This window comes from Phoenix dactylifera, chromosome 2 (genome assembly GCF_051530095.1).
Source record: "Phoenix dactylifera cultivar Ajwa chromosome 2, Ajwa_hap1_PhDact_Kaust_v1.1, whole genome shotgun sequence".
Lineage (NCBI taxonomy): Eukaryota > Viridiplantae > Streptophyta > Magnoliopsida > Arecales > Arecaceae > Phoenix > Phoenix dactylifera.
The window spans coordinates 22,685,328-22,757,137 of NC_143191.1; the positions used below are offsets into that span (position 1 = coordinate 22,685,328).

Here is a 71,810-nt window from a genome sequence, read left to right on the forward strand (position 1 = left end):
ATTGTATTGATTTGTATGTAAATACGTTTGAGAATACAAATAAGTAAAGCAAAACAATACATGTCAAAATAAAACACAAAAACAGCTAAGGTCTCCTCGAGGATGTAGCTCCTCCTCTCGAGGATGTATCTCCTCCTCGCGAGGATGTGGCTCCTCCTCTCGAGGATGTGGCTCCTCCTCTCAATCTGTTCTGCTCCATGAGGAGGGTGACCGCATCTGTAACATGCCCGAGCTGAGTGATAATGGATGAGGTGGCCCTGCTATGTGTAGTGGAGAGGTCAGTCACCGACCTCTGAAGTGCGTCCAGCTTGTCGATGAGCACATTCGACAAGCGCTCGGCCCCCTGAGTAGTGGTGCTCATGTCCTTCCGGATGTCATCGCGCATCTTCCGAGTGATGCCCGTGACCTCACTCATACTGGAGGACTGAGCCTGGACCAAACTCCGGACATTGTAGATCTCTTCCCGTACATGGGCCGTCATGTCAGTCACGGCTGTCAAGGAAGGGACCAACTCAGAAGATGTGGGTGCAGGAGTGGGAGCAGGCACTGAACCTCGAAGCTCCCGAAGTAGATCCTCCCGCAGGTCTCTGACAATCTCCTGTCGCAGCTCCAGGAGCTGCTCAGGAGCGATCCGGACCTCCATGGGCTGAGTAGGTGGTGCTGAGGAGGAGGGTCCGGCTGAGGTGGTAGGAGCAGAGGTGGAGGAAAAGTCAGGATAGTCAGAATCTGGCTCAGGACTAGGAGAGTGTCTGGTGGTACGTGTGGGGTAGAAGACTTCCTAACCCATGTCCCCTCTACCTTCCGAAACCCCATCCTGTGTAGGGTCCCCAGACGCATGCGATCAGTCCATCGCAATGCGCGAGAGGGTTCCCCCTTAGGAATAGGAATCTCGTACTCCCTAAACAACAAAGTGAACATCATACCGTAGGGTAGGGTGAGCCTAGGTCTATCTAGTGGCTCACACAGGTATCGATAAATGAGTTTGGGGAAGTTGATTGGGGTGTCCTGGAGCATGTAGAACATGAGAGCTAGGTCTCTCTCAGATACAAAATCAAATCTCCCGGTCTTAGGGAAGATGGACCTAGACAAGATACTCAGGAGGATCCGCACCTCAACTGGAAGTGAGCTAGCGGATACCTCGTCTAAGGGGGACTGAGGAGGATAACCTAGTATGGCCGTAAGGGCCTTAGTCCTATCCTCGGGGTGTGTGGGAGCCACCCCTACTAGTGGTAGATGGAGGATGTGGGCAATGATATCCTTCGAAATGAACAAAGGGACACCGGCTACCGTGCCCTCGATACCCCCATCTCCCCGATGGACGGTACCGTAAAACTCTCTAATAAGGCCTGGATATGTGGGGAGATCTAAGGTGAGGAAATACTCTAAGCCCTGGGCCTTAAGTCTATCTCCTATAGTGAACCCTTCCCGGGAGAGATAGTCGAAATCGACATATCTCCCGGTGGTGACCGCCTTCCCGGCGCACGACCTTGCGGGAACCGCCCTCGGCGGGGAACGAGCCGGAGGTTGTGACCTCGCGGGATCGTGCCGAGCCTTGGAACGCCTCTCAGGACCGGCCTCGGGTCGGGACCTCTTCCGGACAACGGCTTTACGAGGCATTTTGACCTAGGGGAGAGGAAAAACCCTAATGGACGGTGAAAGATTGATGGAAAAGGCTTGGGGACGACCGGGGACGACCTAGGAGTCGGCTCTAGGGCTTGTGAACAGTGGCGGCGGAGAATAGAAATGTTTTCGAAACGACGAAGTTAGGGTTAAAAAGTCGGATCCCGACTGCGAGTCGACTCCTCTGAGTCGCGAGTCGACTCGACCTCGAGTCGACTCTAAGGTATGCGCGAGTCGACTCTTCTTATGCGCCTATTGACCGCGAGTCGACTCCCTACTGTATGCGAGTCGACTCCCCCTCTGCTGCCATCGTTCTCGAGTCGACTCCCGTGAATGCGCGAGTCGACTCCCCCTTAGGAGCCGACTCTGAAACTTACTAGAGTCGTCTCTAACTTTGGCACGCACCTATAAATCATGCTATGTTTGTGCCGAATGAGGGAAAATCACTAAATTATGATCTGATTTGATGATCATTGAAAAGAAACTCTATTTTAACCACAATCTAATCATCAAAATCAATGAATCTAGTGGAAACTACCACTAGGATGGATCAATCACTCCTAATCCCCTCCTAAGCACACTAAACCTCTCTTCACTTAGGGGTTTTGTAAAAATATCAGCTAATTGATCATCAGTGCAAACAAATTGTAATGTCACATCACCATTCAGTACATGATCTCTTATGAAGTGATGTCTTATCTCAATGTGTTTAGTTCTTGAATGCTGAATTGGATTTTTAGTTAGATTTATGGCACTTGTATTGTCACAATTAATGGATATTTTATCTTGTTTAATGCCATAATCTTCTAATTGTTGTTTGATCCATAAGATTTGAGCACAACAATTTCCGGCTGCAACATATTCAGCTTCAGCAGTAGATAATGCAACCGAGTTTTGTTTCTTGCTAAACCATGAGATCAAGTTTTCTCCTAGGAATTGACATGACCCGCTGGTGCTTTTTCCATCAAGTTTACATCCAGCAAAGTCTGAATCTATGTATCCTATTAAGTTTAGACTAGATTCTTTAGAATACCATAACCCTATATTCTTTGTTCCTATTAGGTATTTAAAGATTCTCTTTACTGCAATTAGATGTGATTTCTTAGGATTAGCCTGATATCTAGCACACATGCAAACACTAAACATGATATCAGGTCTACTTGCAGTAAGATACAATAAAGATCCTATCATACCTCTATATAGTTTCTGATCTACAGATTTACCTGATTCATCTTGGTCTAATTTGCATGATGAGCTCATGGGGGTGCTGATTGACTTGTTTCCCTCCATATCAAACTTCTTGAGCATCTCCTTGATATATTTGGCTTGATTGATGAAGATGCCTTCTTCAGACTGTTTGATTTGAAGCCCGAGGAAGTAGTTCAGCTCTCCCATCATGCTCATCTCAAATTCACTCTGCATCAAATCAGCAAATTCTTCGCAGAGGCGATTGTTAGTAGCACCGAAAATGATATCATCAACATAAATATGTACTAATAGCATATCTTGGTTTTTCTTCTTTAGAAACAATGTTGTATCTACGTTTCCCCTAGAAAACTCATGTTCTAATAGGAATTTGCTAAGCCTCTCATACCATGCTCTAGGTGCTTGTTTCAAACCATAAAGTGCTTTGTTCAATTTATAAACATGATTAGGGTATTGATGATTTTCAAAACCAAGAGGTTGTTCTACATATACCTCCTCATTAATATACCCATTTAAAAATGCACTTTTTACATCCATTTGAAATAATTTGAAGTCCTTAGAGCATGCAAATGCTAGCAAAAGTCTAATTGCTTCAAGTCTAGCTACAGGAGCAAAGGTTTCATCATAGTCTATACCTTCTTCTTGATTATAACCCTTTGCTACTAGTCTAGCCTTATTCCTTACTACAATTCCATTTTCATCAAGTTTATTTTTATAAATCCATTTGGTACCTATAATTGGATATTCAGAAGGTCTTTCAACTAGATTCCAAACTTTGTTTCTAGTAAATTGGTTTAATTCTTCTTGCATTGCATTTATCCAATTTACATCATTTTCGGCTTCTTCTATGTGTTTGGGCTCAAAATGTGAAACAAAGGCTAGATGATTATTTAAGTTCCTAAGAGATGCTCTAGTCCTAACGGGTTGAGATGGATCATCTAGAATTAATTCCTTAGGATGCCCGTGAGCAAATCTCCAAGCTTTAGTTAACCCATGATCTGCTATAGCCTCTTGGCTTGATGATGCATCTTCAATTAATTTTTGATTATCATCTTGTAATGTCATCTCATCTATCTTTTCTTCAAGAATTTCAGTATCATCATCAAAATTAACTCTCTTACTAGAGGAGATATCACTAGAATCATCGAAGACAACATGTATGGATTCTTCTATAACTAGGGTTCTTTTATTAAAGACTCTATAGGCTTTACTAGTTGTAGAATATCCTAAGAATATGCCCTCATCAGATTTAGAATCAAATTTACCTAGATTATCTTTTCCATTATTATGAACAAAACACCTACATCCAAAAACATGAAAGTAATTTACCTTTGGTTTTCTGTTTTTCCAAAGTTCATAAGGTGTTTTCTTTATAATGGGTCTCAATAAAACTCTATTTAATATATGACAAGAAGTATTAATGGCTTCTCCCCAAAAGTATTTAGGGAGGTTACTTTCACATAACATAGTTCTAGCCATTTCTTCTAGAGTTCTATTTTTCCTCTCCACAACTCCATTTTGTTGTGGTGTCCTAGGTGCAGAAAAATTGTGTGTTATTCCCTTCTTACTACAAAACTCATCAAATAAATGATTTTCAAATTCGGTACCATGGTCACTTCTAATAGCTATTACTGAGGTATCTCTAGCATTGGTTACTTCTTTATGGAATTTCTTAAAAACAGAAAATGCTTGATCCTTATGGACTAAGAACATGACCCATGTGTACCTAGAATAATCATCTACAATAACTAGACCATATTTATTTCCACCTAGGCTTGTTGTTCTAGTTGGTCCGAATAGGTCCATGTGTAATAATTCTAGAGGTCTAGAGGTAGAGACACATTTTATGGATTTAAAGGAGTTCCTAGATTGTTTGCCGTATTGACATGCTTCACATATTTTATTCTTTTCAAATCTTAGTTTTGGCAAACCTATCACGGAATCTCTTTTAACTAGTTTAGATATTGTGTCCATGCTTGCATGACCTAACTTACGATGCCATAACCAACTAGCTTCATTGTCCTTAGTTTCATTAACAACTAAACATTGATTATGTTTGGCAAGATCCTCAAGATCTACAACATACACATTTCCACGTCTTATTCCCTTAAAAACTAAACTATTGTCATTTGGGTTTGTTATGATGCATAGTGACGGTTTAAACATAACATTATAACCTTTATCACATAATTGACTAATGCTTAATAAATTATGCTTAAGACCGTCAACATATCTAACATTATCAATAAAAATAGAAGGGGTAATTTGTACTTTACCTATACCAATGATGTGACCTTGGTTGTTGTCTCCAAAAGTCACAGCACCTCCCTTCTTAGCTTCAAGGGTGAAGAATTGATCCTTGTCACCCGTCATATGTCTTGAGCAGCCACTATCCAAGTACCAGCAGTTTTTGTTGACCTTGGCTGCAAGACACTCCTACACAAGCAAATCATATAATCTTAGGTACCCAAGTTTTCTTGGGTCCTTCATGGTTAGTCATGTTGGTTCCTTTTGGAACCCATACCCTTTTAATTTTCCTTTTTGTTTTACCTTTCCTAAAATTACACACATTTGCTTTATGTCCTATAGTTCCACAACAAAAACAGGTTATTTTCTTAGTTTTACTTTCCCCAGCTTTAACAAAGAAGTTACTAAGAAGTTTTTGTTTATTTTTTGGTTTATACCCTAAACCCGCTCTATTAAATACTGCTCGTTGACTATTTAGTATCATATTCAATTTTTCAGAACTATATGTAAACTTTTCTACCAAAGGTTTGTACTTTTCAAGTTCTTTAGTTAGAGTTTGTTTTTCGGTTTTTAGAATGTTTAAATCTTTTATGAGATTCTCGTTTAAGATTTGTTTATTGTTTTTAAGTTCTGAAATTTTCTTAGTTAATTTTTCATTATCTTTACTCAAGGTATTAGTCTTTTGAGTTAAGAGTTGATTGCTTGTCTTAAGTTCTAAATTTTCTTTGGTGATAGAGTCCTTATCCCTAACTAATTTATCATATTTATGTAGGTAAGATTGATTAGCTATTTTTAGCTCTTTATTCTTAAGATTTATTGCCTTATATTCAATCATTAGTTCATTAAATGCATCATAAAGTTCATCAAAAGTAAAATCTAGATGCGATTCGGACGTTACCTCATTTTCATTGGCCATGAAGCAGAAATTGGCCTTTTCTTCTTGTTCATCATCCGATGATGATGATGATGAGTCGGAGTCGGATAGTGTCGTGACAAGAGCCTTCTTCTTCTTGTACTTGCTCCCTTTCTTCAGTAAAGGGCACTCAGCTCTTATGTGATCCGGCTTCTTGCACTCATAACACCCAATCCCCTCATTTTCCCTTTCCTTACCTTTATCCTTGCGATAGGAATTTGAGGGGCCTCTCCTTTGATGAAAGGACTTTTTGTTGTTGATGAATTTTCTGAACTTGCGCACTAGTAGAGCCTCATCATCATCATCCTCATGATCCTCTTCTTCACTGCTGCTACTGCAAGACAGGTCCTTGTTAGATGAAGTGGATTTAAGAGCTATTACCTTTTTCTTATGGGAGGACTCTTCTTCGCTGTGCTGCTTCATTGTGAGCTCGTGAGTCATTAGGGATCCAAGGAGCTCTTCAAGTGGAAGCTTGTTCAAGTCCTTAGCTTCTTGGATTGCCGTCACCTTGGCTTTCCATGACCTTGGTAGACAGCGAAGAATTTTTCTGACAAGCTCACTGTTAGTATAGTTTTTGCCAAGGCTTTTTAGGCCATTGACAATGTCAGTGAATCTAGTGAACATGCAAGTGATTGTTTCATTAGAATCCATTTTAAATAGTTCATACTTATGAACCAATATATTTATTTTGGATTCTTTAACTTGATTCGTGCCCTCATGGGTCACTTCAAGTCTATCCCAAATCTCTTTTGCAGAGTTGCAAGTAGAGACCCTATTGAATTCATTCCTATCTAAGGCACAGTAAAGCACATTCATAGCTTTAGAATTTAGTTGTGCCTTTCTCATGTCATGTTCATCCCAATCCTTTTCTAGTTTGGGTACCGTGACACCCTCTACATATATGGATGGGATGTATGGCCCATTTACTACAATGGTCCACATCTCATAGTCTTGGGCTTGGATGAATATTCTCATCCTAGCCTTCCAATATGAGTAGTCGGATCCATTAAAGAATGGGGGTCTTTGGGTGGACTGACCCTCAATGTGGGTTGTCATTTTGATCTTTTACTCTTAGGGTAGAAGAGTTTTGGCTCTGATACCACTTGTTGCCCAGATAGACAACCCAAGAGAGGGGGGGGGGGTGAATTGGGTTTTAAAATAATTTAGCTAATTAAAACGTTTGTGGATGACTAATTAACGCTTTAGCGTGCTGATTAATTCGTTACTATGTGCTGTGAATGAAATGAGAGAAATAGAATGAGACAACCAATCACAAACACAAAGTTTTATAGTGGTTCGGAGCTAACCCTTGCTCCTACGTCCACTCCCCAAGTCTTACTTGGGAATTCACTATAACCCCTTTTGGATTACAGCCGGTTGTTTTATAAGCTCACAACCAAACTTGTTGTTTTACGAGCTCACAACGAACTCGGTCGGTTTTCCCTGGCTCACCGACTAGAACCACCCCGATTGTTTTTCCGGGATCACAATCGAACCCTTACACGTTGGTTTTACACTCGGCTCACCAACAAACCTCTACACTCTTGATTCAATCCCCTGATTGAACCAAGCAAAGATAAAATGTAAATGAAAGGGACAAACAGAAAAACAAAGCTTTCCAAAAGCAGATAGATAACAATATAAACAGAAGAGAAGTTAGAAGCCCTCAAACACGTTTGAGTTGGAGTTGAGTAGGGCTTCTCGAACTTCGGGTCTCCTCTTGAATGTGTGGTCGACTTGAATGCAGGAGGAGGCTCTTTCAATGTTGGGAAGAAGTAGTTGGATGCAGTTAATGCCGCTCTTCCCTCTTTTCCGTTGAAGAACAGGTTGCAGAGATTGAAAGCTTGATTTCTTTGAGTGGAATCGTTGTTCTCTGCCTTGCTACAGTCCTCTGTGGCTATTTAACCCATCCCCCACGGAAACTAGCCGTTAGAGACCTTTTTCTGCCCGTTCTGCACACTCTGCACAGCCTGACAATATGTCCGTTGGTGGGTTGGAGTCGACTCGCGCGATCGGGAGTCGACTCGGCTGTAGCGGGAGTCGACTCATGCTTTTTGGAGTCGACTCGGCAACTGTTCCGGATTTGAATTAAAGTCGCCTCTTCGACTTGGAGTCGACTCGACTTGACCCGGAGTCGACTCGCCAACTTCTGGAGCTGACTTGGCATTTTCGGAGTCGGCTCCTCCCATGAAATCCGTAGATCAACTTATCAACTTGGTCCGCTCGAGTCGACTCGTTAATCCTGGGAGTCGACTCGGCGCTCAGAGCCCGAACTCCCGATCTTCTGTCTTTTGGCTCGTCCAGTCTTGGAGTCGACTCGAACTGTTCCGGAGTCGACTCGGCTCTCGGTTTCCGAAACACGGCCTTCTGCCATTTTGGTGTAGCGCTGCCTTGGAGTCGACTCGTGCTGTCTTGGAGTCGACTCAGCGCTCAGAGACAGTAAATCGGTCCTCTGTCTTTTTGGGGTCGCGATGTCTCGGAGTCGACTCGGGCATTGCGGGAGTCGACTCGAATCTCAGAGTCCGAAAACTGCTCTCTGACTTTTTCTTTGTATACCACTGAGAGTCGACTCGCGCTTTCTTTGGAGTCGACCTGCCAACCATCGGAGTCGACTCGCGTTCAACAGGAGTCGACTCGAATCTCAGGGTCGAAATAACGCTCTCTGACTTTTCTGTCTGTAACTTCTTGGAGTCGACTCATACTACCCCGGAGTCGACTCGGTGAACATCGGAGTCGACTCGCGCATTTCAGGAGTCGACTCGTTGACAGGTTTTGAGTTGATGCTTTCTGTTTGTCTGTCTGTTCTCAGTTGGAGTCGACTCGTAATGGTCAGGAGTCGACTCGAGCCCGTGCCAGTGATCCTGATACGCTTGGAGTCGACTCGTAATACTCTGGAGTCGACTCGAGTCTCAGACTTTGGTTCAAACTGACTTCTTAACTTATCCAAAATATTATGAACCAAGTCTTGAACCACTTAGACAAGATTTTCACTGAAACACTCAATTGAATTCATTAGTAAACAATAGATATACTCAATTGCTTTGATCTCATCAAAATCAAATAGGGTTATGATCAATCACTCCACAAGGCGGAGATCACGGGACAGGGCCCTGAAAGGCTTGGTTCCTGGCGGAGCGAAGGAGTTTGCCTCGTTCTCTGACTGGGTCTCCTTCAGGGTCAAAGTCGATCGGCTGTCGACTTGGCCGAGATCAGGGCTGCCGAGGTTGGGTATCTTGAGTTCGGGAGCGCCTTGAGGTCGAGCGCCTGGCCAGGCGCCGTGTGGTCGGGCGCCGTGAGGTCTGGCGCCTGGTCGGGCGCCTTGAGGTTGGGCGCGCCGTGAGGTTGGACGTCTTGTCGGGCGCTTTGAGGTCGGGCACGCCGTGAGGTTGTGCACCTTGAGATCGGGCGCCTGTCGTCACGTGCCGGCGGTGTGCCTACGTGCTTCGGGGCAATCCATTTTTTCTCCACCAATAGTCATAATCTCAAAGGTAACATTCAAACTTACGACCCCTTGCTACTTTAATCAAGGGATGGGATTCAATTCTATTAGGCATTGGCCCTTTGCTTCAATTTTTTGATTATGGTAAGCCTAGTTCCACAACCAGCGGGCCTGGGGCCTAGGGCCTAGGCTCTACCCTTGGTGAAATGGGACGGATATGAGGCAAGAAATAGCCCCTCTCAGTTTAAAAAAGATATTAATAATGACAAAACAATACAACCTATCATACTCACTGCACTCCCCTTCTCTCTCTGTCTCTTCTTTTAATAAGTGAACTGAACCGCGTGGAAAAAAATTTAGAGATAGGTATGCCAAACGAAGCAAGGTAGCTTCATCTAGAAGCAAATCCAAACTCCCATTTAAAAAGCACAGTCCATCCGTACTATTTCTTATGCAGTATGACATGGAAAGATGCACCATTTATAGCCGCATAAATATACCTTTAATTCTAAAGCTTCCAACACATAAAGGCTTGTTCCTCTACGAAAAGAATAAAATCAGAAGCTTTCAGGTTATGCAAATTAGGAGCCAAAAAACACAATAGTAGCGTCGGCGACGGGGGAAGCAGTGGATGCGTGAGATTTGCCATAAAAACTATGATGCCACACTAGTAACAGCAGAAGGCCGATGCATCTTTGACACTTTGGCTGTTAGGATCGGGCTTAGAGTTACATGAAAGAGTATCATTTATGCAAAGCATGTTTTGGATACGGACTGTATCCTACTCGAGGAGAACTCGGCTACGGTGCTCGAGTGGATTCAGAATCGATGCTGTGCTACTGGCGGAGTACCATTGCTCCACGATATATGCCGATTTTGAAAAGTGTGACTTATTTGGGCCATACATGCTTATGGAGAAGTGAATAATATGTCTGATTGGGTTGTTTTCTAAGTAGCTTTTTTCTTTCTGTGCTTTTTTTTATTTATTTTATTGGCTACACTGCATCTGCATCGGTGGCGTGTGAGGCGCTGTTGTATTTTTTTTTTTTCAAAGCTTTAGGGGCTGTTGACGCCAATGGGCTGTGAGCCCACGACATACATGTACGAGAAAAACCAAAAGACAACGCCCCTTTTGTCCATCTCCTTTGCCACTGCAGCACCGCCCCAAAAAAGAACGGGGAAACTTTTTCCAGTGAAGTGCCTCGGCCCTCGTGACCCCCTTCTTAAGACCCACTCATTAAGGGCAAGAGAGACTAGCGAGGGGCTCCTTGTCCTCGGTCCCCTCTCTCTAGTTTTTCCTTAAAAACATTTCAAAACCCCCAAAATCTCCCATTGTGGCCTGCTATTCCTGAAAACTACCCCCTCCCCTTCCCCCTCCCCTGGGAGCCAAGATGAGCGCTTCTTCTAGGGTGTCCATCCCAAATAGCGTCCGGAGGACGATTCAGAACATCAAGGAGATCGCCGGGAGCCACAGCGACGAGGAGATATATGCAATGCTCAAGGAGTGTTCGATGGATCCCAATGAGACCGCACATAAGCTCCTCCTCCAAGGTCTCCTTTTTTTTTGCTCCCCCCATCTCTCTCTCTCTCTCTCTCTCTCTCTCTATCCTCTTCGCCTTTCATTGGTTCTGTTGGGTTTTCTCTGCCCATGGTTTTTCTTTGCTCTATGGGTCTTCTCCCGGTCGCAATTCGGGTTTCCGGGGCTTGATTTGGTGGCGGGCATGTGTCGTTTTGATGGGACATGGTGTTTTGGCGCATAAATTCGAGCTCTGGTTGATGGTTTTGTGAATTTTTTGGTTGATTAATGCTTTGTTGTTGTGCTTTTTTTTTGTTGTCCGGATCTTTTTGATTTCACGAAGTTTTGATCAATGACATGATGGGTTTTCTTTGTATCTTTGGTTAGATCAAGTTAAGATTTTGTTTTTTTTTTTGGGGTGGAATATGACTTAATCTTTGTTCATTTTAACTAGAAAAAATTTCAATTTTGTCCTAAAATTTGAGCTGGGCTATTGATTTTTCTCTCTTTCCAGTATCATAATGTGGCGTCTCGTTCTTTTGATGTCACTGATGAACTCCCGTTACGTTAGTCCAAATTGGTCTTACCGCGTCTTGATTTCAGGCACGGATCTGATATATTTCACTCTAGGAAGATTTGAGTAAGGTTGTTCGAATTTTTATTGCGTAACAATTGATGGCTATGCTTGTTCTGAAGCATCCATTCGATCCCAGCAAGTTGACTTGTAGAAAAAACGTGCTGATTTGTCTCGCATGTTGGACAACTTTGACAAGCTGTGGATGCGGCAGTTTCTGTTCTGCATTGGGAGGGTCTGCTGTTTGTCGACTGATAAATCAAGCAAGCCTTTCTATCAGGAACTTCGTGTTTTTGTTAATGACTTTCTTGTACTTGCTATTCAGTTCACTTGATTGAAGCATGTATTGAAATGTGTCAAGTCAGATTTGATGTATAATGATCTCAAGCTCAGGGTCTTATTAACTATGCCCCTTTTGCTCCTTGCAAGCCAATGACATTGCCTTTTTTTATTAATTTAACATACCAGTGCTGTCTACCTGGACGATTCTAATGTCCCAAGAGGCTTTTCTTTGTAAATATCAGTGCATTAGAGATGGTTTTTTATGTTGCCGAAATCATTTCTATTATATCTGTTTTGAATTTAAAAGGAAATTGCATTTGTATATTATGATTTTATGTCCAATGTGGAATCTTGTATCTGATGCATTAGCTTACTATCATGTGTCCTGACATTCTAATATAGTGAAGTGGTAACAAATTGATGATATTCCAGATCCATTTCATGAGGTCAAGAGGAAGCGCAGCAGGAAAAAGGAGGTATTGCTTTCCCTATGACTGTTTCTTATTCATTATTCAAATCTCCATTTTGATTTTTTGCATGGTAGCCAAGTAAGAAATCCATCAAATCAAAACTGCCTATGTTTTTGCATTTTCACTTAATCAAAACATATATATATTTTTAAAATTAAATGTGCTTCTGATAGTTTGTCCATTGTGTGTTGTATTCTCTTACAATGGTTTATTTCGTGTTTAAATGGAAGAGACTTGGACTCTTTTGTCCTTTAAAACTCAAATTTGAAACATAATTTAAATTTGAACGCGTGATCAGTATGTGAGTTGTAGTTGTATCAGACCACTTTTTCTTTGCATTTTTTTTAAAAGAATAGGCAGGACCGGTTTTATTAGATCAGGGTCCAATTTTTTTAAAAGTATCTTGACATATTTATTGGGGAGCAAGGCCATTCCCAAAAATTGTGGAGAATTATGGATTAACTAACCACTTTAATTGAACTCTAATTTTTCCTCCTCTTTGTGGATTCTTGATCTCTTCTTCTTCTTTGTCTTCTTGCTTCTTTTGTTTCTTCCTTAGTTCTTAGCGCATAATGTTGTAGCTCTTAGCAGAAAAAAAAAATGTTGTAGCACCGGCCTAATTTTGCATGAGACAATGTGGCTACATGGGCTTGAATTGGTACTATAAAATTTGACAACTAGTGCTTACATTTTATGTCGATCACGGGGAATAAATTGGTTGAACCTTGCCAGGTGGTCATGAGTCCACTTACTTCTAAGCCTTAACACTGGTGAGGATCTGCTAAAATTTGATTTCTATTGCTTTAGACATAATTCATGAAATGTGTTATATTATTATGATCAGCTTGCATGCAATTTCATAGTCAACCTCATATTCATCTGGTTGATTTGGTTAACTATGGCTGCAGACCTGCTGATTACCAAACCTACTTCTTGACTATTTCTTTTATAGTTTTGACTGCTCATGATTCAAAATTTTGTTACGCAATCAGAGCTTCTCAACAACTTTGAAGCTCGACTATTGCCATTTCAGAAGAGACTTGTTTGCTCGAATATATTGAGTCTTCTGTGGCTGGTCCAGACAATATTATAGGGTAAAAGTTTACTTAAACATCAGTGCCATTTTCGGGTACATCTATGCATTGACCTGCATTTCAGAAGGCACACCATATCCTTGAACAAATTTATTGTTTGCCAATGAACATTTGTGCAGCATTTCTTTTTTGGTGCACATATCCAACCACATATTTGCACTAAATGATAAATAGTCTAGTAAATTGGTTTTGATTGAGTGATCTAACCCCCTTTTATCCTCAGATGACCTATTTGTTTATAACATATATTTATCAATAAATTAGATTCAACAGAAATTTTTTTATTGTCTTGATTCTTGACACTGGTTTCTAATAGGTGCATTTCTTGATGCATTTTCTGGATTACAATTCTGTAGTATTTTTAGTGATGCAAAGGACATCAAAATTTTGATATTTTATGTCTAAAATACTTTATATCTATCAGCATTTCTGTGTTGTTTATCACTATCTTTGATAATTGTAAAATCTATATTGAATTAATTTTATCTATGTAAGTTTATACTTTTCCTTCTTAGACTCAACCAACTTTGTCAATGAGTTTACCAATGAGCTACTATGTCATTTACTAACTAGCAGATCAAATCTGAGTAGTTGGTGATCTCTTACATTGTAAGAAAACCATACAGTAGAAGAAATTACATTCGTAAATGTGTCATGCTTGCAGTTTGCTGATTTGGATGAAAATTTTTAAATAATTGCTTTTGAACTTTGTGCAGAACAGGGAGCCTTCTGATTCTAGGTGGAGGCCAGGGTTGCAAGGGCAAGGGGGTAGGGGTGGTAGGGGAAATTATTCTCACTATATTGCTCATGGTAGGTACTTGTTTAGTTACAAGGTAATCATTTAGCTGTGCACTATGGTTGTTAAGGTACATAGGCTATGGACTATGGTACTACCATGATACTCAGCAGTTATATTGTTGTTATTATTTGAACTTCCATGTTTACTTAATATTTACTGGGACATAAAGTTGTTTGAATTTGTCAATGCATGGATGCCTCTGATTCTTCTTCTTTTGAAATCTCCAACTAATGTGAGTTCTTTCAATGATCCTTAGTATATTTCTACATTTACCATGCATGAGTGCTACATCTTCATACTTATGCATATATGCTTCTCGTTTTTCCAGTTGTTTAAAATATATACTTTGTACACCTTGTGTAGATCAAATGCATTATTTTTGGCCCTCTAAATTGACCATTCTATTGCACTTTTACCTTTCATATTTCTGTTAAATACTTGAAAATTTGCTTCAGTATCTCTAGAAAGAATGAAAATATATAGCTTGGGTAACATTATTATCCCAAAGTTTAATTATCCTTTTTCGAAGACACACACCTAACAGTATGGTATGCTACTTATATTAATTTTTGTTTTTTAATAATTACATATCATGCTTACTGATTATCTCTTGTTAGATGTTGGAGGTGGAAATAATGTTGGTGTTGGAAAGGAAAATGGTGTCATTCAAGGCACAGATAAGAGCATCACATCTTCATCTTCACCTACCACTCATGACACAGAAAATAAGTCTGCTACCACTATATCAAGGTATGTGTCTCTCAGTTGTTTTGCATGCATCTCAAAGTAATCTTCTTTTGCAGCCTGCACAATAGGTTTTGTCATTCTGTCGTCTGCTTGCAGTTCAATGTCCATTTTTAGGCAAGAATTTTTGTGCGCGCATGCATACATGATCAGTTTCTAATATCAGTGTAATTTGTTGAATTCCACAAGCTGCTGACATAACTAATTTGTTGATATTTAAATTCATTCTATTGGTGAAACTATTTTATTGTATGGCATGCCAAGATGCTATGACAGTGTTGCAGTAGTTATAGCTTCTTGTGTGGTTTGTTTTACTCACTGGTTTTCATGGTTCCCATATTCCTGCAACACCCTGCAAACTGCAGGGGCATCATTATAATCTTAATTTTGTGCTGATGAACATCCAGGAAGTACTTTGACAGTTAAAGATAAAGCATAGTAGTTGACACGTCCACCCATCTAGGGTTGATATTGCTTGGCAGGTTTTAGCTATTTCTTTTGATACAATAATAGCAATTAAGTCTGGCACTATTAATTTGGTTTTGATTATGTAATTTAATCAAAAAGATGTATTCATAATTCTGTTATTACTCATATGTTAGTGGATCTACACTTTAGCATTGATTGATAATGCACCAAAGTTAGTCTTTTTGTGTTCGATGTTATTCTTTGTCTTCATTTTTAAAGAATTTATGGTTTTCTCAGCTGCTTTTTCTAAGATCATGCATGGTTTATTCAGTTTGATTGCCTAAACATGCTGCACGCTTTGGTACTGATTTCTTTGGTGCTCATGATGTGTTGTGGGATTTTTTAATAATTTATAAGTATAATATCTTAGAAGATAATATTTGATTATTCCATTTTTTTTTCATCTTTATTTCCTTCATGGTTTCTAAGTTCGAAGTGCTCTCTTTATCTTGTGTGTTTGAGATTTATCATAGATTATTTTCTCAGCTCTGTAGCTGGCCTGGATGATGGTTCCACCAGGATGGAACACCTGATTTTGGGACAGGGAGCTACATGCCAAAATTCTGGTGTCAGTGTTAACACCTCAGTAGAGGAACGTTCTACCACTGAAATAAATAAGATGGTGACACTGCCACCTGGCGACATAAAAAGTGTTTCTGCATTTGGCCAGTCTATACCTAATTCTGATCAGTTTTTATCATCTAGAACAACATCAACTGTATCAAGAGTATATGCATCAGCCTCAGGCCCTGTGCTGGTGCCATCTCATGATGCACGCATTCCAGGTGTTATTGGTGCCATCGGATGTGAAGTTGGGAGTCAACCAACACCTGGGGAGACAAACATCAACAGAGATGCATCTCGTGATGTTGCTAGTTCTGAGTTGTCATCTATAAATGGAAAGAATTCTTCAGAATTGGGCAATTCTCACGAACAAGGAAGGACGCAAAGCAAATCTAATGGACCTGACGTGATCCAAATTTCATCACAAGATGGATCTTCCTCTTCTACCACTGTCTCTGTGAGCAGTAGGCCATCTTCTAATTACAGCAGCAGATCACAGCCACTAAGTGGTCCTCAGAAAGGTACAATATCCAATGCCTTTTTTGCTCCTCCAGAACTGCTTCCACAAATCGTTCTTATCTAGTCTAACAGCAGAGCAAACTGTACTGAGAAGTTTGATGTTGATTTTCCTTGAAAGATCTTTTCAAGCCCTATCTAGGTATATATAGTACATTAACAAAACCAATAGGAGAGGGTGTGATACCAGAGTTGAAGGTTCACTTGGAGTTTTGGCCATTTTAACTTAAGCAACATTGATCTATCAATCTGCTTGAATGATTTCTCTTAGTTCCTACATCTTATCTTTTATTTTTGAGATGTGGAGGAGAAAGTATTGTGTGTTTATAATGGTTTGCATGAAAGTTTGGATATACAGAGGAGGCAGTTAATCCATATCCATTTAAAGGGAGTATGTGTGCAAGCTATAAATGGTATTAAATTAAAAATCTTGGATGTGTTGTCCTTGCCATCTTCAGTTTCTATTATCTTCCCCCTCACACTTTATGAATACTAGTGTCTTTATGTGCCTTGCACATGCTTTAATCAGGAAATGCAAGGCCGTGTGATTATAGCTCTACATTGAAGTATCTGGAATATAGGAATAAAATGTAAAGATATTATGGGCTGGCCTGCTGGAGTCCAGGGTTTTCACACACGGATACACATCTATATATGCATGTATGTGTGTTTATGTGCACATACATTAGCTTTTATAATGGACAACTCAGAAAAGGTCTGGAAACATCTGAGATTGTACAGTAGTACTTGAAGAAGATGGACTATCCTTTTTGACAATATACATGAACCCCACTTGACAGGCTCATTGCATTTTCAACATCCGTATTCACTAGTTGGACAACATAGCAGGAATAGCCACTGAATCCTTAATATGTGCACCTTACTTTGAATACCTGTATTATTAGTTTCAAGCACCAAAAGCTAGTTCAAGCATGGTTACTTTCTTTTTGGAAATTGGACTCGACTTAATGAGGTTGTAAGGAATCAAATACCTAAACAAAGAAAGGATAAACAACTAGCTTCTAGTTTCCCTACATTGACAGAATATTGGGAAACCACCAATGGAAATAAAGAAGACAGCTGACTCAAATGAATTTCAGATAAAACCAAGCAGATGACACTTATATTAGAGAAACTTTTAGCTTGCTGTTCTATGAGACAAGAAGCAGATTGAGTTAAGCAGTGTTCAAACATTTGGTCGGGTCAAGATTGAGACATCATGTCCCCTTCAAATTTTTGCCTATTGTAGTCATTCAAACTCATACATTAGCCAAATTATTGATAACTCTCTATAGGTTGTATCCTTTAAAAACCGGCTATACGGTATACCTAACTTTTAAAGCAATGATTAACAGATGTAAAAAAATATACCTGTATGAGACAAGCTAGGATAAGTGAAAAATATGTCGCAAAAAAAAGTTCCTTGCCCTCTGATATTCTTTCCAAGGCAATATTTTAATTCTTCCAGATCTTCCCAAAGTAAATACTCATAAACTTTAGTGTTCAACCACTATAAAATTGCTTCTTTAAATTCAAAGAAATGAATAAATGATGAAAAAATAGCACAAAGTGCTCGTATGTACAAAATATTGGCCCTGTAAGTCAGTTCGGGACAAAGTCAAAAACTGACTAGCATTATGGTGATGGCAATTTTGGAGTTTCAGCTAAAAATTAGAACCATGCAATCATATGCTTTAGAAATGTCCAATTTATCGATGGAGATTGGTACACAATACTCAAATGGCTAGTGCACTCACTGACTTGCATTTTGGGAAACTTCATAGCAAATGCCAAGTGCACTCACTAACTGGTTTTAACTGGTTAGTTTCTATAGCAAAACATTTTCAAGCCAAAGTCTCGTCCATCATAAGTTTTGTGACTAAAACTACAAAGAAGGAGATGAGTACTTCTGAGAAGACTAAACGGTTGAAAATCCTTGATTTAATTGAAGGTGTCAACTCAAGAATTATTGAAAAATAGTGACCACCTCTTCCAATCTTCCTTAAAATAAAAATTTGGATGGAGAGTAATAGGGAAATTCTTTTTTTTCTTTTGACTTTTTTCTTCCAAGTTTTCATTGCAACCATAATCTTCTCATTATTAAATCTGTTCAGTAAGTTCCTCAGTTAAACTAATTTATTTGTCTTAGGGTATGTCGCACCGTACCGAATTGGACGGTACAGGGCGTACCATACCGAATTGGGTGGTTCAGGGCGTACCCTACCATATCGGTTCGGTATCAGTACATGGTATAGAGGGTGTACCAGCCCTCGATACGCCGAACTGGCTCCGTACCGTACTGTACTGACACAGTGATAGCGTGGCACTGGTATAGGGCTCGGTACCAAGACGGCGTACCTTGATTTGTCTCTTTTTTCCAGCTAAGTAGAGTTAGTTCTTTATCTATTTTTGGATTTACCTTCTGTTTTAATATTTGTTTTTATCGATCTCTTGTTTCACTGAATGTAATTTGATAATGTCATCTGCTTTGTTTTTCTTTGAAGGTTAACTTGAATCTTAACACTCAAGCTGCAAGCTTTATATGCCCTCTTTCGGCTACCAACAAATATTCACTTTCTAGTTTTATGGTTACTTGTGATAGGAATAGCTTTCAACTTCTTACCTACCCTTCTAAAGATCTTTCTCTGCATTGTAAAACATGGTTCTCAAATAATTAAGTTATGATTTGGAGTATGGGGCATGTGTAGGATGTTCTCTCTTAAGAAGCCGACTATATGGTACTTCTAGGTTTTCGTATTTTCATTATCTTGTTACTTCGTGGACATGAATTTTAGTGTTTTGGGTTTGTATGATTAGCAGAAGTGTCGCAATGTGGATGCTTATCTCAGACTTGGACCTTAATCATTAGACAATCAGATTTGTATGTCAGTAGTGATTTTAATCAGCCAATTATAAGATTGCCTTCAAAACTGATGCAGGATGGCAATTTCACACCAATGCCTTTTGTATGATTAACCCTTTATGTAATAGCCTTGAGATGCCATGGACATATGGACATGCATTGATAGACCTTGGTGTCACTTAAAAGCTACTTATTTCCACCAGAAATGTAGTACTAACTGTTAACTGACAAATTTGAGTTTCACTTTCTGAGTTGATGTTTGAACAGAATGTAAGAGGAGCCTTTCAGGTTGATAGTTTATTAATTGTAAAATTGTAAGTATGCAACTTGAAGGATGCAAAAATCTTTATCAACAAATTAAATTTAGATGAAATTGCAAAACTTTAAAAATTCGTTTTGTAAGATTTAGTTTCTAGTGGCTATTGCTGGATGATTAGGGTGAGCCTTGGTGCACCGTAAGGTTGCTTCATTATGACTTGCAGGTCACGGGTTCGAAACATGGAATTAACCTCTCCGCATATAGGGGTAAGGCTGCATAACTCTCCTCAATCTTGCAATAGTGGGAGCTTCGTGCACTAGGCCACCCCTTTTTTTTTGGTTAGTGCTAGATGATATTTTTCTTGCATCTTCACTACTCTATCCACTTTCAGGCAAACAACTGCTCAAACCAACTTTTTTATAGGTTGTGCTGCCACATTTCATATAGCATTGGCTGATAGACGAGATGCTATAGTTGATCTGTTGATCTTTTGTTCTCATTAAAGGACCATTCCTTTGCACGATCATATGCATGCCCGAACCGGACAGTATAGGGCACACTGTACCATTCCAATTTGGTATTGGTACTCGGTACGGGTGGCGTACCAAATATTGGTACGCCAAAAATATTCTGTATCGTACCGTTCTGATACCGTGCTAGTGTGGCACCGGTACGAGGTTCGGTACCGAGATGGCGAACTTGATCATGTGTAATCATGTAAGTTCTATCCAGATCATCTGAATGAACTAATTCTACACAGATTTAATAAATGCATCTATTTAGTCTCATTGTTTTCTGCCCTTCTCCTACTTGGTTTCTTAGTTTTCAGCAACCTGTCATCTCTTTGTTTATATATTAGTTTAATATAATCTGTTTAAGAACGCTCCCTTTATCTTCTCCTGCCTAGTCTGAGTTGGTTACACAATTTTCATTCAGCAGTTGGTCCTGCTAAGGAGTGGAAACCGAAACCAACAAGCGTGAATTCTGCTCAGGCCTCTGGTGTATGGAGCACTTCTGAAGTTCAACCCATCTCTGCAGGAACCATTGCTCCTTCATCAAGTTCTATCTCTTGCAAGAACACTATTTCGAAGCTGCAGAACAAGCTAGACGAGCTGCAGAACAAGCTAGACGAGCTGCAGTTTTCAGAAACACATGTTATCATTCCAAATCATCTTCAGGTTCCAGAATCTCAAATCACTGGTCTGAGCTTTGGAAGTTTTGATGCTAATTTTGGGCTGACCATGAGGTTTGCAAATGATCCTGATAGTGACAAGAACTTGATGCTGTTGCCTGAGTCATCTCAGGGGGTTACAGAAAATGTTGAAGAGCCTTCTCCAATGTAAGACACATCAATTGCAATTCTCCTTCATTTCGACTATGGTCATGCTTTCACGTGCACTTGACTGTGAGAATGTTGCTTAATGACTAGAATGTCTTTACATGCAGGAAGTAGATGGTTTAAATCATAATGAAAATAACATATAATTATTGAAATAATTGTGTGAATCAAGTTCTGGTGATTGCCTGTTCTTGTTAATAAATATTTATCTAACTTTATTTGTGTCTTTAACTTTTTTCCATCAGAAAGTTTTGAGATGTTGGATATTCTTAAATTATTGACTTAACTTTATTCATTTTTTTATTTTAGTTATGCATTTGGCTTTAAATGGACAAAGTTTTTACATAATTCATTCCTTTTCCATTTTAATTTGAGACCATTTAGATCCTAAAAGGTTTATTTTTTTTCTTTCTCTTAAAAAACTCCATCATACTAAAAGATTGAAGTTGCAAACCCATTAATGTTTGTGTAAGTTACCTATGAGAGCATGTTTATGGTATCTATCATCTTTCAAATTTATATATCTAAGTGATGCTTTTTTTTTAAGTGTCCTTTTCTTGCTAGTTTTATTTTAACATTTTATTCTTTAATGAACACTGCATTTCACTTTGGATGCTTATTTCAATCACTTTGCTCATGATTTTCTGAAAAAATATCATTGCAAATTTATGGTTCATAATGAGTTGTTGTCATTATTCTGCTGATATGGAGATATTCCAGTCCTGGATAATAGAGCATTTCACTAAATGCTATTTATAGGGAGCATTAATTTAATGTACTAACTGGATTATGGCAGCGGCTTGTCATCTGAGCAGAACATGTTAATGTTATAAATATGTTTTTTTTGAAAGAAATAGGCCTATAGGCAATGGACTAAAGAACAGGAATGCTCCTTCTCCCAAACCCCAGAAACCCCTTAATACATTTGTTCACCTTTCCCCTCCTCTGAGAAATATATCTTTGTTCATTTTTGTTGTTAATGGAATGTGGTTCTGCTCAGTAATTTGGTAGTTTGTATCGAGTGCAGCTTTCACAATGTGTCTACTACTCAAGAAGCAGATTATCCAGATCATCCGCAGCCACCAGCACAGATTGCAGAAAATACATCAACCAAGGAGCCAGAAATTTCCTCCAACATCCTTGCAGCACCAGAAAATGATCAACCAAAACCAGAAGCCACTTTAGCCCCAGAAGGTGCTCAATACTCGGTGGTTCATACTGCATCAACTTATTCAAATTTTGGACTGATACCACCAGTACTGGGTAGCCAATGTACAACCCTTGAAGGTGCTGAACCTCAGTCACGTGAAGCCTCTCATCTCTCAGGCTTCATTGTAAGTCTTTGACCTCGTCATGTATTTTATCTGCTACAACTTTTGATGCTATTAGCTCTCTTAATGTCAGATGAATATCTGCTCTGAATGCTAACTTCTTGTGAGTCATATGAAACAAGCAACAAAACTATTCAAAATTTGAACTCCATATCCTCAACTGGAAAAGCTTCTGAATCTGGTCAAACCTTGTGCTCTGTGACCCCTTTTTTTAAATTTTTTTTCAGCTGCAACTTTATATCTACTATATATAATTCCATTGTCCAAAGAGATTAAGGTTTAAAATCTTAAGTTGATGCAGAACTAATTGAAATTCGTCTAACTTTGTCTTTTCTAGATACATTAACCTGCGTAATGCGAATCTGATGAATTAATGGATTGATGTTTATCTTGTGAGTTAATTTCTTTAGCCTACAAAAGTGATTTATCACTTAAATTGCACATTTTGGTCCTTTTCTTTGTTAACCTGAAATCTTAACTTTTCCCTAAGAAAAATTAACATAGTCAATTGTTCGGTCGCTGTCTTGAGAGATAAATTCCCTCCTTAGGTCCTTTTTTTTTTTGGTACATGATAGGATGGGGGGCGGGGGGAGGAAACCTCACTCGCGTAGCAGTCCCCACTGGGCCCCCCTTCCACCAGGGAATGTTCGATGTAGGCCGCAAGTTTCTGCGTACCCTTTCCGACCCGTGGGTTTTCCCTACTGGGTTTTTCACCCACGTGTGAGTACGTCATCCCAGCGCCACCTTGGTACCAGCGGACCAGTAGCACTCCCACCAAAAGCATCCAGGCTTGGGGCATCCGGTCCCCAAATTTAATCGACGCCCGCGCGTTTCGAACCTGAACCACTCCGGTGGAAACAAAGCCCCGTTCCATCTGTGCTACCACCTTAGGTCCTTTCAGTGCTCCATCAATGTTAAGATATGCCCTCCTTTGGAGGACTCTGCTACCTTCAGAATGCACATTGAAAGTTCTATTCTGGCTATGTATTTGCTGCCTGCTTTGCCTTTGAAATCTTAACCTTGTATGATGTCAAGCCATTTTAATAGTGACCATGACATGCATAGGATGGTAAGATGTCTTGGGGACAATGTCAGCAGCCGATCTGAAGGCCACATAGAACTTTCACTGTGTCAGGATGATAACTTTGTTCCATGTAAGAGGCCCAAGCCATACAGCCAAACTATCCATCCTGCACATTGGGTGTTCATTGTAAAACCCTGGTCATTTAATATGGGTGATGTGCCTGGACTTAATTTAGTCATAGAGCTGCTTTTCTATCAATTTATATTTTATATTTCACTAATCTCTTCTTTCCTAGTGCATTCAGTTACTGATCTCTCTGTCAGCTTCATTATGTTTGTAATATTGACTATGTTTTTCCATTTATTGTTAATCCAGGTAGGTGGGGAGTGGATGAGGATGTTTGTTACTTGATACTATGAATTCATTTTTTGCTGTTGCTTGTGGTCCAGTTTCTGTAATTGATTAATACAATCAAATTTAAATATATGATGTTCATTTATTCAGGTGCAACAACATTTTGATCCATCTACAAGCTACTATAAACAAATTTATCGACCTGCTGCTGATGGTGATGGTCGCTTCTCTCCATTTCTTCCACCTGGTGCTGCTTCCAAATTCAATGGAAGCATTGCAATCTTACATCCTCAGACTGGCCAGTCTCAGCAGGAGGTATGAGTTACAAGCATTCTTTATCATTTTTTAAATACATAAGAACCGGCAAGTGCCCTCACATTTTCCTGTCTTTAATTATCACCTAACTAAGCAAGCTTCCCCATGTTATTTGTAATTGAGCTCAAGGTTTTTATATCCCTGAACAGATTTTCTTATATATACTTGGATATTTTAAAATTATATCTCTTGTTGATTTCCAAAGGTCTTGACAAATGTTCGCATCCACTAAGTCATGTAATCATAATATTTAAACTTATGGTATTTGAGTAGCTGAGAAAATTTATGAAGTTTGTCATCTCTTTCTTGTTTACATCTTTCAACGAAGTGAAAACAAATTACAACTAGATTTTTCTGATGGCAGCTTGCACAAATTGGTAATACATTATTTTTGTTAATTCTAACTGAAAGTCTCTGATTCTTAAATTGCATGCCAGTGACATTTCTACAAATATCTCTGCGGCTTCTAATTGAAATTTTACCTTTTTTCTTCTTTGCATCCTTGTGTTAAAATCATTAGCTTACTGATGCTCATATGTTTTTCTCCCTCCCATTCCAGAGTGGGAATTCTTCTGTTCTATCATCAACAGGGCCAACCCTTCTTGTAACCCAAGCTGCTGGAGTTGTTCCGAGCTCTCTTGCCATCAACCAACAACCAGTCCCTGTCTTTCGGCAGCCTGCTGGTGTACACTTATCTCATTATCCTCCTAACTACTTTCCATATAATCAGTATTTCTCACCATTCTATGTTCCACCCCCAACTCTTCACCATTTTTTAAGCAATGCCGCATTCCCCCAGCAACTTCCCACTGGAAGTATGTATCTGCCTCCAGCAGCTGCAGCTGCTGCAAATCCTGTCAAGTATCCACTCTCTCAATACAAGCCTCCAACTAACAACGCTAATCCAACCCATACTGGAATGCCAACTGGCTTCAGCATACCCAGTTCAAGTCCAGCCAGTTATAGTCCCACTCCTGCTATGACCTCTGGAAATTCAACTAGCAACGAGGATGGTACTACTCAGTTTAAAGAAAATAATGCCTACATTGATGGTCAACAGGTGCTTTCTTCCACTTTCAACTTAAATTATGAGTTCTGCTGTTTCAGTCTATCAAATGACTGAAAACTTTATATTAGGCTAAGGACTTAATGAATAAAGAAAACAAGAGAGAACTTTGTGTACAAGAATCTCAGACAGTGTCCTTGTTTATTAACACCAACACTTTTAGACGACCATTTCAACCATAGTTAATAGTTTATACTTTATACATTTCTCTGCTACCCCATGCTTTTTATGTTCCATGAAGTATGTTACAGATGACATTTGGCTGCTGCTTTCCATGGATAAATTAGAAACTTTCTGGCATATTTATTGCTTAGGATTAAAATATGTTTACGTGTTGATTATGCAATTATTTACATTTTATTTCTCTTAAATGACATAATGTTGCATGCCTGTACTAGTTACTCAACCTCATGTATTCCATATAGTGCTTTGTATTCCAGAATGTCGATAAACCTCGAACTTGTCAATAGTCACTTCTAGCGCATTATGTGAAACCTGAAGTGGTTTTAAATTTGAGGCTCGAATTATGAAACAATAATCTTTGAACATGATATGACATTTTCATCTGAGCCTGAAAGAAACTGCTATTTGAAACTTGGACATGAATATGTCTGGGATATTGACTAAAGGTTTTGTTGTATGGTAGCTACAGAAGCCATCTTTTTAGAAGATTTCAATACTAAATTTCTAGTATGGTCCATTTAGATTTGGGTATTTTCAAGGAATTTTAGATAAGAAGTTCCAAGAGTAGGGTTTTGTTGATCACCAGCAATATTTTAAAAGGCTAAGATGGCTTAGGGGTGGCCTGGGGTCTGCTTAGTGCCTTGGCACTAGGTAAGTGCCTAGGCAAAATGCCTAGAGGCCAAGTTAGCCTAAAAACTAATAATATAAAAACAGTGAATATAATGAGTATCTAAAAGATAGCTATATTCCAAAAATGGAAATTATTTATTAAATAAGATATAGGAAGTCAAAGGGAAGCACTAACTTGGTAACATTTAATATCAATTCATAGATTCATGTTATCCTCCATACTCAAATTTGATGCAATCATCAAGGTGCGCACCTATTGACTTAGGTGGTTCTTTTTTTGCTTTAATTATAATGATAATAGCTAGAGAGAATTGGAAAGGGAAAAGAAGATTGAAACACTTCAGCGTAGTTGCCTGAATTGCAAACATGTGCTGGTGCAGATTTGGGTGTGAAGCTAGGACGTAGATCTCTCCGAAGATCTGAGAGGTGACACTATCTTAGAGACATCAACATTAAATGATTTTAAATATAATGGAGTTATGAAGATGTGGTGGGAGTGATGCTTGATTGTGAGGATATGTCCAGGTGTTAGTGTGCAACTGTCAGTCCAGAGGCAGGACTATGTTTTTTCATGGGTTTGGGAGGTATACCCTGATATCTTGTTTATTGTCTAGATATGAGTACTGTCATTCTGTTTTAGTGCTGGGGAAGATTTACACTTTGATAAAGAAAATGAAATCCGATAGTGCAGTAGTCAAATGTGCAAATCTGTCGATTATTGTAAACTATAGCTCTTTAGCATGTTGATACTACTAAGAGCATTTAAAATCAAAAGAGAAGCTATCTAGCCTAACAAGCATATATTTCATCACGGTGGTAGTGGTGAATAGTAAATTAGACTACTTAACAACTTAACCAGAGCTTGAACTTAGCAAGCTAAGCAATTACTATATAAGATTGAATCGATATTTTACTTATGTACCTAGAAATAAGATTACAAATTTATGACAATTTTTGCATCCAAAACATGTAACCAAAATGTGTGCACACGGGGAGGAGGGAAGAAAGATTTTTGAGTTTCAAATTTAGAAATAGGAGCTTATCTCTCCAAATCAGAATTGTAGCTTCTTTTGTCATAGCATAACCTTCACTGTCTTGTTATTCCTTTTCCTTCCACTTGTGTACTCTTGAAGTTAAAGCACTACTGTTGCATATTTCTTGTATGTTTCGGTTTATCATATCTTTTCCTAAAATGGTGTATAAAGGAATTATAGTTCATAAAGGATCGTTAAAAATTTGTTCCCTTGTAAGTGAGGCATGTAGATTTCCATTGTGCCAAATGTAATAGGAGTCCAAATATTATCTTACCAAAAAAAGGGAGGGGAAGGCATGTCTGAGAGGTTTCTCAGGGATGCTATCAAGTAGATCAAGCAGGTGGTTGGGAAGGGAGTTTGGATTGAGAGGGGCAGGTGTTGGAGAAGCAGATATATGAATTTACCCCCCAAAAGTGCCAAGTTTGAGGGGGCCAGCCACAAGATTTTGAAGGAGGTGCATGGTCAAGAGATATAGAGAAAGATTGGATCTAGAATTTAGTTGTTTGGCGAAGAAGAAAAACCTATCTTTCTATCAGCTAGCCTTGGCATTACTGAAAAAGAAGGCATTGTCAATTAAAGAAGAGGCTCTCTTTAGTAGAACAATATGTTTGAGAATGGGTTTAAAGTCCGCCAATTTTGGGGCTGGATAGAGGCTCTTGTCAGGGGTACGACATGTCTCAAGGTGCTTCTTGAAGAATTATTTCCTCAATTTTCTTATTTTTTTGTCACTGCTCTACCAGATATAGTTCGGGGTTTTCTTCTTCCGTGTTATGCTTTGCAATAATATTTCATTCAAAACCACTAAACTTGTTTGACACGCTTTTGTTTTCTGATCCTTTAATTTCTGTTGGATCCTGATTAACATTCACTTTATTACCATTTCATAAATTTTATATACATCGTTTGCAACTAACTTGCAAAATTGGTCATTAGTGCACGGCAAATGTTATTCATGTCAAATATTGGTTGGGGATTTGTAATCGAATTTGGTTGAAGGCCCATTGCGGTAAAGTTATATCATTTTCCCCGTTCTTTTGGCAGATACATGTCAACAAAATTATGCTGTCTTGACATTTTTTTCCTTTCCAATAAACACTTTCTAACTTGATTAATTTGCAAGATATGGTTGTAGTTATTGAGTGACTAGTTAGTTCTTTGCCAAACCTAACTCAGGTGAAGTTTCTCTCTTTGGGTCCTTTGTCCTTGAACCCTGTTCTGAAGGCTGATTTCAGTAGAAGGCATAGACAAGCTGCTTTTGTACAGAGACTGCCCCTCTTCATGTTCATAAGATTCTTTTGCAGCTAAATTGCAAAAATAACTGAAAATTATGTGCTGAGATGCTATCATAAATTATCCACCTCCATTATCAGGGTGCAAAATTTTAATGAAAATTCAATAATTGAGAATCAGTATTCAAATTGCAGTCCAGCGGCTGCATATTCATCCCCACGTGCAAATGTGATCTGGTGACCGCTTTGCATGGGGGTTGGGCAACATAATGACCTGCCAGACACCTATGTAAGCTCAAGTGGCCCGCGTATCCACCCATGTGGCATGACTTCATAAGGATTGTGATGGCGATTGATTGTTGTCTGTCAACTCACTTTCTAAAGAACAAGTTTGACTTTTGGTGTCTTTTCGAAGATTAATGGCTTAAATTCTACATTCCTTGTATAAAATTGTACTTTGAACCTAGTTATAAGTAATGCTACTTTGGTGATTGTTTATTGAATGTTCATTGATTGATAAGTCATTGAATTCTTCACTGGATTAGCTTACCTGAAATTTTGAGCACAATTCATAGTACAATATTGTTCTTTTTTAGGTTAGCATGTTATACTATATTAAAAAAGCCTCTCAGATAAATGTGAAAATTTATGCTTAAAGTGTTTTTTTTTTTGAATTTTCTTTTTGATCTAAGGAGTGTATCAAGGGATACTTGATTCCTGATGGTGGTCAAGTTATTGTGGATTAAGTGATTGATATTATAGTCAGCGAGTAGGTGGCACACATGAAACTGCAGTTGATATAGGCAGTTATGCCGTTATGGGGGCTTGACTATGATCTAGTTATGTCTCTATAGGAACAGTAATCTGTCCTCCAGATTTCTTGAGATAAAAAAGCTAATTCAGCTAGTTCATTAGTCGGCAAATGGGCCAATTCTAGGGTTGGTTGAGTTTTTGCTTGTAAGGTCCAGATTTCAGTTTTCTTGTTCCCGAAGTGGTTAATTCCAAGTGAAGGTTTAAGTAACGATTACCACCAGCCATATCAGATAATACCAGGATTTACTGAACCGGTCGAAATCGATCGGTTCAGCCTGTACTGTACTGGTACCGGCCAGCACTGGTACGGTACAACCGTAGAATTCGGTTCCGACCCCACCTTGCCCGTACCGGTGTGAACCGGTGCGGTTCCCACCGGTACAACCTGGTACCGGTGCGATCGGTCCGGTTTGAACCGGTACAAGGCCGGTACCGGCACTGGGAAAGAAGAGGAAGAAAGAAAAGGAAGAAGAGGACGAAGAGGAAGAAGAAGAGAAAGAGGAGGAGAAGAAGAAGAGAAGCCTACCTGTCATACCGAGCCTCGGGCCGACCTTCTCCCTCGGGCCGACGAGGCTCACCTGTCTTGCTCGCGGGAGAAGGGGGGAAAGAGAGGAGAAGAGAGGAGGAGAGAGGGGAAGAAAGGAGAGGAAAAGAGTTCGGAAAGGAGGAAGAAGGGAAGAAAAAAAAAGAGCATCCGCGTGCGGGGCAGCCCGCCCGTGTGGGGTAGCGAGCCCACATGGCTCTGCGTGGGCATTTAATGCCACTTTGTGGCTAAAACGTGGACGCGCGCGTGCATCGCGGTTTTGTTTTTCTTTTTTGGTTGGCCGGTTCGGTACCGGTCCAATTAGTATCGAACCGGTACCGAACCGGTACCGTTCCTCACCGTTACGTCGGTTCCACGTACCTTAGGTAATACCAATAAGGTACTGGTACTAGTATATCCCGTGTGCAGATACTGATACTTGGTACTTCACCACTATTTTTCTGTGCTGTCAACAAGAGGCATACTGTGTAATAGTATGGTACTGTGCCAACATATGTACCAGTATAAGTAGCTTGTTTCCAGGACTATTCTATGAGGAGGCTTTCATATGTATTTATATGATTCTGTGTACATTTTATGTCTTTTGGTTTTATTAAATTAGCAGACAACATGCAGAGGTTGCTCTGCAGATCCTAAATGCTGCGAATTGCAGGTTATCTTAATATGATACTCTAATTAGATGTGCCCTGTATAAAAACAGCTTGTCAGCAATTTACCAGTATGTTCTAGTGTTGCTTGATAAAAAAAAAGGATCTAGTGTTGCATCATTAACTCACAAAAATCACCGATTAAGTACTCGTGATAACAAATGCTTATGTGGATGCCACTGTATATGAGAAATGACGTCCATGTCACAACTTGCAAATGCAAGTCTTAGCATATTAGACGCCACTCAATTACCCATGTATCAGTATATTTATCTATTTTATATTTTTGAAGCCATGATTCTTTTGACTTCTGTTAGAATATTTTTCTTTGGAGACTCATGTCTTGTTGCTTACGAAACAGCTTTCCTTGGACAAGTTAGTTGAGTAGTTGAGAAGTAATATGATTGCAGACTCTTTCTGTCCCATTTTTTTGTCTTGCCTTCTGTTTAGGGGAACATAACATGATGTGTCCTTGATGTAGATATTCCATTTCGGCTTGACAAGAAGCTTACTTGGGATCAGTCCTCCTTTAAAATGTTATTAGATTTTGATTAGGCATGGTTTATTTGATTATGTGTTATTTAAAAAGTTTATTTAGAGAATTTTGTGAACTTCATGTGTTATGTTATTCTTGTCCTGCATGTGCTCAGTTGTATCTGAATTTCTATTGTGCCCAGAGTGAAGGTCCAACTGTGTGGATTCCTGCACCCGGTAGGGATGTATCTAGTCTGCAGGTTGGTTCTTTCTACAATCTCTCTCCTCAGGGACAGCATGTGACGTTTACACCAACACAGGCTGGCCATGGCTCCTTCACTGGAATCTACCACCCCACCCCGACAGTAGCTGCTAGTTCTATTCAGCCATTTCTCCAGCAGTCTCAGGCCATATCTGGAGCCATTGAAGTAGCCGGCCTTCCTGCAGGCATATATCAGCAGCCACAATGTGCGCCAGTCAATTGGGTCAATAATCATTGAGGGCTAAAGAAAATTTTCATTTGCAGTAGCCAGTGATGCAGGATATTTGACATTTTCTTGGGAATGATAAAGGCTACTATTGATTTGAGCATAAAATCATTAGAACATTTGCAGCATGAAACATCCTGCTGAGGAAGTGTATATATATAAAGGTTGGCCAGGAACTTTTGAGACGGAAATTTTGTGGGTTTTAGACCGCATGAAGCTGATGAAGTTCACCTGTGATTGATAATTGACCGAATTTAATCAGTGGAGTGGAGGTACGTGCAGGTCCCTGTTTCTGCTTGCTGGCGCTCTTTTCCTTGATTATTTTGCCTTTCATTTTTCTAGCTTATAGTTACTCTGGGTGGTGAAAAGTTTTTTTTTTTGTCTCCTTTTTCCCCCTTTCCTCATAGTTTCCCCTTTCTATGCTTTTCTCGAGGCATCATAGAAACTTTGGAAGGTAAGAAATTAAGTTGGTGGATTTTCGTTCTTTCCTCCAACTTACCTGTAAAGTAAATTTTGATAGTGAGAAAATGTATTACAACTGTTGTATTTGGTGTAATAGAAACAGCAGAACAGTCCATTTGTTTCTTATTTACTGATTTAAAAGAGACATTTGGCTTTGTGGAACATGGAGAACTGCACCTGTAAATGCTTTCTTCTGGCTCCAATAATCATGGATGACTCTGTGCTAATCATTAAAGCATTTGTTTTTAAGATATCTTAATCTTCTTCTGGAGTGATCATAACTTGAATCTAGTTTATTGAATATTTTTTTTGTTTTATTTATTTTTAATTTTTGATTAATGTTTATTTCTTCAACATTGAGTAAATAGCATGGCCTATAAGAAAACAACAGGTAAGTATCCCTAAAATTATAATTTATAATGCCTTGCTAAGACATTGACATATCATGTTATACTCTTAAACAGTAAGTACAATCATCTTCTTTAACGTCCACATTATGTGGAAAATTCTCTACATGCATAGCTTGACATATGGGAAGGCTCTCCTGTTTCTTTGATGGTTTGGAGACGGTTGAAGATCTGAGGATGAGAGATTAGGGGTGTTTATCAGCTCTCCTTTTATCCTCCTTTATTTGTAAATTTGATCCCAAAACCAAGAACTGTAATTTGTGTTATAATTTTTTTTTTATATTTTTTTTTATTTAAATTGCATTCGAAGCAGATCCACAATACAAGAAAAGATCGTGGAACTCTATTTTGTGCCTAGAGGATGCAGAATGGAAGGCTCTTTTGAGAGTGCCTAAAATGTATGGTTTTGCAGTAATTGTTTTGTTTTGTTTTTTTTTATTTATTTTCAAGATAGTTTTGGTGAGTCTTGTTGGATGGGAGTGGAATTAGGCTTGCTCCCCTTGCTTCCTCACATAGTTGCTATGATTATCTATGCAAAAAGCGCAACCAAGCAGTATAAAATTTCTGCTCTTTGGATGGTCTTGGAGTCTTCCTTTCAAGGAGATATACTTGGATCACTGCATCAAGCATTTAATTTATACATCCTTCTCTCTTTCATTATCTTGAATCCTATCGTTTTTGTCGACATACTTGATCCTTCCAAGCTTAGCAGTATAAATTTCATCACAAATCTGGGCTTTTCGTTTCATGTAGTCCATGATAGCAGATGTTGCTGTGCTTCTTCCTGAAAGCCCACTAGAAAAATGTCCAAATGGCATCCTAAGACCTGAAAAATTTTTACCCCGCTGGCTTCATTTAGCCACATTTATTAAACTATTGAAGGACATCGATCTCTGGTGGCGAGATAAATAGGAAATGTTGGCTACACGGTGTATGATTAACTACAGGCTTTTTTAAGTTTATTAGTACGATTAGTAACTTAGTAGCTGGAACATCTGTTGTTATTAGGACATTGTGAACTCTGTACTCACGTATCTAGAATGAATAAAAGGTAGGCATGGTAAAAGAAGAAAGCAGACTAGTTAGAATTAAAACTCTCTCCTACACCCAGCCTGCAAAATCTCGCTTTATCCCATCTTATGTTGATTCTTTGATGGTCATCTAATTAATGCTTCTCGTTGTCCCTGTAACTCAAGGTGCAATCAATTCTCCGATGGGCTACATCTTTTCCAATTAAGCATCATGCCGTGTAGTTTGACGAATGTTGATATAATTCTGAGAAAATGACAAATACTTAAAACATTACTGAGCATTTACTTCTAAGACAAGAATATACCTGAAGGTGCGTTCGTCCGTGTTATTGCCATTGGATACGCGGAGTTAAAGCTGGTGCTTCTCGTTGTCCAAATTGTTTATGATTTTACTTCACATATGTGATTGTATACTTAATGAATTGTTTTATGCGGCACGGTTGAACAATCTCATTGATCCAAAGAAAGGAACATATCACCGTACTTTGGACTAATAATTATCATCTCGTCTATTTGAAGCCGGCTTTGTAATTTAACTCTTTTAGATTGCCAAAATAAACATTAGCCTCCTTGACGGACTCATGCAGGCCATTTTATTATTGTTTCATTCATTTATTTATCACTATGGTGATGCTCTATTTTTTTTAAAAAAAATTGGATGATAATTCTAGTACGGAAATATTCAAAAAAGTCAAAATATAGCATATTTCGGAGTACATTAGGCGGCTCATTCTTTTCAACCTAAATAGTATTTTCGAAGTGGTTGGCCACGTATAAGGTTACTTAGTCTGCAGCTCTATTGGTCTTTATATAGACATACTTAGTTTGGAAGACCACCCCATCACATACCATAGTTCGGATATCTCAAATTAAAAAGTAACACTCGTCCACACCGCAAACAAACCGCTAAGCCCATTCAATAACTGTAGCCGAATTTTTCTCAAAACCTGGAGTTCATAGTCCATTCAAAAAATAAAAAAATGCCATCCCAAAGGCATCACCATCCCTCTAGAAAGATGCGGGACAGCCACGATCCTCTCACAATAAAGAAAGCCCAACAAAACCACAGCGTGCCGTAGGTCCGGCCTCTGTTCTCCCATAGATTTCATCTTACGAAAACTCTGACCGTATGAGCCTCAAAGAAAATGAAATATAATAGAAAGATGCCATGACCAGAGAGAAGCCCGGCAACCTGGCCTTGTTGTTCCCGCCCTCTTTCAAACATAAATGGGAACCCTTCCTTTCCACAATCTCCTTGCAAGCCCTCCCGGTTCCCCACCAACCGCCATAACTGCCACAACCGCCACCCCACCATGCTCTCCAAGCTCTTTGGGTCTACCACAATTAAATTATGCTCCCTAAGGAAGCCGGCGCCGGCTGCTTCTGCCGTCCCGGCCCCGCCGGCACCACCGGAGGAGCACCCTCACCACCCCAACCCCTCGAGGCCGCTGAGGATTGTCCACGCCGGCGGGCACGTCGAGTGCTACTACATGGCCATCCCGGCGGCCGGCATCATGGGGAAGTATCCACGGGCCGTCCTTGCACGACCCGACGTGTTCCGCAGGCCATGGGATTCCCTTGTTCAGCCAGGGGAAATCTTGATCCCTGGCGAGAAGGTCTATGTCGTGCCCCGCCGCACCATCCAAAAGCTCCAGCGGCGAATCCGGCGGCCTGCAGCCCACGGGCTCCGCGGCGACTCATCCGAGGGGAAGAATGAGAGCAACACGTCGGGCAAGTCGACGACTGCTCCGGCCGCGGCCTTCAAACTCCTTGGGTTCTCATTTGCTTGGCCTGAAAGGAAGAAGGTGGATGCGAGCGTCAATGGAAGGCCCGCAGCGGCTCCGAGGGTTCGACCAAGGAGGAGGAGGGTGCGAATGGCAGGGATGTGGCAGCCATCTCTCGAGGCTATCCATGAGGCTTCACCGCTCGCAGCACCACCATTACCTCATCCATCTCAGATGTCTCATTAGAAAGATATTGTGAACCTTAATTTTGACCGTTATAATACATGTATGAATTTTATTGTTCTTGGCTCTAATTAAATAGAAGATAGGTAGCCTTCCATCCTCATGTACAAAATGCTTCATGTAACTAAAAAGTAACATCCGAATTTTATATAACATAGATGAAATTACTGATTGTAGGTTTCACCACTGGCAGGCAACAGTGAGGATTACTTGATTCAGACACAAGCAGCTTATAACTTTGATCAGTTTTAAGTACAAATTGTTTTTTCAGAACTCATGCTATAATTTGCACTTGTTAGCAATCCTGCACCAGTTGATCCAGCCTTTGCGAAAGAAACTATTTGTAAAGCCATGTGCCCTAGAAGAGCAAGTAGCTGCTTTCGAGGTTTTCGATTCTTGAATTCTTGCTCCACATGAACTAGCTTTTTAGAAGCCTCATGTAACACTCTGGGCCAGTGGCAGATACTTTCTAGATAGTTGAGGAAGAAGAACATCGCACTAGGATAGTCATGATGATTCTATTGAGCTCAACATATGCAACAATATTGGTCTCCCTCCGGTCTGAGGGATGGCAAACAAACTACTAAATAAGGGTTTAAGATTCTGGCTGTATTGTATAATTTGTATTAGAAGATACCAAGTTTGTCTGAAAGTCCATAGGCTTCGGTAGAAATTTCGACCGCAGACTACTGCATATGCATAAGCACCAAAGAATACTATTAGCTAACTCAAAAGTCCTTCCATTCAAAGGTGAGAATAACAAATTTATATGGAAACTGATGAATGCATTTTGATCATCCGAAATTGCCCAGAATCAGATTATTGCTGTACATAAGTTAAATTTCGGAAAAAAAACAGAGGTGGAAAGAAAGAAAGAAAGAAGGGAGAGACAGAAAAGTTAACATGGTTAGCGAAAGGGTCCCTTGGCGCACACAAAGCATTTGTTCTCTCAAACAGGATCCTCAGAGATCTTTAAGTCGGCTGCCTCGCTGTCTATGATGGTCTTGGGTTTTAGAGATATAGAATTCTGCTTCAGAAGAGGCTGCTTGCTTGTGCCATCGAAGTCGATTTTGGGCCTTGGGGTGAATGAATTCTGCTTTGAAAGAAGTTGCTTGCTTGCTGTGCTGTCAAAGTCGGCTTTGGGTTTTTGGGCAAATGAAGTCTGCTTTAAAGGAAGCTGCTTGCCTGCTGTTCCCGACTCCTTAGAGTCTTGCAGGTTGAGGTAAGTGTAGACTGACATTCCACAGAGAGCAGTGACAGCCCCGCATAGACTAATGACTCCCGGATCGGAATTGAAAAACAGATATCCAGCAAGCATAATTACACATGTTTTGAACTGGCCCAGAACCACATGCGAGAGAGCAGATGTGGCGCTGCATAACATGAAGGCTGTAAGAAAGATGTGTTGTGCATGCAATAGCATGATCAGGAATCCATATGCATTATAGTGTGCCGTTCTTTTCTGATGTAAACTATTCTGCTGTTCAAGATTATAGAATGCTTGTACGATTATGGAATTTGATTAATAGCTTCTCATGGTCTCATCTTTGTTATTACGATGGGTGTAGAGAGATTTATTATCACACAAGCAAATCACAATGAACTGCTGGAGCTCATCATAAGAAACTTAAATTTAAATTTCAGTTTCTTTCGCTCCATTTGATGATTAATGTTTTCTCTAGTAATCAAAACTACATGCAGGGTGCTTTTCAGCTGTACCTCTTCCTCTACTAATCCTTCTGTCATCCATAATTTATCATTTTTATAATAATAATAATAATAAAAATCATGACAAGGAGGAGGATAGTCATTAGAAAAATGATGGCAAGAATATTTTAAAAATAATACAAAGATGATAAGATGACTCCGGTGAGCCTACATTATGCATGAGAAATCAAACATTGAGAATGTTGCTGTATTCTGCATATCATTGATTGGTAAAATTCAAACATTTCAAATACTTGTATCTTACCAATCAATGACTTCATCTCGGAGTTGTCTGCCAAAAATCACAGCACAAACTGCATTCACTGATATTAACTTTCCATAGCTTTCAGAAATCAACAATTATATAGTATCGAGGCTGACAGATCCATGAGCAAATTATCAAAATGGAAATTTCTCAAATCAAATCATATAAAAGCAAGTATACATGTATTTCTTGCATTAGTATATTATAAACTAAGGTAGTTAAAAACTCACCCAAGTGCCAAAGCCCCTGACCACTGAAGGAGAAATCCAAATAGAGCTGATATGATGATTGCAATCGTGTTGTTTAAATTCCAATCGTAGGATAAAATACCCGGTGGGTCTAGCAAAGGCATCAGAGCCATGAAGAAGAAGATTGTAATTGGGGTAGTCTTCCACATTAACCTGAATAAAAACTTTTTGATTTAAATGACATTCAAAAACCTTTAAGCAGCATAAAATATATATACTAGCACTACTTACGCGAGGGCAGTCCAATTGCCCTTTTGCTGCATATTAGACCACAGAATTTTATTTACAGCACTAGGCACAATCCATGCTAATGCTGCACAAGCACCAAAAAAATTGAATTCTAGATCAGTGACAGTTGCAACAGCCACACCTATTGATACAATAGCCAGTGTGATAACCTGCAGAGCCAAGGAAAAAAGTTTATGGTTCTTTCATCTAAATGAATAAAGATGGAGAATTTATAATTTCTACGTTTCTTTTCAAAATCAAACAACCAATACGCATCATCTTTTGATATATGATTCTGGCAGTTCTTTTTCAGGATAGACATGCTCAAGCAAACTATAGTTTAGTGGACAAATGAGAAAAAAACAACAAAGGAGATAATAGTGGAAAGAAGAAAACAAACAGACCTTCTGGGAGGAAACCTTTTTCCTGAAAAGCATGAACTCAGCTAAAACAATGGTTGGAGTCACAGCTATCTTAGCCATCTGATAGAACCCCACACTGCAAAAAGGAAAACAACACAGAAAAAAGAAGAATGGGCTATATGAGCACTGAGACTATTTACAATGGCAGGTCAGCATCAAAAAGCATAGAAGGTTTCTGCAGTTGTTTCTGCAATTACATGCATAATCTACCTGTTATGTTTTAAGCTGATGTTAGCCAGTCCAGTAGAAAGAGACATGACAGCACCCAAGACAAACAAGGAAGAGTAAGGGGTGGACTTTGAAGGAGGGGAGGCAGGTAATAGTGAAAGTGCGCTAAAGATGGCCATCAGAAACCAAGAAGTTGCATAGTGGATTAGTGACAGAGCAACTGGGAAATTGAATCCAACCTTTCCCATCACCTATAATAAAATGTACTGCATAAGATTCTAATTTTTACAGGATACAAAAATAATCAACAAGGAAATCCAATTGGTGTAAAGATCCTAGAGAAAGTAACAAGGAAAAGAGTAAGACATGAAGCACCTACCACTTTGTTTGCCATGATTATGCCAACAGCTACTGTGAAATTGAAGGTCATTGCTACAACTGGACCACAGAATCTTTGCTGCTGGCGTTTTGCTCCTTCAGAAGTTTGGAAGTCACTATACAAAGAACTCCGCAGCTCTTCCAGTGCTCGGCCTGGCAGCCATGAAAGTGAGACAGGAGTGCCACACAAAAACATTTTAGTCTTTCCATGGGAAAATTTACTTCTTTTGCTACCATCATACAATTTATGAGTAGTAAATTTGGTAATGGGAAGCATTCTGTTTATCATGGAAATATAGGTGAAATGGTGGGAAGAGCACAGGCTATAGAATGTTATGCAATGAGGGTTTTCTGCCGCTGGTTTCAAAGAACAAGAAAAGAGGCAACACAGGAAGCCCTTAGACAATTTTTATTTCCTTTCAAAAGCTCATTTTTTTCTTTGTTCTGTGAAAGAGCAGCAAACAATAAGCAGCTTCGTGACACATAAGTAACACATCCCTTGTATTATTTACCGACAGTTGCAAAGAAAAGTAAGGCATGAAAAGAGAATGGATTGGAGAGGATAGGGCTTCTGACGTATACAAACTTCAGTGGTTTTGAGCAAAATAATCTCAAGTCTACAAGCAAACTCTAAGTGGGGTGTGAGAAGGCCACAGAATTCACAACTCCACTCAGCAAATCTAACAAACTATGCACTTCTACTAAATTAGGTCAGAGTAGGACAAGAGAAGCATCAATCAATGACCTAGCAGACCTAGCTGTAGATGTCCGTTTGCTTGCTGGTAGAAAAAGATTAAAAGGGGTATAAAAAAATACAATCTGATAGGAAGAAAGAGAGTTCGAGAATTGAAAAATCAACACATATAACGCAGGCTAGCAAATAGCAGAAACTAAAGCATCAATCTGTAGAAAAGGAACAGAACAATGTTTTTTAATTGCTATAATTATTGACTTGAATGGGAAGTAAACATTAACAATAAAGCATAATCGTTAAGATGCAAAATACACCCAAAACTAAGTATTGCAGATAAGAGCGATCAGTATCAGCAATTGAAATCATCTGACGCAGTGGTACAAACCAGGTGCCCACTCCCTCTAATAAACAAAATGGCCCATGGAACGTAAGGTACCAAAAAGGCCAAAAAGCAATATCCAATTAAAATCCTCAATGGATTAACATATGATTTTTTTTTTTTTGAATAACAAACAAAGACTGAGCTACCAAAACCATGTTCCGGTTACATCGAACAATAAAGAAACTTTTCTCGAGAGAAATTAACCAAAACCCCAATGTGACATGTAACCTAAAACTTGGATTCAAGTCAGTGAACAACCCCTAAAACCATAAAAGATTTCAGACCATAGGGTAGGAAAAAGAAAAAAAAATAAAATTGCAAATAAAATACAATGATTGAGCTAGCCAAAATCCATGCTTTATTACACCCAAAAACTATATAGCTCAGATTTTTGTTGACAAAATAGAAACAAAAACCCATAAATAAATGTCATAAAATAAATAGTTGCAAATAGACCCAAGTTCGCGCAGCCCTACAAGCCCCATTGCTTCAGATTGAAAAATAATAAGAAATAAATAACCAAAAAAATTCGTGCCCATGAGAGAGAGAGAGAGAGAGAGAGAGAGAGAGAGAGAGAGAGAGAGAGAGAGAGAGAGAGACCATGTTCCCCTGCGTCGCTGTCCTTGCGCTTGATAAACTTCCGGGCATCCCGACTCAAGATGGAATCCAGCACTCCCATTCCTATCGGCTGGAAGAGCGCATCAGCTCATGCCCAAACCACCCCCCCAATCCTCTCCCTCTCCCTCTCTCTCCCTAAAAAATCAGAGATCGAGCACCCCAAATCCCTGCGCCTCCCGCTCCAGTGGCGATTCTGGGTCCCAAAAATGGCGTCTTTCTTCAGGTCTCCGAACTAAGAAACAGAGAAAGGAATCGAGGGGAGAGGAAAGACGGGAAAAGGGCACAAGTCCCTTCCTCGATTTCTGTGATGGAATCGAGAGAGAGAGAGAGGGGAGGGCCTGGCCGGTAACGAAATTTGAAATGGTGCGAATTATAGATTACGCATTGTTGGAGGACTTGCATAAAGATAGAGATGAGAGCGGCCGATAATACCTATCCCATCCAGATATGGATATAAACTCCTAACCGTATTCATATTTAAATATTTAATTTTATTTATAATTCTATTTAATTTTATATAATAATAATAAATTTTTAATAGTCTATCAATATACTATTAACTTGATTTATCGCCATCTAATTTATATCCATATTTATATTTATACTTTTGATATTCGATTTATATCCGTATCTATTTAAAATAAATATGGACATAAACTTTTGTATCTGACAAACATCCAAATCCTCATGTATATAGTTAGCTGATTTTAAATCAATACAAATGAGAAAAATCAATTTCGCTTCTAAAATTTTTTTCATCGAAATTTTTAGCATTTATCAAAAATTTTCAGATTAGAGTTTATTAAATTGATGTTTTACGTTAGATTAATGCTAGAATCCTGAAATATTGTAAGTTGAGTTAGGTAATGATTTATTAAGTAAAATAAATATAGATATAGATATACTAGTATCTGATTTTAGTTTTATTACATAGACAATTTCTAAATGTAACTTTATGGAGTGATTGAGGCTTTTCGAGTTCTTCAACTTCTGATGATTGGTCTCATCCATCTGATCTCTGATGGTCTTCAGCACTCCTAGGAATAGAGTGAGCAAACCAGCCGTTGGGCCGCCCTAAGTCCTGACATCACTGCGATCCTAACTTTCATGTTTTAGGCCAGGTTGAGCCAGGCTATTGTTTTAATGAGTTTACTTGATAATGTAAATGCCTTAGTTTGTCCATCTCCATCTTATTAATTACAACTACATCTCTCATGAGGACTCTCAACGATCGCTTAGATCCAACGTATCAATCAATTAGAATCATCAAACTTATGTAAAGTTGGGATGGGGAAGTTCCAATATTATAATAAAGTTTTGATGTTTCATGTAATCTTCCAATATTATAATAAGGTTTTGATGTTGTATATAATTATCCATATGGATATTTTAATTGACAAATATAATAAGGTTTTGATGTTTTATGTAATCATCCATATGGATAATTTAATTGACAAACATGCACATATAAGTACATGCGCATATACATGCATATGTGCTTGCGGCATACATGCAACAACAATAATGGCAACAGAAGAACTCCCATTTGGTATTTTTGTTGTTTTTAAGTTTTCGTTTCCCTACAAACTAGCGAAACAATGCATAGAAATCAATGCAGAAGATAGCATTTGCAAAATTTTTTTGCTATTTCTCGCTTCTATTTTGACTCATCTTGAACGTAACAACTCTTTGTAATCAAAAGCTCCGAAGAATTTATAAATAATTTGAGGATTTCATCATTCATGGTTTATTATTCAAGAGTACTAATAGCAATAAGAGGTGCGTGAGACTTCACAATATGTCCCCTGGTCAAAACAAACAAACAAACAAGAACAAACAAACAAATAAAAACAGCAAAAATCACAGGTTGCAGAGCATTGGCATAAATCAGTATCTACTTTATTTGGCTATTTATTAGAGAGTAAATGTGGGACATATAATTAGTGCAAAAATACTGTTTGTAGAAGAGAAATGAGACATACGGACCCACTTAATTTTAGGAGAGACCCAGCATCAAGGATAGCCAACGTCTGTGTTATATAACTTAGATTATTTTAGACATTTTTCGTCTTTTTAAGGGAGTCATTGTAAGGTGCAACCCTTGCAGAAATTCCACGCTTTTAGCTCGGCCAACCACTTCACACACAGCTGCAGGACACCATTTGCTCTAAAATGGCTGATGGCCAGAGGGAATCACTCCATCGCAACCAGTCATTCCACATCATCTGGAACAACACAAACATTTCTACCGGAACCTGACAGAATGGATAATTTCATACCTTTAAACCAGTCTTAAAATCATATGCACAACCAACCACACAACAGATGTAAACATCCTGAAATACATAGATATGTATACACTGCTGCAGCCACATAGACACCTCCAAGAGGTATGGTAGCTCCCTTGTAAATTGAATGCCAAGCCATCGGTAACAGTCGAACTGAATGCTGCTAATGTAACTACTGTTGTTGCAAGGATGTGCACAAGATTCTTAGCTGGCATCCACAGTCTGCAGAGAGTGAAGAGAACTCATTAACGCAATGAAACTTACTGGTGGTTCTCACAAAGTTATAAGTACAATTGTTTCTGCTACCAACAGCTACAACAGAAGAAAATTCGAGGAGTACTGCTATCGATCACCGGCCGATGATCGCTGCTTGGTTCACCCTGGATGTGGCTGTTGGGGATTGGTGCCAAACATGGTGGGGTCAGTAGTGTTAGTCGGGCCCATGCCTATGCTCGGCCAATCACTGACCTCCACATTCCCCAGTGAACCAAGTGGTGATCAGTAGTGGGTGAGCTATAGCATTTTTCTTCAAGAGAAGGAAGAGCCATTGCTGTTTTCAAATAGCAATTTTGCTAAATAATTATCTAAGAAATGCTGGATCAAAAAAAAAAAGAAGATAAATTTAATGCAAGACTTTACAGATTATTCATGGCAGAGCTGCTGCTCTAGAAACTCATTTTCCTTCCTAATCGAATCAAGATCTGCTTGGAGTTTGCTGATGTCGAAACTACGGGAAGAAATGGCCGTAAGTTTGGCCTCTTGCTCGGTGGCTTCTCTTCGAGCTCTGTCAGCGGCAAGAAGCTTGTCTGAAATCTGTTCAAAACTATCGTGGATGCTCGTTAAAAGCCTATATACCTGCAGCCTTACTGGGTCATCTTTTGCATTCCTGCATACAAAGTTATTGGTCAGCAGAAGATGCTTTGCTGTAAGCAGATAAAGGCTAATTTAATATTTCATTCTTCCTTTTTTTTTAAAAAAAAAGAGCACCAAACTGTGTAATGTATCGGTAGCATAAAAAGTTACGGCAAAGAACCTTTATTTTTCAGTGCAGGCCAGGCAAACCAAATTCATTAATAACAGGACAAGGGCATTGTTTTGCATGAATGTCACAGCTGTTACCCGGTAGTAAACTACAAATCATCATAAATAGAATATGTGGTTCATGAAGCTGATCTCAAGTAGATGAACAGAGTCTGCTTGACTAGAAATCATGATTATATGGATTTGATGTAGCATATGATATTTTATGGAGTCACGATAATAACAATAAAAACTAATGTTTTCTTCCCAAAAAAAAGTATTTTTGCATATATGCCCTATAAATATGGGCTATCGCACATTTACCTTAGAGAAAATCTCTATTTTCATATGTTTTTGCACCAATGTTCCTTCCCTTAGATTTTTGGCTGGTGGTATTAATACATAACTGTTTTAAGTGTGAAATGCCTATTTCAACATTTTGCATCAATACTATTGAAAATTTATGCAAAAATATAACTTCTTAAGAAACAAATTGAATGCTAAAACTATTCAAGGTATTAGGGTAATATAGTCATTTAGCACTTAAAACAACCATTTATTAACACCATACACAAAAAAGAAATCTAATGTTGGGGGGGGGGGGGGGGCTTTGTCGCAAAAACAGGATTATTGAATGGCTGTACATAGAAATAGTTATTTTCTAAGGGTAAATATGAATATTTTTAAGGGTATATATGCAAAAATCCCAAAAATATGGTACGGTTGAATGTTCCTCCATAGTACTTTTGCTCCTTGTTAAAGAACCCGGTAAGGCAAACCAAGCACATTAATAACAGGATAAGGGCATTGCTTTGAATGAACGTCACGGCTGTTACCTGGTAGTAAACTACAAATCATCATGAATAGAATATGTGGTTCATGAAGCTAATATCAAGTAGATGAACAGAGTCTGCTTGACTAGAAATCATGATTATATGGATTTGATGCAGCATATGACATTTTATGGAGTCATGATAATAACAATAAAAACTAATACTTTTTCCCTTTTTTTTTTTTTGTAAATATACCCTTATAAATATGGGTTATCTCACATTTACCTTTGAAAAAAATTCTATTTTCATATGTACCTCTTAGTTCATCCTGTTTTTGCACCAATGTCCCTTCCCTTAGATTTTTGGCTGGTGGTATTAATACATAACTGTTTTAAGTGTGAAATGCCTATTTCACCATTTTGCATCAATACCATTGAAAAATTTATGCAAAAACATAACTTCTTATGCAACAAATTGAATGTTAAAACTATTCAAAGATATTAGTGCAAGAGGTAATACAGCCATTTAACACTTAAAACAACTATTTACTAACACCATACACACAAAATAAATCTAATGGGAGGGGCTTTGTTGCAAAAACAGGATTATTGGATGGCTGTATATAGAAATAGTTATTTTCTAAGGGTAAATATGCAATAACCTATATTTTTAAGGGTATATATGCAAAAAGCCCCAAAACATGGTATGATTGAATGTTCCTCCAAGGTACTTTTGCTCCTTGTCAAACCCAAAAGCAAGATGTCATTGCTGTGAAAATAATAGTTGGCATCAACTTACATGAACAGTCATGGACATCATTTTCTTCTAATTGGGAAATAAAAGAAAATATACTTTTCCAAGTGAAAGCTGCAAGGTTCAAAACATCATACCTGAAGACAGTTTCTTCAACCACGGCATAAGTCCTATGAAGGCGTTCTTGTATGGAATTACTCTCTAACTGAAGCTCTCGAGTCTCTTTTATGATTCGCTCAACGTCGGCATCTTGTTTCCAGCTATTCTTTGTAATCTCAGTTATGCGCTGGATGTAGGATTTTCTAGAAGAGATCTTTGGGAGTTTCTCAAGCTCCAGAAGAAGTTTAGCATGTTCATCCTCTCTGAGAACAAGAAGATAATCAGATATAGCAAAGAAAATCACAATCCACAGGCAAATAAATGAGATTATCTTAGCAAACTTCACAGCAATCAACTAGCAGCAACATGTAAATTGAAATTTCAAAAACAAACTGACATTATCTTATAAATCAGTAGTATATGACATTTCTACAGATTTAACTAACAAATGGCTCATCTATGAGTTCATCTTCTAATAAAATACATGAGATGTTGGATTTGCTTGGTACATTTACTAACTACTTCAACAAATAATCTAAAGCATTCTTTCACATATTTCATTATAAGCAATTCTGACAGAGCATTCTTTAATTTTTTTAATATCTTAAAACTCTCCATCAAAAAAATTACCTTTTGCAAATGTCAGATACGGTGGCATCTGTTTCTTGTTCAATTTCTTTCAATTTAATTAGTTTTTCTTGCACTGAAGATTTCTCAGCATATAGTGACTGCTCCTCTCTCATCTGTCTCTGTTCCACTGTTTGCTTGAGATCATTCCTGCAACAGATGGTAACTTGTACTTACTTCATTCAGTGTATTACTGAAATTTAAATACTCTTTTGTCATATCTAATAACCTATATTAGAAGAAAAACTTCTGCAATAACTGTTCTAGACTTTTGCAGCAAATTTACATGCTCCAAATTTAAAACATTGTTTGCTGTAAGTTTTAGTGTATGTAATAAGTTTTCATCATCAGTCAAAGTGCATGTTCTCTATTAGAACTTTTCTATTGGTCAATTTGCTAGAATAAAGCTAGAATATGTAGTTTAGAATCTTTACAAGTCAGGTGTTGAAGGAGCCAACTAGAAATATGAAGCTGTAGTTAATACAGTAAGAGATGAAAAAGCTGATTGTAATAGAGGCTCACAAGAAACATCTTGCAAATAAAAAGATCATTCGGTATAATCAGGCACATGTTTAAAATCAAGGAGTAAGTCGGTATTCATTTCTTTCAATTCCTGTTGCTTTGGTATGCACCAAGACAGGCCAATACATAATGATACAAGTTAGCATGAATGTACAAATATGCAAATAAGCTATTAGCATGGGATATATTATAGATATTGTATGGAACGAATGAAACTTCAATCCATGACATACATTAGAAAAAACCTTATGATAGTTCTTGATCTTAGACATGCAAAACCATGCTAATGTTAGAATGAGAGAAAGAAATAGGCTCCATCATATTAGGATAGCGACTATACAATGCTTTCATACATTATGTTTCTACATCTGTTCAATGCACAATAAATGAATGAATGAATGAAGGAACAGATAAATAAAGATGAATATGTCAGGTGACTAGAGATATACCACAATGTCCTACCACTGTGATTCCAATTTCATAAGACTCTGTCTTTTTGCTTCTACTCGTCCATTTAGCATTTCAATATAGAAGCCAACAGAATGTTGTTCATCTAATGCCATATCCATAGCTGCTTTTAGGAGCTCATGCTCACTTTCAAGGCTCTGAACTTTCAAGGCCTTCACCTGTTTTGCCTCCGTCATCATATCTTCTTGATTTTTCAAGCTGTCAGCTTGATTCCTTAACTGCATTACACAGAAGACAAGGAAACCAGTAGAGTCAGCATGTTTTCTACATTTAAAAGAAATGATATACTTCATTAAGACAAAAGGCATCATAAAGCATCAAACCTTCAAAAGAAAATCAATGCTAAATATCAAATTAGGTTTATGTAAACCAAACAATGAGAAGTTTGGAATGTATATTTGCCCAAAGCATGCAACCTGAACGATGTATGCCATCAAGCAAGAAGAAGTGCATCATGGAACAAATTGCTAGCCCAGCAGCTATATTTCAGAGACCAGTGGAAAAATAAAAAAATAAAAACTGAGTCTTTGGATTAACAACTAAAGATATTCATAATTGGAACAACAAGTCAGAAGAAATCAGGCAATGCACCCTAATGTTAGTAAGAGGTTTGTCAGACAACTTTACATGGAAAGAAAGAGGTTTGTCAGACAACTTTACATGAAAAGAAAGATCGCCCTTCAGCACTGGAAATTACTGGCATCTCTTACTCTAAAGGATCCAATGAACAGTTATCTTCCATATCATACAAACTTTTTTTTAATGATACAAGTTAATAGCTGTGCATTGACTAGTCATAGAAAATATAAATACATCAGAAAAGCGGCATGAAAGCATATAAAATAACCAGTTGTTGAATTGCAGTTACTTGATCAACTGGAAGGATATCAATCCTTTTATATGGTTTACCTTGGATAATTGCTCCTGCAGAGAAGCTAATTTTCGTTCAAGTTCAGCAATATACTTGTCTGTTTGGGTCATATCTTCTCCATCAACACATAATTCTTTCTCAGAGTTCATAGATTTTTCAGGAGCATCTTCAACACCTTCCTTGCTGCAATGGCTCTTGATCTCACTGGATTCTATGCGCTCAGAATAGAGTGTTCCAGTCTCAGCTGACACACCTGACTGCCCTGGAACTGCATTAGTGTCAAGCAACACATCAGAGTATACCTCCTCAGCAACCGTCTCAGATGGCTCTGCAATGCCTTTAGTTGATTCCCCCAAAGATCTTCTTTCACAATGAAAATTCTCTTTACTTTGACTCTCCCTCACCTTATCCTCCTTTTCTTTAAGCTTCTCTAATGTATCATTATGGATGTCACCAGTAATTTCACCACTGCTCAAAGTAGATTTGGTTGCTGTATTTTCTCTGGCTCTTCTACCTTCAGATGATCCAGATAGCCTCTCCACCAAAAATCTTACCAACTTGTATGAGTCATCATAAGAAGGATACAGGAACTGCCAGAATCAACAAAGGAAAAAATGCTTCTAAGAATGGTGGCAGGATCAGTAGAATCAATAAAGAGAACAAGATAATATTGATAAGCATATAAGGCATTAAAATGAAATGTATATTAGATGATAATTTTTCTCCAAGTAGAGTCTCATTTAGCCTTGTAGTAGTTTAATGATTATGCCAGTAAATTTCATATGGTATGGTTAAGAATTAGCTGGTGTATAGCGTAAGAAGTGTAACCCTATAAATGAATGTAGTTGGAAGAATGATCGGCAGATTATTCCTGATGTGATTTGATCCAAGCTTCAGAAATAACAAGCAGCAAAAGTGATTTGCAAGTGCAAATCACTTTCTGAAAGTATCACGGTCATATGATTGAAATATTCTTCTGAGACAGATTTTTTTACAATTTTGAGAATAAGTGGTATATAAGAAGCATAATGACCATGTTGGGAGTAGAAGAAATCCAAACTTCAGGAAAGAAGAAAAGACAAAACTGCAGCCAGGCTGTTGGTAACCCTACATGTGCCTAAAACACGTTGGATCAATTTTATTAGTAGCATTTAATAGATCGAGGAATTAACCACATTGCATTAAGGTAAAAATTATTAAAGTGTAAGAACTTGCAACTTTGTACTCTTGAAACACGATCTTTGCTGACTTGTTTGCCAATTAACTAGTGCAGATCTGAACATTGGCAATAAAACTTAGACTTACAACACCTATGTCTTCTGCAAATAGATTTTTTGCCTTGATACAACCTGTTAACCTTCTGGCAGACCAGTACTGTAAAAAGTGCTAAACCATCTCAGATCAACAATATATTCTTTGCAGGCCTTCCATGTAAAGATTGTGAGGTAACAAGTGTTTTCCAGTTATTATAAATCAATCTTACAGGACAAACCTTAGCCTTTGGACTGGTCTGCATCAAATATCAATGACCATGAATTTTATGCAGGCTACCACAGAAAGCTAAGCACAACACAAAAAATCCCTGAAGCCCCAAATTTGCATCATCATACACCAAAGAAGAATTCAGTATCCTGATTTCCAGATTTTCCTTCTATATTCCACTCAAAATTATCAATCCCTGCTCCCCATTATAACAGTACGTAATTAGATAATAGAAGCTATCACCAAAATTTCTACATTATCCGCCTCTTATATTTCACATATTATGATAGAAGCATTGGTAAATAGAGCAATGGATCTCTTCGAGGTCTAAAGAAATATAAGATTGCTTTACTGTTTGGTGAATAGCTGATGATTATCGGGTCATAAATTCTTCGCCTTTTTATTCTATTCTTGTTGACTGAAGCGATTCAATGAATTGGGTGTTTTCGAATCGAGATATATAACATGTTTTCAGGAATAGCAAAGAACTTTTGCTTGGTATTAAAAAAAAAAAGATCTCGAAAAGAAGATCGATAACCTGGTGGAAGCTGAGATCCCCTCGGTATCCCAGGGATTTGACGGCAGAGGCGACGTCGGTACATATCTTGAAGCGCTCCGCGGTGGGCTCGGGGAGGGAGGTGGAGAAGGAGGGGGACGATTCATCGTCGTCAAGGAGGCGGAGGGATTGAGAGCAGATGGAGACGAGGGCGTCCGGGCCGAGATCTTTGATGGAAGAGACGCCGGCGGGGAGGGAGACCCCGGAGCTGCTGAGAGAGCTCAGGAGGATCTCCTGCGCCTCGTCCATGGCGGACAGGACACGGCCGGTTCCTAGGGTTCTCTTTGTTCGGCAAACTGCCTGACGGGATCGCCCTTTAAGAAGAAGACGGTATCAGTAGCTCGGTAGCTTAATAGAGATTGGACGACGTGAAATTAAACCAGTGCCGGCAGACAGAGAACCGGGACTAGTTTAAACCTGGGAGAGATTTTTCTGCGAACATAAAATAGACCATTCAATGAAGAGGTTAAGGCCAAGGTAGAAAACTTAAGATTGGTTTAATTTAAATTAGAAAGAAAAGAACATGCAAATATCCCCATCATATCTATGCTATATATGCAATCTTTTTTTGGTGAAATATGCTATGGAATGTCGAGCAATGAAAATATCATAAATTTCCTTGTCTCGGTAATATTATACATGTATTTGTTGGCACAATGCACATGCTAGAACACATGCTAAGGCATCTGTGTAGTTTCTTTCTGCAATCCAAACTTTCTAATACACGCGTTTATTCCTAGGTGCACAACATAGGCCCTATAGAATAATACAATGAAATTTGTGAACAAAAATCATGTGGGGTAGGCACTATCTTAATATAGAGCAGGACTTTTTTTTTTTGCCATATTTCTTCTTACACCTATATTAAAGAGGAAATCGAGAAATCAAATAAAGATAGAACTTCTTGTACTAATGGAGTCCGTTAATTCTATAACTTTAAAAAAATACAAGAAAAAAATTTACATACTAATAAAGACCGTGTGCGAAGAAAGACCATCGCATTCTCTTTTTTCTTCGTTAAGTGATACACAATCATCGGCTTTCTGATACATACTATAAGCTTCTTTTATGCACATCTAGTAGCAACATAATACATACCTCCAAATAAATTGATATATAATTTTTAAAGTAGGATGCTCATCAGTACATAGTATATGGCTAGTTGATACGCACTTAGCAATATAATCATCCATCATCCTAGTACGCACCTCTAATTAAATCGATACACAATTTCTAGAATATGATGCTCATCGGTACATACTACATGGCTAAGTGATACACACTCATCGATTTTCTGATGTATACTGTAAACTTTTCTGATACACACCCAACAACAACCAAATATATAACTTCAGGTAAATTGATACATAATTTTTAGAATATGATGTTCATCGGTACACACTACACTGTCAGATGATACACACTTAGCAAAATAGTCATCCAATATTTCAATACACATCTTTAGGTAAATCAATACATAGTTTCCACAAAAAAAGAAGAAAATGACTCGAAAAAAGATGGAAGACCTCACAGATGGGAAAGACGACTTGATGAGGAAGAGGATAGAAGGAGAGGCTTGATGAGAAAAAAAGAGGATGTAGATTGTCATTCTTTGCGAATAGTCTCTTTTAGCATGTGCAATTTTCTTTCTTTAAATTAGGAGACTAACAGATTCCGTTATCAGAAATCCTCTTATCCCTATTTGACTTTTGGATTTCTTCTTTTAGATAGATGCAAGAGGAAATGTGTCAAAAAAAGTCCCTCTCCATATTTCCTTCTATGGTGCTCATCTCATATGATTTTGGTTCGAAATTTGTCCCAATCCTGACTTCTGCTATTTAACATGCATCACCCTTTCTAAGTCCCACCATGTTGATGTTTTCTTGTACCTATGCTGGAGTGCTAGTTTAGTGGCCTTCATTGCACCCAGTCCCTTCGGCAGGTGGTGTCCAACTTGGCAACCTCTTGAAAAGGGCCAAGCTTATCATATGAGCCCTTTAGCAACACATGTATGCTTTGTCCACATAAAAGTTAGGGATAGGAACTCATCCATGCATTTATCAAGTCCTTTATTTCTCATTCGATTCTTGGCCATTTCCATCCATAAAAGAGAAAAAGATGATAACATATAACCTACAACATCCAGCCCAACTGGGCCAACAAAGAGCTAGGCCTAATCCATTTAATCGATTCAAATATAAAAATCGGCACAGAATAGAAGAAAAAAAAGGCACGTGCCTAACACATATGATGAGAAAAGTAAACTTCCGATGGGGTTTCCTTCTTCCTGGAATCATAAGACGAAATCCAACATCGAGACAGATTTTAGCATTCTTTCGAGCTCTATTTAGAGCCCTTCCACTTCCCCTTCAATCCCACACTGAAGATTTGGGCCTAAACATGGAGGTTGTTGAAGTTCGCCAGAGTTTGTCTGAGTTTTCTCCTAAACACCATTCGCCACCGCCGCGGCCGTACGTCGCAGGAAAACGAGGTAATGACCCCCAAATCCTCTAATTAATCCTTTTCTATACCCTCCTTATCCCTTTTAGTTCTTCTATTTTGATTTGATTCAAGCCCTCTTTTTTTCTTTTACGGTCATCCTTGCTGTCGGCACTCGTCGTCGAAGCTTGTGGTTGATCCTCTCGCACCGATTGTGTTCACTTAGAAACCCATTGCATCCTCTATTTGACCAATCCTTTCTTCAGTTTATTTCTTTGCCGCCGGCCACCTGCTGCCACCGGCCACCTGCTGCCACTGGCCACTACTAACGGTGGCTAATCGTCAGTCCTTCGATTGACAGTCACATCTACAAACTCTTCTTCCCCATCGGAGAGAGAAAGACCTTATTTCTCTCTTTTTCTCTCTCTTCTCTCTCTTCCTCACACTCTATCTTATTTCTCCCTCTATATAGATTTCTCTAGGGTTGTTGGATCTAGCAAAAGGGCTCTTATCAATGACTTTGATCAACCTTAATGATGGGGGTTTTGATCCATGGCCGTCGGAAACTATACCAACCCCCACCTTAGCTCTTACCAGACACTATTAGATTTGGTCACCTCCAATTTTTCTTGAACGATTTGTACCCTAGTTTAACTATAATCAGATAAAATTAACTTGATTGAACCGACCGAGATGTCGGACACTCCCACTTGACCAAAGGCAATCAATAGTACCACGTTCCTATTGTGACAAGGCTATCCACAATATCACGCTCTAGTTTATCACCGGCAATCCAAGATAACATAGCTAATCTAGGGCCTTCACCCATCCATTTATTTCAAGAATGCATATTAATTATATTAAGTTATATTCGGCCTTGGACTAAACCATAGACATATTTCTCGCCTGTGATAAGATAATTGAAGTGTCATGTTTCATGCCCGTGATGGGGCAATCCATACTAATATGACCAGTCAAAAGCAGCCCATCCAATCATTCAATTATACAAGTCTCATTTTATTAGTTAAATATATTAAAATGTTCACATTATATAATTCAAAATATTGGTAATTTCTATACATAATATAAATTCATTTATTTTCTATAACATATATGTGTACATTAGAATTACATGACATATTCTGAATTAATATACAAATAAGCATGCATGTAAAGAGATTCTTACATCTACCAATGACAAAAACAAGCAAGGTACCTATTCGTCCATGTATACCCCTAACATATCCAAATCAATTTGATATTGAATAAATAGAGAAACTAATTATCCTCCTCAAAATCTATAAAACTGATCCTAATCTCTAGGTTCTTCCCAAACTGACACCTAAACTAAATAATTGAGGTGATTATGGCCTTTTACTATAATTAAAGTGTTTGGGTGTGGAACCCATGATAGATCGCTCGGTGTCTGAACGATCGCTCGACACAAATTAAATCACTAGATTATGGAGAAAATCAAATATGAGAGAGGGAGAAGGAACAAGGTTATCCAGGTGACGGTGCTCGATGTCTCAAATCCATTCAAATTAGAGTGGCAATCGACTACACTAGGGATAGGAGTCTGAGCTAAGCAAGGATAGGATGTTCAAGGCTATTGATATATCCATTGAGGCTAGAAGAGGACCGGTTGGTAGAAGGGCCATCATAGACACTCAAATGGTGGCAACATCATGGGAATGAAATCAAAGAGGATGAAAAGGTACCTCTTAAACCACGAGGCAACATAATAGAGGCATGAAGCAATTTAAAGGAGAAGATACACAAGGCTAAATGCATTCCTAATCTAGCTCCAATGCCATATGAACTACATGAGGAGGAGGAAGTACTGTAGGGCTATAGCGAGAAACAAGCAATGGCTCTTAGGTTAATGAAGAAGCAGGCATGAAGATGAGTGTGTGCAAGAAGATGGAATCTTAAGCTCTCCTCTTTGTCCGATATATTGCTCTTCTCCAACACAACTCCCATCATATAAATAAAATAATTGGGAAAACCATGATAAAAAAGTAAAGAAAGATTGAGTTAGAGAATTTACTAAAGAAAGAGTACTGAAGAGAGATAGGAGGAGTAAGAAAGAACACGTAGGTGGTTGGAATAGTGTGAGGGAAAGAGAAAGAGGATGAGAGAGATAAAAAGAGGGACAGTAGAGCTTACCCAAGAAGAAGAAGAGAGCAAAGATGGGGGTCTCGTGCCTTTGTGTTCAAAGGAATGAAGAAATAAAGTAGGGTTGAAAGAGAGGAGGACGGGATAGTGTGACGGGATGGGAGCGAGAGAGTGTGTGGAGGTAGTCTACATGGAAAAAAAAGAAAAAGAAAAAGAAAAGGAGATCGGGATAGTGACTTTTGAATGAAAGAAGGATTCGCCTTCATGCGTATCCCCATTGGATCACCCATGGCATAGATCTCAAAGATCTTCTTTCTCCATCATTCGCTGCCTACATAGTTCTCAAAGCGGCCAGTGGATGATCCAAGGGTGGATTCATGAGAAGGTGGGGAAGTTCAAGTTGGGGTCGGAGTGTTTCCCCTTCCCCCGCTCATCCTTTCCAAGACTAACCTAGTTTGGGTCAGTTTGGATCAAACTTTTTCCTCCTTATTATCCCATCAGATAATGGTGTCGAACAGATTTTTCTTCAACTCAACAATAGCGGCAAACTTTCTACTCCATACTTCAAGTTTTTGTCTATGGCCTCTTTACTTCTGAACCAATCAGAAGCCCCTTGAGGATAGGTCCAACCACTGGTCCAGAATTAGAGCATCAGAACCTATAGTTTTGGTTCAGATTTGTTCAATCAAAAGATATATTCAAGCCTCAAAATTCCAGCATTAGATAGGCATAGGAATGATCAAAAAGGTGATAGGGATTGTCAAAGGCAGTCATTGCCAGATATTTGCTCTCCTAACCAATTGTAATAAAGAAAAGATACAACTAAGCCATCACCAGATCCTCCCTCACCTTAGACCATCTGTAATATCAACATTGTATATGTCAATCAATGACAAACTTCTAATCTTTCATGCAAACTCATCCATGTCCCTACTTGAACCCTGCCTACCACCCTTTCATGAGGAAAACATTTGACATTAAAGTCCCCTGCAACAAACCACGGTAAACTATATGCACTTCCAAACAACTCCTATCATAGCTCCTGCCTAGCTAGTTGATCATCTAGTCCATAATTACCCATCGAAAGCAGTTAGCCCTGTTAAGAAGCATCACTAACAAGCTAAATTTTCTCTTATCACCCCTGCACAAATTGCCAAACTGTCCTTCCGCCTATCAGTTGATTGCCAAGGGCACCAATTAGGTCCTTGATCCAATGCTATGAAGACTTTGAGCCTAAGAGTTTGCCAGCTTCCATTACATGAAAACTACTTTACTGTACTGACATACTTATGATTAAGGGTGCAAATGGGATGGGTTGGACCGGTCATGAATGGTCCCGACCCAATCCGGTTTCTTGTTCGGATCCTAATATTGGACCCAAACATAACCCACTAGAAGATCAGGTCGAGTCAGATCCATGGCTAAAATTTTTAACCCAGTGGATCATTCGGATCGGGTTAGATTCTTGTATAACTCCATCTCAACCCAAAAAAGTTCTAATTTAGATTGGGTTTGGGCCACACATATGGAGTTGATCTAAAGTGAAAGAGTTAAATTTAGACAAAATAAAATCCTAGCTTTATCATAAGACATGAATATTCCTTTGGAAGCATGTTATGACACATTCAACATGATAATATTTTCCAACAAGGCTCGGAAAGCAATTGAAAAGAATTGCAAAAGTTGAGCAAACTCTATGAATTATACAAATTATTATGTTTAAAGATATCTAATAGACTAAAATAAAGCACGGATTGTTGCCCAGATAGACAACCCAAGAGGGGGGGGGGGGGTGAATTGGGTTTTAAAATAATTTAGCTATTTAAAACGTTGTGGATGACTAATTAAAACTATTGCAAGTTGTTTAATTAATTGCTATGTGCTGTAAGTGATATGAGAGTAAGAGAAAGAGAGACAATCAATCACAAACACCAAGTTTTATAGTGGTTCAGAGCTAACCCTTGCTCCTACGTCCACTCCCCAAGTCTCACTTGGGAATTCACTATAACCCCTTGGATTACAGCTGGTTGTTTTCCAAGCTCACAACCAAACTTGTTGTTTTACGAGCTCACAACGAACTCGGTCGGTTTTTCCTGGCTCACCGACTAGAACCGCCTCGATTGTTTTTCCGGGATCACAATCGAACCCTTACACACGTTGGTTTTACACTCGGCTCACCAACCAACCTCAATACCCTTGATTCAATCCCCCGATTGAACCAAGTAAAGACCAGGTGAAAATAAAAGGTACAAACAGAAAACACAGCTTCTCAAAAAGCAGATAAATAACAATATAAACAGAAGAAAAGTTAGAAGCCCTCAAACACGTTTGAGTTGGAGTTGAGTGGGGCTTCTCGAACTTCGGGTCTCCTCTTGAATGTGTGGTCGACTTGAATGCAGGAGGAGGCTTCTTTAATTGCTGGGAAGAGGAAGTTGGATGGAGTTAATGCCGCTCTTCCCTCTTTTCGTTGAAGAACAGGTTGCAGAGATTGAACGCTTGGTTACTTTGAGTGGAATAGTTGTTCTCTACTTTGCTACAGTCCTCTGTGGCTATTTAAACCAACCCCCACGGAAACTAGCCGTTAGAGACCTTTTTCTGCCCGTTCTGCACACTCTGCACAGCCTGACAATATGTCCGTTGGTGGGTTGGAGTCGACTCGCGCGATCAGGAGTCGACTCGCGCGATCAGGAGTCGACTCATGTTTTTCTGGAGTCGACTCGGCAACTGTTTCGGATTTGAATTAAAGTAGCCTCTTCGACTGGGAGTCGACTCGTCTTGACCCGGAGTCGACTCGCCAACTTCTGGAGCTGACTTGGCATTTTCGGAGTCGGCTCATCCCATGAAGTCCACGGAGCCAATTTTCAACTTGGCCAACTCGAGTCGACTCGACTGTCCTGGGAGTCGACTCGGCGCTCAGAGCCCGAACTCCCGATCTTCTGTCTTTTGGCTCGTCCAGTCTTGGAGTCGACTCGAACTTCCCCGGAGTCGACTCGGCTCTCAGTTTCCGAAACTAAGTCTTCTGCCCTTTTGGTGTACCGCTGCCTTGGAGTCAACTCGAGCTTTCTAGGAATCGACTCGGCTCTCAGACACAGCAGATTGGTCTTCTGTCTTCTTTGGGGTCGCGGTGTCTAGGAGTCGACTCGCGTATTGCGGGAGTCGACTCGAATCTCAGAGTCCGAAAAACGTTCTCTGACTTTTTTCTTGTGTTCCTCTGAGAGTTGACTCTCACTTTCTTTGGAGTCGACTTGCCAACCATCGGAGTCGACTCGCGTTCCACTGGAGTCGACTCGAATTTCAGACCCGAAAACTGCTCTCTGACTTTTTGTTGACCCCCTAATGGATTTTGATGAATACAAAACACTAGAGTATAATTTTATTTATCTTAACAATTTAATTGAGGAATTCATGTGTTTTATTAAGAATATTGTTAAGAAATGTCTAGGCAAGTTCCCATAATTTTTATGAATTTATTAAAGAAGTTTTGAGATGAAGAAAACAGATCAGGGAAAGCCGAGACGTCTCCTGATAGTCTCAGAGATGTCTCTGGCACAAACAGGAAGAACTGGCACGTTGGGAGACGTCCCCGGCACCTGCCGAGTCGTCCCCGCGATAGCGGAGTCGACTCTCTCAGTAGCGGAGTCGACTCTCTCAGTGGCGGCAGAAAGACAGTTTTTTCAAGAGATATGCGCGAGACGTCCCCACCGTACGCGGAGTCGTCCCCGCAAGTAAAAAGCAGACTTCCCGAGTCGTCCCCAAGATAGCGGAGACGGCTCTCTCAGGGTTTTCCAGAGAATGATTTTTTTTGGTGATAAGGCAGCGGAGACGTCCCCTGAAAGAGCGGAGTCGACTCTCTCAGGGAATTCCAGAAGACATGTTTTTCTGAGATAAAGAAGCGGAGTCGTCCCCGAGGGAGCGGAGTCGTCCCCATTCAAAAAGTGCAAACAAGCCGAGACATCCCCGTAAAGTGCAGAGACGACCCTCTCAGCAAATCAGAAAGGCAAGGATTCAAACGGTACAATTCCAGAGTCGTCCCCGTAAAGAGCCGAGTCGTCCCCAGACAACGTAAAAAGTAAAATCTTGTAGCCGAGACGTCTCTCGTTGAAGCGGAGACGTCCCCGGAGCGCCTGGGACGCGACTGACAGCTTTTACAGGTTTGGTCTGAATTTCAAATCTCTCTTACTTTATCTCTAACGGCTATATTTGCTTTTTGGGCTATAAAAGGGAGCTCTTAAGTGCTTCAAAACAACTCTTCACAAACCCAAAAGCTAGATCATTTAAGAGAGAAGCAAGAGAGAGAAGTTCAAGGAAGTGAGTGCATTCAAGTGAAGAAGTCAAGTGCTTTCAAGCTTCCCAAGCGATTTCAAGCTCAACCACTCTCGCGCGCTCGGGATTCAAAGCTCACACTCAAACCTACGCGATCCACATCGGAAGAATCACCATTTCCCACGCTTCCAACGGCAAAAGGATTCTTCCGGGTTCTATTGTTCATCATTGTCTTATTTGCTTATTTAGAGCTTTTTTAATCCTTTGTAAAATCTTTTATTGTGGTGCTTGTTCCAGTCAAGGGACTTGGAACAAGGGAAAGGCGTCCCAAGCCTAAGTGTAATTGGGGGTTTTAGGGTTTGTTGTTAGCCCGGTGTAAAACAACGAGTTGGGTAGTGAACTCGCAAAACTACCGTACTGTAATCGTGGATTATAGTGGAAATTCCCAACGGTGCTTTGGGGAGTGGATGTAGGAGCAGTGGAGGCTCCGAACCACTATAAAAGCTTGTGTTTGCGATTGTTTGTCTTCATAGCTTTATTTTCTGTTTAGCTCATACATTTGTGTGTTTTATTTTTAAATAGTCAAAAGTTTTTAGGACACCCAATTCACCCCCCCCTCTTGGGTGACCATCTCTGGGCAACAAGTGGTATCAGAGCGGGTGCTCTGTGTATTTCTTGAAAGACCTAACCGTCTTAGCCAAAGATCTAGATGGCAACACCCTTTAACAATGTTCCTGCCGAGGGGCAAGCAACCAATAGACCTCCACTCTTCAATGGGACAAATTATACCTATTGGAAGACTAGAATGAGAATCTTCATTCAAGCACAAGACTATGCCTTGTGGAGGGTTATAGTCAAGGGACCACAAGAACCATCACACGTAGTTAATGGCATTCGAGTTCCCAAACCTGAGGAGGATTGGGATGAGAATGATGATAGGATGGCTCAACTCAATTCTAGAGCCATGAACTCATTATTTTGTTCTTTAGATGTAAATGAGTTCAATAGAGTCTCTACATGTAGTTCCGCTAAGAAAATATGGGATAGGCTTGAAGTTACCCACGAGGGTACAAATCAAGTCAAAGAGTCCAAAGTGAACATTCTAGTTCACAAATATGAGTTGTTTAAGATGGAACCCAATGAAACCATCACATGCATGTTTACACGCTTTACCGATATAATTAATGGTCTAAAGAGTTTGGGTAAATCTTATACTAACCCAGAGCTTGTGAGTAAAATTCTCAGGTCTTTGCCAAAAGCATGGGAAGCAAAGGTCACGGCGATCGTAGAAGCCAAAGACCTCAACACCTTGGGGCTAGAACAACTTTTGGGCTCATTAATGACGCATGAGCTCACGATGAAGCAACATGAAGATGATTTGCCGAAGAAGAAGGCATTGAAGGCAACATGGGATGATAGTGACACATCATCCTCCGAGGAAGAGAAGGAAGAGACCGCCAATTTATGCTTCATGGCGTTCGAAGACGATGAGGTATGTCAAAACCCAACTATAAATTTTACTTTAGAAGAATTATATGAAGCTTTTCAAGAACTTATGGGTGATTGTAGTATGTTAGGAGCAAAAAATAAAGAATTAAAAGCCTCCAATCAAAAACTGAAGGAAGATATTGAAAACCTATTAATTGAAAAGGAGAGCGTTAAAAATATTAACACTACTAACCTAGAAATCAAAAATTCAAAACTTAGCATTGAAAATGAAAAGGCAAAAACACTAATTAAGGAATTAAATCTAAAAATAAAATCCCTACTCGATAATAATACCTCACTTGCACAAAATGTTGAATCTCTTAAAAAAGATAAGGAAGAACTAGTTAAAGAAAATTTGAATCTTAAGAATGAGGTACATAAGTACAAACCAATTGTTGAAAGATTCACACAAAGCTCTGAAAAATTAAATCTTATTCTTTCAAATCAAAGAGCTGTTTTCAATAAAGCCGGATTAGGATATAAAACTAACAAACAACAAAAATATCTAAAGAATTTCTTTGTAAAAGCAAAAAATGTAAAAACTGAAAAACCTACATGCTTTCATTGTGGAAAGAATGGACATAAAGCCTACTCTTGTATTCAAAGAAAGATCCAAACTAACAAGAGTACATTTGTGAAAGCTAAAAACATAACTAAAGTATGGGTGCCTAAGGGAACCAACCACACTAACCAAGAAGGACCCAAGAAAACTTGGGTACCTAAGAGCTTCACATGATCATTTTGCAGGTATGCCTTGCAGCCGGGAATAAAAAGAGAATGTGGTATCTTGATAGTGGTTGCTCAAGGCATATGACCGGTGACAAGAGTCTCTTTGTCACCTTGGAATCAAAAGAAGGAGGAGTAGTCACATTTGGAGATAATGCTAAAGGCCGAATCATTGGTGTTGGTAAAATCTCCATATCACCCTCCTCATTTATTGATAATGTATTGTTAGTTAACGGGCTAAAACATAACTTATTAAGTATAAGTCAATTTTGTGACAAGGGCTTTAAAGTGTCATTTGAATCATCACTATGCATAATTAGTAGTCCAATTGACAATGAGATCATACTCACAGGACATAGGCATGGAAATGTTTACATGGTAGATCTTGATGATCTCACCATGAAGGATGGCCAATGTCTTGTAGCCATGAATCCCAAAGTCAATGAGACTAGTTGGTTATGGCATCGTAGGTTAGGGCATGCTAGCATGGATCTAATCTCTAAATTAATTACAAAGGATCTAGTTAAAGGACTACCAAAAATAGACTTTGAAAAGAATAAAATTTGTGCTGCATGTCAATTAGGAAAACAAACAAGAAATTCTTTCAAGTCTAAGAACATAGTCTCAACAACAAAACCCTTGGAACTAATTCACATGGACTTGTTTGGACCCACTAGAACTGCTAGTCTAGGGGGTAAGAAATTTGGTCTTGTAATTGTTGATGATTTTTCACGTTTTACATGGGTTTCATTTCTTGCACATAAAGATGAGTCCTTTCCCGCTTTTATCAAGTTTCATAATAGAGTTTCGAATGAACTCAATCTTAAACTAAAAGCAATTAGGAGTGATCATGGTACCGAGTTTGAAAATCAGCACTTTGAAAAGTTTTGTGACGAAAATGGTATCAATCATAATTTCTCGGCACCTAGGACACCCCAACAAAATGGGGTGGTAGAGAGGAAGAATCGCACACTAGCAGATATGGCTCGTACCATATTGTGCGAATCGGATCTACCAAAATATTTCTGGGCTGAAGCAATAAATACTGCATGTCACATTTTGAACCGTGCATTAGTTAGATCCATCTTGAAGAAAACACCTTATGAGTTAATGAAAGGTAAGAAACCAAATATAAGTTATTTTCATGTTTTCGGTTGTCGATGCTTTATTTTAAATAATGGAAAGGACAATCTAAGCAAATTTAGTGCTAAATCAGATGAGGAGATCTTCTTAGGTTATTCCTCATCTAGTAGAGCATACAGGGTCTTCAACAAGAGAACTCTCGTTGTTGAAGAATCCATTCATGTTGTTTTTGATGAAGCTAATGGAGATTCTTCTAGAAAAGAAGAAGATGGTGATGCAGGTATACTTGAAGACCGAATGAAGGAATTCTCCATACAAGACAAACAACATGAGGATGAGATCAAAGAAGATACAAATCAACAAGATGAAGAAGATCAACCTCCATCAAGAAATCAAGATCTTCCTAAGGAATGGAGGTATGCACATGGTCATCCAAAGGATCTAATCCTTGGTGATCATTCACAAGGTATAAGAACTAGATCCTCTCTAAGAAATACTAGTAATTATCTTGCTTTCGTTTCACAAATAGAGCCTAAATCACTAGAAGAAGCTGAAAAAGATGATAATTGGATGAATGCTATGCAAGAGGAATTAAACCAATTTGAAAGAAATGAAGTTTGGACTTTAATGAAAAGACCCCCTAATGTTTCAATTATAGGCACCAAGTGGGTGTATAGAAATAAACTAGATGAAGATGGAATAGTAATAAGAAACAAAGCTAGGCTAGTGGCCAAAGGATATAATCAGGAGGAAGGAATAGATTTTGATGAAACTTTTGCCCCTGTTGCTAGGTTAGAGGCAATTAGACTACTTTTGGCATATGCATGCTTTATGGATTTTAAACTCTATCAAATGGATGTAAAAAGTGCATTCTTAAATGGGTATATAATGGAGGAAGTTTATGTAGGACAACCTCCAGGTTTTGAAAATCACTTACATCCAGATTATGTGTATAAATTGCATAAAGCATTATATGGACTTAAGCAAGCCCCTAGGGCATGGTATGAAAGATTAAGTAATTTTCTAATTGAAAACAAATTTAAGAGAGGAAATGTAGACAAAATCCTCTTTATTAAAAGAAAAGGAAATGACTTATTGCTTGTACAAATTTATGTGGATGATATAATTTTTGGTGCTACTAATGATAGTCTTTGTCAAGAGTTTGCCAAGCTTATGCAGGGAGAATTTGAAATGAGCATGATGGGTGAGCTCAACTTCTTCCTTGGGCTACAAATAAAACAATCAGAGGAAGGCATCTTCATTAGTCAGTCCAAATACATCAAGGATATGTTGGAAAAATTCAAGATGAAGGATGCAAAGGAAATCAGCACACCCATGGGCTCAAGTTGCAAGCTTGACAAAGATGAAAAAGGTAAAAGTATAGACTGCAAATTGTACAGAGGTATGATAGGCTCTTTACTTTACCTTACTGCTAGTAGGCCAGATATATTATTCAGTGTTTGTATGTGTGCTAGATACCAAGCATGCCCTAAGGAATCATACTTGCAAGCTGTTAAAAGAATTTTTAGATATCTAGTAGGGACATCTAATGTAGGCTTATGGTATTCTAAACAATCTGACATAAATTTAATTGCTTATTCCGATGCTGATTTTGCCGGGTGTAAACTCGACAGAAAAAGCACAAGTGGCACATGTCAATTTTTGGGTGCTAATTTGGTTTCTTGGTTTAGCAAGAAACAAAATTCAGTTGCCTTGTCCACAGCTGAGGCTGAGTACATAGCAGCTGGAAGCTGTTGTGCCCAAGTTCTTTGGATTAAGCAACAACTTGAAGACTTCGGTATCAAAATGGATAATATACCAATTAAGTGTGATAATACAAGTGCAATTAATTTAACAAAAAATCCTGTTCAACACTCTAAGTCAAAGCATATAGAGATTAGGCATCATTTTATTAGGGATCATGTGCTGAAAAATGATGTGATGATTGAATATGTATGCACTGAAAATCAATTGGCCGATATCTTTACGAAGCCCCTTTGTAAAGATAGATTCAACTTCTTAAGGAATGCTTTGAGCTTGTATGATCCTAGCAAATGAATTGAACTTGTATTGCATTGTTTTGCTACTCAAACTAGTAATCCACCTCAAGGTAAACATAAGTGAAAACATGAATTCATCTAAGCTAAATGACGAACTGTTTGACTTTCCGGAGGATGGTTACCCTCCCTTGGACTCTTCATGGAGATATTTTCAGAGCCTATTTCATAGGTATTCGAAATTTGGTCAAACATTCCTCATTTCAATATTAATAATTCAAAAATCATTATCAAATTATTATAGGATGTATTATTAAGGGGGAGGATCACAAACAAATTCACTCTGAGTTTATCAAAAGAGATCATGTTAATTAGGGTGATTAAACAAAAATTGGAAAAAGATAGAATTCAGTCTGAAATTTTTCAGTGCCGGAGACGTCTCTGGCAAATCGCAGAGACGTCCCCCCAGGCGAGACGTCTCGCCTTAGTCGCGGAGACGTCTCGGGGACCGAACTAGGTTTTTTTTAAAATAAGTGAAACAGCTCGAGCCGACCCGAGCTATCTTCTCTCATCCCCGACCAAAACCAAAAACCCTAGCCTCCGCTTGTTCTCCATCACAAACCCTAGCCTCCTTCTCCACATTTCCCTAGGATTTCCACTCAATGGCACCCAAAAGAGCTAGGAGGACCGGTGGAAGGCGACCTAGGGCAGCGGCCGACGGTGAGGAACGGAGGGAAGAACCTTCCGCGCCGTCTCCTCCGGTTGCTCCGCCAACCACGACCATCTCCTGTGCAAATCGCACAGTCACGACCGGTAGGTACATAGATTTTGCCTTTTTAGACAATGAGGGGTTCTCTATTGGAGAGAGACTCCGAGCCCAAGGGTGGGAGCACCTTTGCACCCTCAATACCTCGACCTACTCCGGCCTAGTTAGAGAACTTTTTAGCAATATGGCATTAGGGGACTTAGGGTACACTGCATATGTCCGGGGGACATTAGTAGAAATCAATGAGGATGTCCTATCCACTGTTTTACAAATCCCTAAGGACGGTGAGGCTCCAACCTCACATCCCCAAAGGAAAATAGCCCTAAATTTAATTTTAGGAAGAGAGGACTGCGGCCCTCTTGATGTTGTCAATTCCCAAGACCTAAATGCAGAGATGAGATTACTTCTAAGTATTGTCAACAGGGTCTTGTTTCCTAAAACCGGCCGCTTTGATTTTGTTTCGGAGCGAGACCTAGTTGTTATGCATTATATCCTACTAGGGATTCCTCTAAACCTCCCTAGACTTATGTTAAACTATATTGAACTATGTCATAGGTATTCTAGGTTTAGTATACCCTATGGCATGATCTTTACCTTAGTATTCAAACACTTTAAGGTTCACATTCCCGAAAATGAACCTGCAAAGCCCTTGAGAAACACCGACTATTACAATGAGGGCACAATGAGAAGAATGGAGTTTCATAAGATAGATGGATCTTGGGTCAAAGTTCCAAAAAGAAAAGCACAAACCCTAGAGCCTGAGATCCCACATCACGAGTCTGACCACCACTCTCCTCCACCTAGCCACATGGATGTCCCTGATATACCCTCCAGCTCAGCTGGACCTTCCACATCCATGCCACCACCTCCTCCAGTCAGTGGGCCTTCCTTCCTATCAGAGGATCAGATGCGCACCTTAGCATCTGTCATTTGCCAGCAGATGAGGGAGGAGATGAGATCCATGATCTCCACAGAGTTGGCCCCCATCAGAGCTTCACATGAAGGGCTTCTACAAGAGCTGAAGGAAGTTAGAGCTCAAATTGAAGCTACAACGCAAGAAATAATTGGTGTGGGTGCCACCCAAACCTGCAGGACAATTGAGCTCAAGGACAGCTTGAAGACCATTTCCAAGAGTCTCAAAGAGTTGACAAGCCCAGGAGGCAACGTGGGCACCTTGGTTGCCCAACTCAGAGGAAGAATTGAAATGGCAACCATAGAATTTGAAGCACTTGTGGCAGCCTTCCACAAGTCACAGGGAGATCAATTTAAGACCCTAATGGATTCCATCAATGCATTCATAGATGCAGCTTGTAAGGTTTACGAGCAACGTCGCCGATGAGGGACATCTTGTAGGATCTTCTTTTTGTAAACCCTAGGCTATTTTGAAACACTTTTTGCATTAAGAAATCAATACTTGTAATGATTTCTTCTCTTGACTATGTACTGACTTCAAAGGTTCACAATGATTAGGGCTGTCAACGAGCCGAGCCGAGCCCGAGCCACCGCAGGCTCGGCTCGGCTCGTTCCATAAAAGTCTAGGCTCGGGCTCGGGCTCGGGCTCGGTACCGAGCCCTGTACTGGGCTCGGGCTCGGGCTCGCCTGGCACAGCTCCGGCTCGGGCTCGGGCTCGTGAGGCTCGTTTGCCTGAGCCCGAGCCTGCCCCGGCGGCCGGCGCCCCATCCCCATCATTCGTCGGAGGACGGGAGGAGAGAAGAACGAAGGAAATAAAGAAAAAAAGAAAGAAGAGAAGAAAGAAGGGGGCGGCCGCGAGCACCACCGGCACAGGCGTCGGCCGCGGGTCGACCGCAGGCGCCGGAGGCTCGGCCGCGGGGGAGAGAGTGAAACTTTCACTATGAAAGGAAGGGGGTAGGGGGGACCTCGACGCAGGAACGGCCGGATGGGGCGGCGGCGCTTCACGCTTGTTGCCTTCCCCATCGAGGGCGACGGCATCGGGGGCGGAAAAGGGAGAGGAGGTTGCGGCGAAGCTTCTCGGAGAGTTGGGATCGGGTGTACGGCGTCTTCATTGTCGTCGGAGGGGAGGGGGCATCGGCTTCGGGCTTGGGGGCGAGCCGGCGAGGAGAACGGAGAAGAAACCGAGAACGGCGAGAAGAAAGGAGGGCTAGAGGCGGAGGGGATTAGGGAATGTTCTGGAGAAACCGAGAAGAACGGAGAGTGGGAGTGGCCAGTGGGAGACTAGGGCATCGTATTCGGGCGTTTGGTTTCCTTTGGGCGTTTGAGGCTTTGAGCGTGGGACTGGGACCCAATCAGTCAATCACCCAAGTGGCTAACAGGCTAAGTCGCGAATCGGGAGGGGCTCAGGGGGCTGAGCGGCTGGGCCTGGGCGTGGGCCCGCCGGCTGGGCCTGGGAGTCTCACACAGTCACATACTCACTAGGGCTCGTTTGGGCTCGTGAGCTACTCGGGCTCGAGCCCGAGCTCAAGCTCGAGTGTAAACGAGCCTCATGTTGGGCTCGGGCTCGGGCTCGTTTCACTAACGAGCCGAGCCCGAGCCGGGCTTTTACCGAGCCGAGCCCGAGCCGAGCCCGAGCAGCTCGGCTCATTAACAGGCCTAACAATGATACATGAATACAATCTCTTTTGAAAACTTTGTGTACATTGCCAACTCTGTGTATATGTTTCTGTGATTGTGTATGTGATTTTGTGATGTGCCATAAAAATCTTATCACATACCTTGAGTGTTCAAATTTGATACACAGAAACAATGCATATAAAACAGGGGGAGCACATCTTGTGATAACAACGTTAAACAAAAAGATGAGTCTGAAATGAATTCCAAAACTAAGGGGGAGTGATATGAATGACTGAATTCATTAATAGAAATGACTTGGACAGGGGGAGCACAACTTGAATATCCTTGAGTGGTTCACGGAAATATGCTGAATCTTACTAAGAAGTATGCTTTAAGCACCTACAGATAATTTGTCCCTTTCATTGTTGATGACAAAAAGGGGGAGTAGATATATAGATAAGGGGAGTAGAACCATAGAACCAATATGGATAAGGGGAGTAGAACCAATATGGATACATTGGAATGCAAAATACAAAATTCATGCTTAAAAGTTGAATTAGAAGAGATAAAATTGAAGAATATTGGTTTTAAGATAATTGCCCTTCTGGAAAAGAAAGGGGGAGTCAAAAAGAACTTAGCTTTCAATTATCTTTAGCATCAATATTTCATTTCACATTGGAGTCGGAGCTAACCCTTGCTCCTACGTCCACTCTCCAAGTCTCACTTGGGAATTCACTATAATCCCTTGGATTACAGCTGGTTGTTTTCCAAGCTCACAACCAAACTTGTTGTTTTACGAGCTCACAACGAACTCGGTCGGTTTTCCCTGGCTCACCGACTAGAACCGCCCCGATTGTTTTCTCGGAATCACAATCGAACCCTTACATACGTTGGTTTTACACTCGGCTCACCAACCAACCTCAATACCCTTGATTCAATCCCCCGATTGAACCAAGTAAAGACCAGGTGAAAATAAAAGGTACAAACAGAAAACACAGCTTCTCAAAAAGCAGATAAATAACAATATAAACAGAAGAAAAGTTAGAAGCCCTCAAACACGTTTGAGTTGGAGTTGAGTGGGGCTTCTCGAACTTCGGGTCTCCTCTTGAATGTGTGGTCGACTTGAATGCAGGAGGAGGCTTCTTTAATTGCTGGGAAGAGGAAGTTGGATGGAGTTAATGCCGCTCTTCCCTCTTTTCGTTGAAGAACAGGTTGCAGAGATTGAATGCTTGATTACTTTGAGTGGAATAGTTGTTATCTACTTTGCTACAGTCCTCTGTGGCTATTTAAACCAACCCCCACGGAAACTAGCCGTTAGAGACCTTTTTCTGCCCGTTCTGCACACTCTGCACAGCCTGACAATATGTCCGTTGGTGGGTTGGAGTCGACTCGCGCGATCAGGAGTCGACTCGGCTGTAGCGGGAGTCGACTCATGTTTTTCTGGAGTCGACTCGGCAACTGTTTCGAATTTGAATTAAAGTAGCCTCTTCGACTGGGAGTCGACTCGTCTTGACCCGGAGTCGACTCGCCAATTTCTGGAGCTGACTTGGCATTTTCGGAGTCGGCTCATCCCATGAAGTCCATGGAGCCAATTTTCAACTTGGCCAACTCGAGTCGACTCGACTGTCCTGGGAGTCGACTCGGCGCTCAGAGCCCGAACTCCCGATCTTCTGTCTTTTGGCTCCTCCAGTCTTGGAGTCGACTCGAACTTCCTTGGAGTCGACTCGGCTCTCAGTTTCCGAAACTAAGTCTTCTGCCCTTTTGGTGTACCGCTGCCTTGGAGTCGACTCGAGCTTTCTAGGAGTCGACTCGGCTCTCAGACACAGCAGATTGGTCTTCTGTCTTCTTTGGGGTCGCGGTGTCTAGGAGTCGACTCGCGTATTGCGGGAGTCGACTCGAATCTCAGAGTCCAAAAAACATTCTCTGACTTTTTTCTTGTGTTCCTCTGAGAGTCGACTCTCACTTTCTTTGGAGTCGACTTGCCAACCATCGGAGTCGACTCGCGTTCCACTGGAGTCGACTCGAATCTCAGACCCGAAAACTGCTCTCTGACTTTTCTGCCTGTGACTCCTAGGAGTCGACTCATACTACCCTGGAGTCGACTCGGTGAACATCGGAGTCGACTCGCGCAGTTCAGGAGTCGACTCGCTGACAGGTTTTGAGTTGATGCTTTCTGTTCGTCTGTCTGTTCTCAGTCGGAGTCGACTCGTACTGATCCGGAGTCGACTCGAGCTCGTGCCAGTGAACTTGATACGCTTGGAGTCGACTCGTGATACTCTGGAGTCGACTCGAGTCTCAGACTTTGGTTCAAGCTGACTTCTTAACTTATCCAAAATATTATGAACCAAGTCTAAAGACACTTAGACAAGATTTTCACTGAAACACTTAATTGAATTCATTAGTAAACAAGAGATATACTCAAATGCTTTGAGCTCATCAAAATCAAATAGGGTTTTAATCAATCACTCCACACGGATAAAATGCTAAGTCAGTCCCAATATCAATCTACAATCTAAAAGTCCAACTTTTCATCCAAAGATATCACTTGGCTATCTAGTTTGCCACAACATCCCCTATGTCATATGAATAAAATCAGATTGAATTGTTGGAGCGACGACAACATTTATTTCAAACTAATAGACTAATGTGGATGGGACCATTAAATGGTTCTTCAAATTTTGGCACACGATTTCTAGTGCTTCCAAGCACTATGATTTCATTTCAACCATATTGTGCACAGATGAAGTTTATAAATATAGTTTATAAATTTTCGACATGCTAAGACCTGTATGTGAGTTAAATTATCAATTAAAATAAACTTTCACAACCTATTCTATGATTAGTGCTTTATATATCAAGGAGTAAAATAAGGAACAAGGTCAAATAATCAAACAACAAAGGTAATTAAAGATTATATCATTTATGGTTTATTGCTTTTTAACCTACTTTTCTTGCTAAATAATTCTGCAATTGAAGTTCATTCAATTACATGCCAATATAAAAACCACATAACTTGTGTCGAGTCAGGTCAGGTCAGGTAGTAGGTTAGAAGATCCAAATTAGACCCATATAACAACCAGGTCGGATCGGGTCGAGTCATGTTAGAACTCAACAAACCCAGATCCGACCTTAAATATAGAATAGGTCCAAATTTTGAACCCGACCCAACCCCATGGGTCCTTGAATCAGGTTTGGATTGGGTTTAAGTGGGTTGGGTCGTGGGTCAACCCGAACTATTTGCAGCCTTACTTGTGATAATATAGATGTTTGTCGCAAAAAGAATGCAATTTATGATGACAATTAACAGTTACCGTAAATGACAAATTTTGGATTATCTTTTATGAAAGCAAAAAATTGGTCATAAAATAATTAATGTGGGTCAAGATATTTAATAATAGCCACAAAAGGCTATCACTATAGTTTCTGACGCCAAACAAAACTATAGAAAGAAGATAAATATCACTTATACTATAGAAAATTTAATTATTGTCACTAAAGATTTTCTATGGCGAACATCAATGTCAGCAGACTTTTGATGTTTTCATGATAAAAGTTCGGTCGTCATCTATATTTAAGTACTGTGACAATATTTTGTTGTTACAAAAGTGTCTAAGAGTTTTATGATAATATTTTTGTTGCCACCAATATATGATTTCTATGAAAACACTTTTTTGCCATCATAAAATTATTTTATTTATATATGTCAAGTAAAATATTATATTTAATCCTTTGCAATGAAAAATTATTTTGTTGTTATTCAAGAATTTTTCTTTAATGGAGATGTATTAGTACAAATATTGATACTTTCTCTCTTTGACTCGTGTACCAAGAAAAATATGTCAACTTTGCCTTTAATTTTGTATGTGTTATGTGATTAAATATAAGAGAGAGGCCAAGTAAGACCCTATTTGGTATTGTTGTAGATAGTAAAGTTTTTGCTAGTAGAACTTTTAATAAAAAGCTATTTATTATTTCATAACTATATTTCTAAAGTGTCATAAAACTTTAATATATGTTTAAGGAAATATTTTTAGTATCAAAGAATATTTTGGGTTGGGGGCACATGGTGGTAATGCACTAGGAGATAATTATGGTTATATTTAAAATAGATATTTACTTGTGAAACTACGTAGGCTAGTTTTGATAAGTGTGGGATGGGGCCTGGGAAAGCTAGGTGGGGCTCCCTAGTTTTCCTCATAAAAAAAAAAATTATTTAGAAAATAAAGTAATGAGTTATACATGACTTAAAAAAAAGAAGTGCAGAGGGAAGATGATAGAGTTACTTGAGAAAAGCTTTACGAATCCATTCTAAAGTTTTCATCATAAGAAAATGTTGTGTCCCTAAAATAACCAAAAATGGCTTTAAAAGAGCAAAGTTGGCATTTGGGGTCAAACCAAAATCTGGATTTATAGCCTTCTCGAGGACTCCTTTTAACTCACAATATTGTACCCAAAAGAAAAAAAAAACTCTAAAGATGCCCATCTTAGTAAATAAGTTAGTTTTCTAAGTTTTCACCACAGAGTGATTGCTTAGACTCCTAGTCTCATAAAAATAAACAAATAAATAAAGTTTTTTTGACCACTGTATAGAATAAAAGGTTTTATTTGTCATTATATCAATCCTACCAATAAAACCACTTTTTGGAAAGGAAAAAATTACAACCAAATCAAATAGGTCCAATGATGGTCGTACGTTGAAATGTTGTGCATTTATACTATATAAAATTCTATAATGGCAAATATACCCTTGATTTTTATATTATTTATGAAGCAAATTTCAGAATGGCAAGTGGGTTGAGCCGGATCAAATATGGATCAAATACGAGTGAGACTAGAAATAATTTAATACGAAACCAACCTATTTGTAGGATCAGCCAAAAATCCATAACAGAATCCACTTATTTATTAAATAGGTAACAT

At 39.4% G+C, this 71,810-nt stretch overlaps 3 protein-coding genes across 12 annotated transcripts; 1 reads left to right on the plus strand and 2 right to left on the minus strand.

The window, feature by feature from the left end:
• Positions 1-10,441: 10,441 nt before the first annotated feature.
• LOC103716449 (uncharacterized) lies at positions 10,442-31,633 on the plus strand. 6 transcript variants are annotated; one of them, XM_039120019.3, is made up of 10 exons: positions 10,442-10,976; positions 12,230-12,273; positions 14,078-14,171; positions 14,778-14,910; positions 15,859-16,457; positions 20,511-20,913; positions 21,941-22,247; positions 23,773-23,937; positions 24,497-24,997; positions 30,761-31,633. In XM_039120019.3, the coding sequence occupies exons 1-10, from the start codon at positions 10,817-10,819 to the stop codon at positions 31,055-31,057; spliced, it is 2,703 nt and encodes a 900-aa protein (XP_038975947.3). In that variant the 5' UTR covers positions 10,442-10,816; the 3' UTR covers positions 31,058-31,633. The 6 variants fall into 6 exon arrangements, with proteins under 6 accessions (XP_038975947.3, XP_038975946.3, XP_038975945.3 ...); XM_039120017.3 differs by having other exon boundaries at positions 10,651-10,976; positions 20,514-20,913; XM_088715598.2 differs by having other exon boundaries at positions 10,681-10,976; positions 15,892-16,457.
• A 4,043-nt stretch (positions 31,634-35,676) lies between these two features.
• On the minus strand, positions 35,677-40,471 carry LOC120107564 (Nucleotide/sugar transporter family protein). Of its 5 annotated transcripts, none has more exons than XM_039120013.3 (7): positions 40,005-40,471; positions 38,330-38,481; positions 37,993-38,201; positions 37,765-37,858; positions 37,364-37,530; positions 37,115-37,285; positions 35,677-36,285 (listed from the first exon to the last, which is right to left on the minus strand). In XM_039120013.3, the coding sequence occupies exons 1-7, from the start codon at positions 40,081-40,083 to the stop codon at positions 35,862-35,864; spliced, it is 1,296 nt and encodes a 431-aa protein (XP_038975941.2). In that variant the 5' UTR covers positions 40,084-40,471; the 3' UTR covers positions 35,677-35,861. The 5 variants fall into 5 exon arrangements, with proteins under 5 accessions (XP_038975941.2, XP_038976819.3, XP_088571729.2 ...); XM_088715604.2 differs by lacking the exon at positions 35,677-36,285 and adding an exon at positions 36,869-36,995 and having other exon boundaries at positions 40,005-40,436; XM_039120891.3 differs by lacking the exon at positions 40,005-40,471 and having other exon boundaries at positions 38,330-39,398.
• A 1,807-nt stretch (positions 40,472-42,278) lies between these two features.
• LOC103716447 (uncharacterized) lies at positions 42,279-49,860 on the minus strand. Its single transcript, XM_088715602.2, has 7 exons — positions 49,464-49,860; positions 47,482-48,033; positions 46,567-46,790; positions 45,586-45,732; positions 44,994-45,218; positions 42,950-43,196; positions 42,279-42,532 (listed from the first exon to the last, which is right to left on the minus strand). The coding sequence occupies exons 1-6, from the start codon at positions 49,728-49,730 to the stop codon at positions 42,953-42,955; spliced, it is 1,659 nt and encodes a 552-aa protein (XP_088571728.2). The 5' UTR covers positions 49,731-49,860; the 3' UTR covers positions 42,279-42,532; positions 42,950-42,952.
• Positions 49,861-71,810: the final 21,950 nt, after the last annotated feature.

What these genes read in the sequence shown, in the direction of transcription:
- LOC103716447 (XM_088715602.2), bottom strand. Translation starts at nt 49,730, where the DNA reads ATGGACGAGGCGCAGGAGATCCTCCTGAGCTCTCTCAGCAGCTCCGGG. An exon ending in TGCAGGAGCAATTATCCAAG is followed by an intron (nt 46,791 to 47,481) that starts GTAAACCATATA and finishes TGTGTAATGCAG; the next exon opens with TTAAGGAATCAAGCTGACAG. An exon ending in GTATCTGACATTTGCAAAAG is followed by an intron (nt 45,219 to 45,585) that starts GTAATTTTTTTG and finishes TCTTGTTCTCAG; the next exon opens with AGAGGATGAACATGCTAAAC.
- LOC120107564 (XM_039120891.3), bottom strand. Translation starts at nt 38,617, where the DNA reads ATGATAAACAGAATGCTTCCCATTACCAAATTTACTACTCATAAATTG. An exon ending in TAATCATGGCAAACAAAGTG is followed by an intron (nt 38,202 to 38,329) that starts GTAGGTGCTTCA and finishes ATTTTATTATAG; the next exon opens with GTGATGGGAAAGGTTGGATT. An exon ending in TCAGGGGCTTTGGCACTTGG is followed by an intron (nt 36,286 to 37,114) that starts GTGAGTTTTTAA and finishes CATGTTATGCAG; the next exon opens with CGCCACATCTGCTCTCTCGC.
- LOC103716449 (XM_039120019.3), top strand. Translation starts at nt 10,817, where the DNA reads ATGAGCGCTTCTTCTAGGGTGTCCATCCCAAATAGCGTCCGGAGGACG. An exon ending in TTCTCACTATATTGCTCATG is followed by an intron (nt 14,172 to 14,777) that starts GTAGGTACTTGT and finishes ATCTCTTGTTAG; the next exon opens with ATGTTGGAGGTGGAAATAAT. An exon ending in CCTACATTGATGGTCAACAG is followed by an intron (nt 24,998 to 30,760) that starts GTGCTTTCTTCC and finishes TATTGTGCCCAG; the next exon opens with AGTGAAGGTCCAACTGTGTG.